We start from the raw sequence: 72,089 nt of genomic DNA, 5'->3' as shown, positions 1-72,089 counted from the left end.
GCAGCCAATAACATCACTTTATAATTGTGTAACATCTAACGTCTTTGTCTAAAGAATATATTTCACCAGAACCCTTTTCAAGGCCCCCATAACTTCTTTATTCCTCAAGCTATAAATGAGTGGGTTCAGAGACGGGGTGACAATTGTGTAGAAAACAGAGATGATGTTGTCCTGTTTAGTGCTATGCAGAGAGCTGGGCAGCACATACATGAATGTGGCAGCTCCATAGAACATCCCAACCACTATCAGATGAGAAGAGCATGTGATAAAGACTTTTTTTCTTCCCTCATTAGAAGGCATTCGAAGCACAGTAAACAAGATGACTGTGTAAGAGGCCACAATAACAGAAAGAGGAAGTAAGAGAAACACCACACCGGTAACATACAGTAGGAGTTCATATCTGGATATATCTGCACAGGCCAATTTCAGCAGAGGTGGGATCTCACAGAGTAGGTGGCTTATATTTTTGGACTTGCAGAAAGGAAAATGCATGGTATATAAGGTATGTCCCAAGGCACTCAAGCATGCTAGAACCCATGATGTGGCCACTAAGCTAAAGCAAATCTTTGGTCTCATGAGGACCATATAGTTCAGAGGATGACAAATGGCCACATACCTGTCATAGGCCATAAAGGCCAGCAGGAAGTCCTCTGCACCTCCCAAAGTCAAAGCCAGAAACATCTGAAAGGCACAGCCCACAAAGGAGATGGTGTTTTCACCTCGCAGAAAATCCACAAGTGTTTTGGGAGTGACCACAGATGTGAACAGGAGGTCCATGAGTGAGAGCTGCCCAAGTAGAAGGTACATGGGCACATGTAGCCGGGCATCCATCGTGATGACCAGGAGTAGCAGGCTGTTGCTGGTCAGGGCCAACATATATAAGGCAGTGAAAGTGGCACAGAGTAGTTCGGGAAATCCACTATCATTCAGAATTCCCATTAAGATGAAGTCACTTCCCAGAGTAAAATTCCAGGGTTCCATTCTGGGTTGTTCCTTTAGTTGCCTAAAACTCAACGGATTCTCATGAATGTTTGTTAAGATGTTCCTTAAAATAGATTAACAAATAATTTTACATTATCAGAGGCCTCTGAATATGATGAATATGAATCTAAAAAAGTGAATCTAAAGATAATTCCAGTTATAAAGCATATTTTATTCATTTGAATTACATCCTGGTAAAGAATAACCAAAGAGGCAAGTAGGCATCATAGTTAAAATACCTGAATGTTAAGTGATTAATTTATAACAAATATTCACAAATTAAGCTGGTAAACTTTTTGATAAAAAATAATTTATCTTAATAGAAAAGCAATATCCTGGACAATGATCCTCATAAGTTAATAATTCTTTTGCCTGTGTTTTCATGTATTATTTGACTAATTATTGCCACATCATGCAGCATAGACACTTCCATTTTAGGGGAAGCACACCAGATGTATCTATTTTGATTTTCCTGGAGCAGTCAATTGATATTCCCCCAAAGAAATATTTTAGCCAGCAGGTCCATTGGTGGACATTAAATTTACCCCTACGAGGATTACTGGCAATATTTCTGAAATTCATGACATGATAGTGACATTACAATTTCTTTCTTACTATCTGGCAAATTCTCTCCTTGCAAAAATACAGGCCAAAATTACAGGTCTCAGTCAATGATTCAGGGAAATTTCAGCACCAAATGTCCAGTTTCCCCTCTGGCCAAATAAATCTGCATTTCAAAAGCAAAGTGGTCAGCGAAAATGCAAACCTCCTTCTCTTTATGTTACTTCCTCCCTTTTAGCTCAGGGATTCTTTTCACCTGTATTGGCTAGTTTTTGATATGTATATTCTAGGGCCTGCTGTCATTGTGTCCCTTCTTCTAAGACTACCCTCCTTTTGTCAGCGCGAAAATGCCTTTCATACCAGAAACTGGGTATACACATATTACCAACATGGAAGAGTAAAATTGTCTCACTCTATTGAAGACGCATGTCCCCATACAATTTAGTTTGTGTGGTTTCATTATTTCATATTTCATATTTCGCTGCCCATGCAACTCACTCTCCCTGAAATGGTTTCATTGAAATCCCACTGATGGCTGTAGGACAGAAGCTGCCTGCAGCTATTATTTTAAAACTCATCTTTTTACATAGACAAGATTTGAACATGATATTCAAAGTAAAGAACAGGACTATGACTTTAAATATACCACATTCACTACTGTTTACATAGAATTTACATTCACATTTCTCTATAGTGGAAGAGAAAACTCCTTGGAAAAACCTAATGTGTCAACCTCCCAACCAGATTCACAATCCTGAATTGTCTTAGAGAAGAGTTTCAAGACTACAAACATCACATAGTCTATTTGTCGTGTATTTGCTTCAGAGTTAAATCCTTAGGATTAATGAGAACAAGGGATGATGGGGCAAAATTTTTTTAATTTAGTTTACTTTTCACTTTTAACTATATATATAAGAAAACGAGTATAAGGGAACTCAAATAAGGCCAAAATAAAGCAGTTACTGAGGAAAATAAAAGTTTTTTGATTTAGAAAAATGACAAGACATTTATTTATTGTAATAAACCATGGTTTTAGCTTCACTCCTTTACACTTGGCCCAAAGCCTCAATCTCTTTTCTGAGGTCAAAAATATTAACACAAGTTCTCTAGATTAAATATAATAACTAGATTTAAAAAAAATAAAAATTTATCTCTCTTATTTTGTAAAGTTACTATAAAATGTGGTATATAGTCCCAGAAAAAGGTCAGAAAAGAAAAGGGCAAGAACATGAAGAAACAAATTTTATGCATCTTTGGAAATGTACAGAAAATCATCTCTGAGCATGTTTTTTTTTGTTTTGTTTTGTTTTTTTTGGTTTTTGGGCCACACCCGGCAGTGCTCAGGGGTTATTCCTGGCGGTCTGCTCAGAAATAGCTCCTGGCAGGCACGAGGGACCATATGGGACACCGGGATTCGAACCAACTACCTTTGGTCCTGGATCGGCTGCTTGCAAGGCAAACGCCCCTGTGCTATCTCTCCGGGCCCCCTAAGCATGGTTTTTAAAGCACTAGATTCCACCTTTATTTTTATTCATCTACTGATCTGCTTGGGTCCATAGACTGACCTAAAATCCAGTTTTAAAGAATAAGTAAAACATCTTTCTCTAAGTCATTTCCTTACAGTGCAGCTTATCTGGTGATGTCAGTTTCTTTTATCATCTTGTATATGCACAGGATTCATAAATTAAAATATATTAACAAATATGGAAGGCTTATCATATATAATTCAGATCCATTTGGAAGATAAGTCCTAACATTATCAGAGAGACCATTTCAGTCTGTAAGATATAAAGATGTATTGATGCATTCACCAGGAGACAGATACTCAAACTTGGAACTAAAAATGCTCTTTTATTCTTCTTCTGAATTACTATGGTTTTATTATATGAAACCAAAAATAAAGATTGGGATTAGAATATATAATGCAAAGCACTAGAGAATCAAAAAACAGTAAATTAAGTACCTGTTTGGACTCCATTATGCAATTCAATATTCCTCCTAGGGGCTGCATTCTTGAGAGAAAGTATTCTTACCTTAGGCCAGTGGAAAATCAGCAGCTTGATATCACAGATAGTCCTGAATATTGTCTGAGGAGCCAGTATGTTCCACAAGAAATGGGAGAGAAAGGGAGGGATTTTTTATAAGCATCAAATTTGTGTAGTTTTTGCCAAATTGGGATAAAAATCTAAGAAACCTGACTAAGGTAATAAGGACCGTTTCTATTCCTTTTCTTCTGCAGGTCTTCTTTGGAGATGCAGTAGATAGAGTTTTTACAGTCCTTGGAGAGTTCTCAGGATAAAGTAGATGACTTACTTGTTCTTACATCTGTAAGAACTTGATCCACTCTAGAGGAAATACTTATTTTGGAGTATTAGAAATTTTTCTCTGACACCTGAAAAAAGTTAGACCCTATTTCTGTCACAGGCTCCTTGTGATAGAGGTGGCAGTGGAGAGAGAGAGAGAGAGAGAGAGAGAGAGAGAGAGAGAGAGAGAGAGAGAGAGAGAGAGAGAGAGAGAGAGAGAGAGAGAGAGAGAGAGAGAGAGAGAAGCAAAGAGAGAAACAGAGAGAGACAGAAAGACGAGAAACAGAGACAAAGAGATACAGAGAGGGAGAATATGTAATTCTAAAGAGAGAAACAGAGAGAGACAGAAAGATGAGAAACAGAGAGACAAAGAGATACAGAGAGGGAGAATATGTAATTCTAAAGCTGTTATTAGACTAAATTTTGGGGACCAGATGCTTAGATATCCATGATCTCTTTCTAAAGTCTGAGACAACAGAGTGGTGATAGAAGACCAGAGGAAGTAGATATTGGGAGAGATGTTCAGAGGAACCTCTTCCATACCTGATCTTCCTGTCCCTGGGGCCCACCGTGAGCTAGGACCTGTCCTGGGAGAGGATCCTCCATGGATCCTCCGAGCCTGATTCCCATGATACTGCTTCTTCCTCTCTATTTTGTTCTTTCAGAGGATTTATCTTCTCAGTTGAAATGGCTTCCCTTGAATATGCTGATCCAGAAAACAAAATAAAAATGCATCTTCTGGCATATTTCCCTCACCACTAGTCCTGTACTCTATTCTGTTTAAACGAAATGATAGGCCCTGACTGTTTTATCCTAGAGTCTAGGCTCCCTAATGATGCCTTAAATGCTATCTCTGGAGTATAACATAGTGTGTGTGAGTGAACATAGATGTATAAAATGTGAAACTAGGTGTCCCCCCCCTTCCACAGAAATATGTATATGAGCACCACAGCAAGTTCCTGTGAGTACTACAACTAGAATACATATGAGTACAAAAACACAATGTTTTCAGCCCTGATCAAAACAACAACAAACATAAAGGAAAACGAAGATGAAATTTAAAACAAAAAATTATTAAACTCAGTTTTACTCTCATTCTGAAATTAACTTAACAGTAAGATATAGGATATTAGAATTCAGACAACAATAAGCAAAATATTGCTAGAAACATTAAACTATCAGTCTTCTCAACTAGTTATATTTTTTAAAAAGGAATTTTGGAATCATGAAAGATAATTTATGAATGTATAGAAGGTGCAGTCAAGACATGTTATCTAGGAATATAACAATAAGACTTGGAAGATTACAATGTCCTGAAAATTATAAAAGAAAAGTTGGGAATATAAAACTATATGCCTACTTTAACTCATTCCTATCCAAAAAGTCTTCTCATATAACTAAATTGTAAACAAAATAAATATTGCCACACAGGTAACTGTCAACTTGTTTCTGACCCTCTCATTTATAAAAAGAAAAAATACCACAAAATTAGTTAGAACAAAAAATTAAGAAATTAAATTTAAACATCATTTCATATACATCTTTAATATATTGACAGATAGGTTATATAATTAAATAACATAAAGAATATTAGAGGAGGCAGGCATTTCTACAATATAGTAGTATTTCTAACTTTGTGAAAAGCAATTCAGGCCTTGGTAACAAGAAGTTTAAATTCTTAAATTTTGACCTCAGATAAAATAAAAAACTCACAAAAGGAAATTGGGAGAAGGGTACCAAAACTCAATAAAACAGAACGCCTACATGTATTACATAGCATTCACATGATGGCTATTTTGTAGTTAATTAAGAATAAAGACTTTTCAAAGTTATTTGGGCCACACCCATTTGACGCTCAGGGGTTACTCCTGGCTATGCCCTCAGAAATCACTCCTGGCTTTGGGGGACCATATGGGACGCAGGGCCTACACTAGTGCTTGCAAGGCAGACACCTTATCTCTAGTGCCACCTTCCCGGCCCCGTATTTACTCTTTATTTATATGAAAATCAACATGCCTTAGAAATATTTATCAGCTCTGATCTAAGTACATAATATTTATTCTCTTGCTCAATCTTTTCAAACCATCATGAATCATCAGGAAGCCTGTGTTATCAATATGTTTAAGATATGTGTACTAAATACATAGTTTAATGTAGTGTAGTGTCTAAAGATGCACAGAGTGTAAATCCAGAAAGTACAGGTATGATGCCACTTGCTTTACATCCTACAGCACCACATACATGGCATCATATATGTTATCCCAAGTACTACTAGTGGTCACTCATGAGCACAGAATCTGGACTAGTTTGTAGGAACATTCAGGATGTGACACCACCCTGTCCCCTGCAAATAAATAAAATACAGATATACAGAGAGTAAAAGGGGGTCAGAGATTCAGGCTCAGACATTTGTCTTTCTCCTTTCCATTATAAGGTATGTTTACAACAAGAAAAAAGATTCACCAAATTTTAACTGACAAAATACAACCTAATGTTTACATAACAAATAAACACAATGTACATATTCATAATAGAAAATAAAGCATTGATTATTTTAGAAGTGTATCATATTTCTTATATTTTATAATGAACTGTTTTAATTTTATAAATGATCTTTAGCTTTAATATTGTACTTTAGCTATGTCAATTGAGCAATGTAAGATTGATTCTGCTCTTCAAGAAAAAAGTCTAAGAACTTCTAAGTTTTCACTAAGCACTATTCTCAATGTAATTTCAACTATGTGAGTCAAGGTATTTTAATTTCTTGCCAGATTTAAGATTCCAGTTTCTGTTATAAACTTCCACATTTCATAAAATAAAATAAAAATGGACACAAATATTTGAATATACTTACTATGAGGATACAATAAGACTTTAATGTAAATAAATAAATAATCGGATTAATTCCCTGCAGAAAAAGGGAGATATACTTATTATTTGCTGTTATTTTTGATGCTCCAAAACCACTTCTGAATATATGTATGGTCATGTACTTTAAAATAAAAGTAATATACGCACAAATGTATCATATTAGCATATTCTAATTGTCATGTATAAAATGACTGTCAGAATCTTTTTTTCATTTTTATATTTAATCTTTAATTTTACTGAGAGGTGATATAATAATATTACATTCAATCTCCTCCATCTATCTCAGAACAAGTATTATCTTTGCATAGTCAATTTTGATTGTTGCTTGAATCTTGATTATATACATTTTATTCTCTTTCTATCTTCCATTTTATTCTTTTAGACACTGTGACTTTTAATGTTGTTATTGAAAGTGTATCATGCTATCACTTTATCTCCTTCCAGCATACAGTTTTGGTCCAAGTGACCAATTCAAACTATCATTATCACAGTGCTTCCTTCTCTGCCCTAACTGGACTCTTCTGCAATTTGTGACAAGGTTTCTAACATGGACTGGTCCTCCTAGTCCTCATCTTGATTGACTCTAAATATTAAAATTGTATTATCATTTTTATATATTCTAAGTGTGATTTTTTTGTCTATTTCATTTCACTCAGCATAATACTTTCCATTACCATACATGTATAAGCAAAATTCAGAACTTTATTTTTCCTAATAGATGTGTAGTATTTCCTTCTGTATATGTACCATAAATTTTAGGTCACCTTGGTTGTTAAAAAAATTCTGGCTACTATGAATAGTACTGCAATGAACTTGGGAGTGCAGAGGGCTTTTCTAATTTTTTGGAGCCCCTAGGGTATATTCTTATGAGTGGTATTTCTGTCTAATATGGAAGATCAATTTCTAGTATTTAGAGGAAATCCATGTTGAAACAAGAAATCTTAATATAACTTGCAAAGATACTTATTTCCTTGATTGCCTAAGAATGCAATCAAAGAAGAGTAGTCCTCTAAAGTTGAAGTTACTACTAATCAGCCTAAAAGTACTGTTATATCTCACATTAAAATTGAAAAAGACACCAAGCATGTAACTTTATAGTTGAATAACATCTATGCTTATCTATGTTGAAGAATATATTTCACCAGAACCCTTCTCAAGGCCCCCATGACTTCTTTATTCCTCAAGCTATAAATGAGTGGGTTCAGAGACGGGGTGACAATTGTGTAGAAAACAGAGATGATGTTGTCCTGCTTAGGGCTATGTAGAGAGCTGGGCAGCACATACATGAATGTGGCAGCTCCATAGAACATCCCAACCACTATCAGATGAGAAGAGCATGTGATAAAGACTTTTTTTCTTCCCTCATTAGAAGGCATTTGAAGCACAGTAAACAAGATGACTGTGTAGGAAGCCACAATAACAGAAAGAGGAAGTAAGAGAAACACCACACCAGTAACATACAGCAGGAGTTCATATCTGGATGTATCTGCACAGGCCAATTTCAGCAGAGGTGGGATCTCACAGAGTAGGTGGCTTATATTTTTGGACTTGCAGAAAGGAAAATGCATGGTATATAAGGTATGTCCCAAGGCATTTAGGCATGCTAGAACCCATGATGTGGCCACCAAGCTAAGGCAGATCTTTGGCCTCATGAGGACCATGTAGTTCAGAGGATGGCAAATGGCCACATACCTATCATAGGCCATGAAGGCCAGGAGGAGGTCCTCTGCACTTCCCACAGTCAAAGCCAGAAACATCTGAAAGGCACAGCCCGCAAAAGAAATGGTGTTTTCACCTCGCAGAAAATCCACAAGTGCCTTGGGAGTTACCACAGATGTGAACAGGAGATCCATGAGTGAGAGCTGCCCAAGTAGAAGGTACATGGGCACATGGAGCCGGGTATCCATTGTGATGACCAGGAGTAGCAGGCTGTTGCTGGTCAGGGCCAACATATATAGGGCAGTGAAAGTGGCACAGAGCAGTTCAGGAAATCTGCTATCATTCAGAATTCCCATCAAGATGAAGTCACTAGAATTCCAAGGTTCCATCCTGGGTTGCTTCTTTAATTGACTAGAATCAAAGAGGTTCTTGTTAAATATCTTTCTGAAAGATTTTACTTTCTTTTTGTATTATCACAATTCACAGTGGAATTAATAATTCGAGGGCCAAGAAATTGTCCCTTCATAATTTGCTTTGAATATTTCATCTTTTTACTGAATTATGGTAACATAATATAAATGGGAAACTTAACAACTAACAATATATAAATGTTTCTGTAAGATTTTAAAGATAATTTGCCTAAACTGGAAATGGTTTTTAAAATAAAACAAACAATGTTGTAAAATATTATTTGAATTTCAATTCAGATTTGGAAGCTTTCCTTTTTTTTTTTTTTTTTTTTGGTTTTTGGGCCACACCCTGTGACGCTCAGGGGTTACTCCTGGCTATGCGCTCAGAAGTTGCTCCTGGCTTCTTGGGGGACCATATGGGACGCCGGGGGATCAAACCGCGGTTCGTCCTAGGCTAGCGCAGGCAAGGCAGGCACCTTACCTCCAGCGCCACCGCCCGGCCCTGGAAGCTTTTCTTAATAATAAAATATTTTGCTCCCTTAGTGATTTCAACTCTGATCTCATTGATAAATTCAACAGGAAACCTATTGTTTCTTAGACTATTTTATGCTTTGTGTTTTTGAACTTTCACTTGTATTTTTAAAAAAATACTGCCAGTATGATGAAGGGAAAATCATTTTGCACTAAATTAAATGATCATAGGGGCCGGAGAGATAGCATGGAGGTAAGGTGTTCGCCTTTCATGCAGAAGGTCATCAGTTCGAATCCTAGCGTACCATATGGTCCCCCTTGCCTGCCAGGAGCAATTTCTGAGCAGGGAGCCAGGAGTAACCCCTGAGCACTGCCGGGTGTGACCCATAAAAAAACCACCAAAAAAAATTAAATGATCATAGTCATAAAGTTTATGGAGGTTAAAAGGCACTAAAGGTAAGACTTGTAATTCACATTGGTCACAATAAAAATTATTTAAATAAAAATGGTACAAAAGGCAGGTAATAAAATACTATTTGGTAAGAAACTGTCCTCAGAAAAATGTGAAAATAAGTAAGAAATGTGATTTATGATGGTAAGATTTATTTTATTATATATAATAGAGGAGATAAGTTATGAAAAATACTCTATAGAAAACCCTCAACTATTCTTTCATATGAAAGTCAAAACAAGACCCAGAACATGAAAAGTATATTCTTCTAGCTCACAACAAATGCTATAAGTAAGGGTGCTATATTTGACTAACTTTGTATGCATACAGAAGTATTGATAGAAGGTTTGAGGAGTAAAAGAGAAATGTTGGGGAACTCATGTTGGACAATTTACAATACTTTGTTATTTATAAATTAAGAGTTTTCAAAGTTATTTGGGAATTTAGGAAGAAATTTGAAAGAGAAGAAAAACACTTACTATCGGAACTTTTATCTTTGCATATACCATCTGCTTCCACACCTTCTATTTTATTTTTATCTCTACTTGGATTTGAGTCCTTTAAATGGTATCATCATAAAATCCTAATAATGGATGCTCATTTATCTAGTCTTTAATTCTTTCAAAAATTAATTACTAAGTGTACAGACTCTATCAAGTACTATGAATATGTATTTGAAATCTACACACAAATTGCATGAATATAGAAACCCATCATACAAACTCCTACATATATCTACTATCAATAATAGACATATGAAGGAAAATGTGTACAATAAACATTATCAGTGAGGTTTTGAAAAAGGAAACCTTTTTCTTACAGAGACTATAGGTTTGGGAAGGACTGAAAAAGACTAAGAAATAAAGCAAAAATAATAGCAGAGAAAGGGAATAACAATGAGAAGGTTGGGAACTAAAATGAAGTACATAAACACACTCCTCATTTTTCTGCTACAATAAAGTCTGGACAATAAGCCACCAAGTAATAATAATCTTTTGTAAGTATGTATTTCATAATTTATTAAACTAAGATATTCTCTTACCTCAAAATAAAAGTACACTAGGTTTGAAATAATAGACATTGACTGGACACCTTTTGTTTTGCTGACTGACAATCCTAACAATGTTTTAGACTAAAATAATTTTGCATTTTCTGAATTAAGAAGTAATGTGCTAGAGTAATAAGAATATAGTTAAGTGGGGATTTTGTTAATATTTTTGAACTAGAGTATAAACAGAATTTTCAAAGAGCTAAAAAACAGAATTATGTAAGGTGTGATCTTTAAAACTTGGGACCCTACCTATATAAAATTTTTCTCCTGATTTGCTTCCTTTTATAGTCTTTGTTCTATTTTATGATCATCTGAAGACAACAGAGAACACACATTGGATCTATGGAATAAAAGTTTTCTTTCTGTAAAACTACTTATTGTGGGATCCTTCAGACCAAGAGAAGTCCTTAGAGACAGATTAGCAGATGGAACACTAGAATTAATAAAAAAAAATAATAATCAGAAAAAGCCAAAAAAGATGAAGATAAAAATTTTAAAAATATTTATGTCATTTCTCTAGATCACAGTTAAAGTATATTTTTAAAATTCTATTGCCTTCAGTTGGAATTTTCGTAGCTTTGGATTTTAGTGTGGGGAAGAGGCCGTTCAACTGATTATGTTATTCTCAACATTAACAAGAATTTTTCTTATTTAAAGGAATAATCACATTAGCAATGTTGTAATAATATGGATTGAAACATAAACATTGACTTCTACCAAGCACTAATATCAAGATGTACAAGAATTATAGGTCTGATAGGTAGAACATTGGTTATGGGTGTTCCTATGTACAGGTGTCTCTAGGATATGGAAGGGAAAATGGGAAAGCTAGCAAGCCTACAACTAGAGAACCTATTAGCAGAGAAAATTGAGTCTTGTTTCTTTCTCAAGACATCTAATTTTACCCAACTTTTTAGAAACAAAAACAAAGTCTTTACTTCAAGTGGAGAAGAGTTAGAATTGCCAGAGTATATTTAACATCCTCTAATTAATTTGGGGGCTAAAAATTTGGTCAGGAATATGAAGAAAAAGAAAGCAGTCTTTCTTATCTGATGAAATGTCAAGTTAATATGACTATTTTTGATATAAAAGGTCAGAGACTACTCCAGTCACTGGTGTTATAAATCCTTTTTGTGTAGAGATAGGTACAAATAGGCCGCTAAGAACTAAAACAAGGACCCGGGGAAACACAAGACTATACCTCCATTAAAGTCTCTTGTCCATTATCCCAAGGAGATAGCCTTCACAGTGTTGGCAGAGTTCTTATCATTCAGTTCCAAATACTCAGTTTTTTTCAGTGCTGAAGTACATGGTACAATATAAACACAAGAGGAACTTGCGTAAAAGGTGAAAAGAGCTGCCCAAAGGAGACACTATTGCACTTGGCCTTGCTGTCCCTGGAGCAAGTTGAGGTAGGGCCCTGTCCTGGGAGAGACAACAAGGTCTTACCTTCTCATCTGTCATGACCTCTTTTGAAAATGCTGCTCTAAGAAGCAAAATTTTAATGAGTCCCTTGGCTAATTATCTGGTCTCTCAATCCTATAAACTACCAAACGAGTTCTGAGATCTGACAACCTGTTTTTCTTGTATTGATTTAGTAAGATTTTTTCCAAGAACCTTACTAAATAGAGTCAGAAACTAATCCAAGAAGCAAGCATTCCTTGACTAGCTGTGATAAAATTATGAAGAATTTCTTATTTGTTCTGTATGCCCATTTTCATCTCTTTCTTTGTACCTCTAGCCTGAGATAAATCTAGCTAGAAGGAATTTTTAGTGCTACAGTTAATATCAGCTCTTCTTTCTTGACCTTTAGTTGCCATCAATTCACTAACTTATTGTGCCTTTCTATATATTAAATTAATTTATTTCTACTTTGTACTCTCTAAATGCATGAACACATGTGAGAAAATGACTGAATATATATTTATGCTATCTATGTTCAGTGGGTTCCATTGCCTAGAGCTCAGGAGTGATGATTCAATATTCAGCTTTTCCATCACTGCGTCTGTTCAGGTTATTCTAATTTCTCAACCAATGTTTTTCCAGTCCCTCTTCATTTGTAAGCTTCTAATTATTCATGTTTCCAGTCAAAGCCAGTACTTTTGATGGAATAAAATATTTATCCTCTTTCAATTTATTTTTAAAAAAGAAAAAAATGTAATTTATTAAATTTGTTTTCCCAAAGAATATAAAAATAATATACTCAATATAAAAATATACTCAATATAAAATTAATATACTTAAGGTGCTTTCCTTGCACATGGCCAACACCAGTTCAATCTTTGCCTCTGCATATGATTCTGGAGCACTAAAAGGAGTGATTCCTGAGCACAGAGCTATTATTAAATCCTGAGAATCACTATTGTGGCTCCCAAACCAAAGGATAATGATGACAATAAATAGTAACAATAATAATTAAATACTACGTTTATTTTAAATATGTATTTTTTTTCTCCCCACCATTTTCATTTGTCTTACCACTACTACTATGTCTTACACTCCATTTTTACTTAAAATCAAGAAAAAGTTGATATTATACTAAACAGGCATTTGGACAAAACATCCTTGGCAACAGAACCTGAACAACACATATCATACAAGACAGAGTAGTTCTCTCTTTATGGATGTTCTATAAAGAAAGTCATATATTAACTATTATAAAAATTAATTTGAGGGAGTTTTTGGTCATACCTGACAGTGCTTAGGGCTTACTTATGCCTTTGTGTTCAGATGTCAAGCATGGAGGTGCTTGGGATACCATTTGTGGTACCAGTAATAAACTGAAGTCTGCTTTGTGCAAGGTAAGCGCCTGGATCTTTGCATTATTCCTGCAGCCCAAAAGGTAAATGTTTTGAGAAACTGCTTAAAGTGTTTCAATGTTTGTGGTCACACCTGGCAGCACTCAGAATTACTCCTGGCTCCACGCTCAGAAAGCACTACGGGATGTTGAGGATTGACTCTGGGTTAGCCACATGCAAGGCAAATGTCCTACCCTCTGTGGTATCGCTCAGAACCCTGTTTTCTTGAAAAACCCAGTTTTCAGACTGTTTTCTTAAAGACACTTTTTTTTTTTTTTTACTGCCAGAACTTTAAATAGTCTCTGGAGTATTTATCCAGAAATAATCCTTCCTATCATGAAATAACTTGACTTTCAATAGTCCTTCTCAAATAGTGGGGTGCGCCCCCAGGAAGAGGCCTGAGGCTCCGCTCCGTAAAGGGGAGCAAATTTGACCTCAGCAAACACTGTCATAACAAGCTAAGCCCCGTGTTTATGTCTCTGTATGTGTCTGAAGCTGAGAGTTGCTTGTCCTGCTTCAAGCCCTGCTTCAAAAAGCTATGTATGCACTGCAAAACGTGCTCATTGTAGCCATTAATCCAGACATTACCTCTGATTAAAAAATCAACTCAAATTATTATTTTTAAATTTTTATTGTGAACAAAGTGCATTACAAATCTTTCACTGCATCATTTATGGTACATAGTGACAATGAATGAGGGGCATTCCCACCACCAGTGCTGTCCTCCCTCCACCCCTGTTCCCAGTATGCATCCCATATCTCCCTCCTCCACCCCCCAGAATGCTAGTGCAACTGGTCTCCATTTTACAGCTTGCTGTAGATTGAGCATCTATTCCACCATCATTGGAGATAAAAAGAATAAGAAAAAAGGGAGAAAAAAATTTGGTGACAACTACCAAAAAAAGAAAGAGAGAGAAAAAAAAGAAAAGAAAAATGGTAGAAAAAAGAAAAAAAATGGACCCGGCAAATAAAAATAAAAATAAATCTCTAAATAATAACCACAAGAGTAAAAAAGAAAGAGAAAAGTGGGGAAAAAAAGAGAAGGAAAATAAAGTCAAAAACTAACAATTCAAAACAAAACAAGAAAAAGTATGGATGCTAAAGTGGTAGGGTTTGGCGTTCCCACCCCCCCTTTTTTTTTTGCATAGGCACAGTAAGCATTGGGGAAGAAAGGGAATTCCCGTGGCCTAAGAGATTCAGGGTTTCTCCATCCTTGAAGCATACCATCATGGGATCAACCCCTGGCTCCATATATACTCATTACCCCATCCCAAAGGCTTTTTTGTGATGCCTGATGCCAGGAAAGTTTCCTCTCGGTTGTGTGTGAGAAAATCAAGCCACTGTAGCTAGCGATCTTGGTATTTGTGCAGGTTATAGGTCAGGGTCTAGGATAGAGTCTCTAAGTTCTAGAGGTTCCTATCCATCGTTGTTGTGTTCAGTCTTCTGTAACACTTGCTCCCTGTTTTCGTTCAGTCCCTAAACCAAAGCCTAGGATATTATGAATCCAAAGGTTCTTCTCAGTCTCTGTTGTCCAAGTTGGACCTTTGCAATAAGACATCTTGTTGTTGTTGTTGTTTTTGGGGGGGTTGGGCCACACCCGGCAGTGCTCAGGGGTTACTCCTTGGCTGTCTGCTCAGAAATAGCTCCTGGCAGGCACGGGGGACCATATGGGACACCGGGATTTGAACCAACCACCTTTGGTCCTGGATCGGCTGCTTGCAAGGCAAACACCGCTGTGCTATCTCTCTGGGCCCTGTGTCCTGGGCTACAGCCTAGGGTAGGGTTTTCCTTATTAGTCCCAAGGTAGGCTCTGTTCAGTTACGGTTGTCAAAGTCAGTTTTCTGTTGTCGGTGCTCTTTTTTTTCACAGTTCAAAGGACGATATCTCTTCTGATTTCCATTTAGTGTTAGGTGATGTGATAGAACAGCCTGGTCTTAGGTCAAGTTTTTCTTTCCTCGTTGTCATATCAAAACTGGCACAAGTTGGTGCCAAAGTAGTGTTATAAATTTCCCAATGGAGCTTAGTTCCTGGTGGTGTTGCCTGGAACTGTGTCATTTCTACATCGGGGATCTGGATTGGACTAACACTGTCCAATCTCCTGGGGACTGGTTGTATCCACATGACACATGTTCAGGATGGGAGGCACCCTTCTGCTATAAAAAGTGAGTTATTATCCCTAGAAGATAAGATCTTGTTTCTGTGTCTATGGTTCCCCCCTTTTTTACTGTGCCCATACAAAAACGTATGGTGTCATACTGTGTTGCTGGTGCTATTCTGGGTAAGGATGACAGGCTGCACACACAGTCTCTGTCGTCTGGTTTTGTTCTGAGCTTTTATCTCAGTCAAGGCTTTTTTGTACAAAGCAGCACCAAAAATGGTAAGGATAGAGAAAAAATGTATAATTAAAATAGAACAAATAAATAAAACTGAGTTAAAAAGAAAGGTATTCGAATAAAACAAGGAGGAGGTGGAGGAGGCTACTTGTATATTTAGGAATACACATCTTAAGATGTATTGTTATACAGGTATTGGGCTTTCATAGGCAATATAAGACTCTCAATTAAGTCTTTTGATATATTCTTGTGGGGAGTAAAAGCCAAGGTACTTTTCGATTCACAGGCCTTGGAATTGAGTTTGAGAGATGCTTTGCTGTACTACGAGACCATATAGTGTCTTTGAGCTGGGAGTTTTGCTGAGGCTGATTTCTGTATTGTGCAACAGTCCACAATTTGGTGGGGGTGAGAGGGGCCATCAAGCATGAGTCAACAGGCATGCTGGTTGTAGTTCTTTGCCAAGGCATGAGAACGAGGACCCAGAGGGTGTCTTTCACTAAGGAGCTGGAAGGTGCTCTGTTGGGGCAGGAGGTCAATCTTAGTGCCTACCGAGTTGGGAACTGAGGGTAAAGAGGGTTAAATTAGGGGAAGATAATGGATCAGGATTGGGAGATGAGGGGATAGAAGAGACACAGGGGTAGGGGAGAGGCAATACATGATAGGGGGTATATACAACATATATAAATATATAAATATATATTTAAATAAATATATATATATGAATTGTGATTTCGGCTTGGAGTCAGTACAGAAAGTCACATCCATAAAGACTGACTTTAAAGATCTATTTGAGTGTTATCCAAATCTTTGATATTCCATTTCCTTTCCTAGGAACTGTCTAGAATAAAGAACATTTTTAGATAATGCTTAAAAAGCAAGTGTGCGGTTATGAAAATGAGTATTAGTAAGAAAAGACACTGCTGCAGGGGGTCCAGTATGAATATGGGAGGAGTTTCCCTCCTCTCCCCTTCCCCCAGAGCCCAGTTGCCAGACCTGGCCCTGAAGATCAGTTTGGCATGGGGGATCTCTGTCTCCTGGACTAAGAGGTCAGCCCAGGAGGCCATTGGCCAGCTGTCTTCCCAGATTCCCAACCATACCTGTAGGAGAGGAGCAGGAATCCTGGCATGTGGGATCATCTGGGTCTAGCTGCAGCCTCCCTCTCCAGTGTGAAAAAGCATGGAGGAGGAGTTTGCCTCCCCATCCCCCCAGAGCTCAGATGCCAGACCTGGCCTTGAAAGCCAGCCTGGTGTGGGGGGCTCTCGGTCAGTCCTGGAGGCCTTTGGCCAGCTGTCTGTCCAGATTCCCAGCCATGCCAGTAGAAGAGGAGCAGTAATCCTGGCATGCGGGATCTTCTGGGTCCAGCTGCAGCCTTACTCTCCAGTTTGAAAAAGCATGGGATTGGAGTTTCCCTCTTCCCCCCTCCCCCCTTCCCCCAGAGCCCAGTTGCCAGACCTGGCCCTAAAGATCAGTTTGGCATGGAGGGATCTCAGTCTCCTGGACTAAGTGGTCAGCCCAGGAGGCCATTGGCCAGCTGTCTGCCCAGATTTCCAGCCAGAGAGGAGCAGGAATCCTGGCATGTGGGATCGTCTGGGTCAAATTATTTTATATATTTTTGTTTTTCAGGTTAAAGTTTTTTTTAAATAAAGATACTATTTACAGTCATGTGGGGAGGTGTGAAAAATAGTTTCTTCTTCCTAGGGGGGCATGACAGAAAATAATTGAGAAGCACTGATTTTGAGGAAGATAATCACCTTTTTCTATACTTGTTTACATTTTTTGGTTTAATATCACCTAAGAATTGGTACTTTGATGTTCTAGATAATTTTTCTTTTTTTTTAAAAGAATTATCGAATTGATCATATTGTTGATGGTTTTAAGTATATTCCATTAGGGTTTGATATTTTACATCTTTAGTTTTTTTCATCAGTGTACTCATTGTCAAAAGTATCATCCTCATCATTATCAACAGAGTCAAGTTTTGCTTTTTTCTCAGAAAACTAGCTACCATACCCAGTGGCTGGACACTTTCAGATATAATTAGAAGTTCTATTTATCCTCTTTTTCTTATTTTGACTCGGTATCTTCCCTTACATGTACCAAGTGATGCTATGAGAATACACATGTACTCAACCATAAAATCATAAATTATCTCAAACTCTCCAAAGGTTTTCAGTTTTTTTCAGGTTTTTCCAAAGAAAATTTAAAATTTTTTCAATTTCAAATTTTTACTGGATTGCTTTCATAATTTACTGCTGGTGTTTCAACAATGTGCAATTCATCCCTTATATAACTGTTACCCACTTTCATATGATAATCTTTGTCATCCTTTAGTTCACAACTGAAATAGTAATGGAACCTCAAAGGATTATGTCCATGTTCATGGAATCTTCTGCAGGGCTGTGATATGCACTTTGGTGAGCAAGAAGGCATGTAGAGAAAAGTGAATACTTCAAAGGAGAATGCCATGTAAGTCAGAATCAACCAACAACTAATTTTCTGTCTTTTCAAAAGTAATATATCCCAAGATGGGATAGATTAGAAGTGATCCTTATGCCCTAGAATTAAAAATTTTACATAAAAATATATAAAAGAAAAAATAATATGAAAAATTGAATTTTAATATGAAGTTAAAAAGCCCAAAATATTGCAAATCATGAAATAAAACTCAATAAAATTTTAATTTTAATAAAATTTAAAACTTTAATAAAACTCAAATAAAAATAAACTTATTAAATATATAAAATTTTATTAAAATGATACAAAATTAAAGAAATGAGATGGAAATAGAATTTTGAATAAAACTTGATATAATAAAATGAGGCAGAGAAAGAACTGCTAGGTGATTTCATAATTAGAAGAATAATGAAAATAATCAAGTTCTATCTTACAATTGGGTGAGGAGTTTGTGACAAGGAAGAAGTTAAGCCATATGTACCTAACTTTCAAACTTTCTTTCTACTTTATATATTAGAAATAAGGTGCATTTCATGTATTTATCCACCTGTACTTTTTGTTTAGTGTTGGTCATGATTATAGGGGCTCCTACTATAAAATAGACACTTGGATCTGAGGATTTTACTCTATTAGGAGCCCCTATAATCACGACCAACACCAAACAAAAAGTACAGGTGGATAAATACATGAAATGCACCTTATTTCTACATTATCCATCATATCCCAGGCCTTTTGTTTCAGAGAATTTGTTAAGTATGCCTTTTTTACTTTAGTGTCAGCTTCCCTATTACTGATATTCTTTTAATGTTTTCAGTATCAACTCTATCTCATTGCTTCCTTCATCTATGTGTTCTCATAGCTTCAGCTCTCTTATGACCTTTTGATTTAGTTTACAATGATGATTATAACATCCTTGTTCAGAAAAATGACCTATTGAGTTTCCTTTTTTTCCAGACTATCTGCTTAAAACTAGAAAATTTTTTGTAAAATTGAAAAAGAATATATAATTAGGTCTGTTTTTATTTTGAATAGATTTCTCATCATATGTGAAAGAAACTTATACCCGCTACTTCAGAAAACCCAGAAATAACAACTGAACAACTCATTACAATTTTACGTCTGGCTCATGTAACAGTTCAATGCAGATTTTTGATTGCAGAACTAATCTATGGTTTGTTGCTTTTGTTTTTGTATATGTTTGTAGACCATATCCACATCTAGCAATGCTCAAGGGTAACTCCTACCTCTGTATTTAGTATTTTTTAAATAATATCTTTATTTAAACACTGTGATTACAAACATGATTGTAGTTGGGTTTCAGTCATTAAAAGAAGACCCCCTTCACCAGTTCAACATTCCCTCCACCAATGCCCCTCATCTCTATCCTCCCCCCATCCCCTGCCTGCATTCGAGACAGGCATTTTACTTCTCTTACTCGTAAACATTGTCATGGTAGTTGTTAGTGTATTTAGTGTTTACTCTTGGCAGTTCTTGGAGAACCATAGAGGATGCTAAGGTTGAATCTGGGTCATCTGCATGAAAGCCCAGTGTCCTATTCTCTGTACTATCTCTCTGATCCCTGGTTGGTTTAACAGATCTCTTATTATAAAGTATTTAGAAACTCAATTTTTTAATATCTGGCGAAATCATTATCTTGAATATGTTGATGCCTGGTTCAAGATAAAAGACAAAGCAACCTGCATTTCCAGAATTTGACAGGATAGGCTGCATGAATGACTATTCATACTATTTGCATCCTAAAGAAGATAATTAGCCAGAACTGTATGTAAAAAGGACTTAGCCTAATAGTCACTAAGTAGATTGAGATAACACATACCCAACATAGAAATATACTAGAAAGTCAAATATGATATTGTAGATGTTTTTCACATGGCCAACTATATTTTTCCTGAGATACTCAGGGTTAGTGGTTGAATTATGCTGTCCCCAAAAAATTTAATAGAAATTTTAATATAATCTGAATATAAATGACTTTGTTAAAAGATCATATATCATATAGTTGACATAGTTGAGCATAGTACATTTGTTTCCAGGTAATTGGAAGAGACATAATAATTGCAATGGGATCATTAAGTCATTATCAAAAGGTTTAGTAAGCTCTTGTTGCTAGTTGATCATTTTGTTACATCTGTTTTTATAAATATTAGGTGGCTTCAGATATAATTGTCATCTAAATTAGGGTGTTCCTACAGGGATAACAGTATTTTAAAAACTTGGATTAATCTTACAGTCACATTCCTATGGTCCATAAATTGCAAGCTCTATTATTAATACTATGGCATATGTATGGCATATTTTCAGCTGCCAGGGCTTCCAGAAGTATGGGTAAATGGGGGAAGGGGTCTACACTCTAAAAAAGACATTTGGTGTCAACCTAAATACCAGTGTACCTGGCATCTTAGTAAGATCGGTGTCTCTGCAGAGAGCCATAGAAGAATGGTGAAGCAGGGCAATTGGTGAAGTAGTGATTATAGGTGAAGGATGCAGTAGACTTGGCTTTGGTGGCTTTGGTGGGGACATGGTCTGTCCTCTCCTCCCAAGATTTTCAGATGTGCATGGCCAGTGTACTCATAATTTTTCACAGCTTGGTTTACATCTATTTCAAGAACAGAGTGATTTATTGGGACTGGCCTAATGAAGATATGGTGACTGCATTTGTGGGTGTGGTTTCCTGCTATTCCAAATTTTAATGTTGATGTCCTAACCACCAGAGTCCCAGAACATGTCTTTTTAAGGATACAGGTTCTTTGAAGTGGTAATGAAGTTAAAAAGTGTGGTCTCAATCCAATATTATTTTGTCTAATAAGCAAAGAAAATTTTAACACATAAAGAAACACCAGAAAAGTATGCTTACAGAGAAAATACCATGAAGGGACATAGTAAGAAGACAATCATCTACAAGCCAAGAAGCAGACTCAAGAGAAACCAATTCTGCAGACATTGTAATAATTTGGTCTTGGATTCTCCTCTCTTCTCTCTTCAACCTATTTCTTCCCTTCTTTCTTTTGCTTTTCTTTTCCCTCACTCCCTCTCTAGATAGTAATTTGCCTCTAATATTTTCTCCACTGCAACCCAATTTAGGGATTTATTTTTCTGCTCAGAATATTGTTGTAGTTTGATTATAATAAATCTTTCAGTACCAGATCTCATAATAATGTTTCTTGAGCTCTTATCCCTGTTTGTCAATCTCAAAAAAATTTATATTTGGTCTAAATTTTATATTATTATCCATTTTTGTATTGTATTTTTGTATTTCTAGGGCATATTCCTAGAAGTGGAATAGCTGGATCATATGGGAGAGCAATTTCCAGTTTTTTGAGGAATCTCCATATTGTTTTCCATAAAGGCTGGTCTATATGGCATTCCCTCCAACAATAAATGAGAGTTCCTTTCTCTCCACATCCCCACCAGAATTGATTGTTCTTGTTCTTTTTGATGTATTTCTAAGACTAATTTTAAGGCTAAGTTTACTCTTCTGATAAGACATTTTCCTTCAAGAAAAACTGCAGAGAGAGAATATAAGAAAACAAAAAAGTGCAAACTTCCCTTAAGTCAGAACATAGCTCTCTTATCTCAGAGGTAAGGAAACATGACTATTTAAATTTCACTTACTTTTAATCACATTAAACAAAGGTCTTATGCACCTTTTCCTCCTTGTCAACTGTTAAGCTCTTAACAAAACTCAATCGTAATTGAATAGCTTCATCATTTATTTAAAAAAAATTTTAATTACTAAGAAAATAATTGGGACTTTATCACATTATATTATAACTTGAGTTTAAAGATCAAGTAGTTTAACCCCACATTTATTTTATAGATAAGAATTTTTATTCCAAATATAAAGTGAACAGATTTGGGGTCCGAAGCAATAACACAGTGGGAAGGACATTTTCCTTACATGCAGTTGACCCAGATGGAATCCCTGGCACTCTATGTGGTCCCCAAAGATACCATAAGTGAACCTTGAGCCCAGAGCTAGGAATAAGCCTTCAACATCACCAGTTGTGACTCAAAAACCAAAAGAGAAAGAAAATAAAAGTAAAGAAAATAAAATAATAGTTCAAAAATTAAATAATAGAAACATTTCTGTGCCTGGCAAGCAGCAACTTCATTTTAGGTTTGGTTGACTGCAGGTTTACCTCTTCTAACCTGACATCCCATGATGGATTGGATCTTTTATGCAACCAGAAGTAAGTGGACGTCTTTGAAAGTTCAATTGGACTTTCTCTGATAAGAAATTGGACTTCTTTGATAAGACCAACTGAAAATTAGTCTCCAACCTCTAAAAAAGAAAATGTTTATAAAGTACATCTAGCGCAGCCAAGGAGCAAACCAGCAGGAGAATCGATCAACAGCGTGGTGTGTTCCTCCAAATCCCCAGAGGTGACTAGTGACCTGCACTCACCCTGCAGCTCTGAAGGGAACCAGCAACAGGTCTTCCCAGCAGTTTGGCAGGCTTCTCCAGCCCACCAGAGACTGCATACACCCAGTGCCTGCCCTACACCTGCCCTGTGGCTTTAAAGGGAATTAGCAGGAGAATTGACCTGAGATGTGGCACTTCCTCTATATCCCATTTCACAGCCTCACACACATTTTCTATTTAATGATCCCCAGAACAACACATAGGAAACATCACACTGCAAAGGGCATAATAGGAAAACAATGCAGAACACACCATGCTTAGAGAACTGTGGGTGCCCCTGTCTGCAGAGACACCAATTAAGATGTGGTTATTCTTTCTTGGAGGGAGATTGCGCATACACAAAGACACAAAGACAGACACGGAGACAGACAAAAATGGGAAAAGGATTCCAGCCAAATCCGAATCCAATTCCAATTTACTGAAACTCAAGGCCCGACTTATATACTTTTTGTGGGCACAGTTCTGCTCATATCTATAGAGCAGGCCAGATTGGCCAAATAACAGGACCCATTAGCAAGTGAGATGGAATGTGCAGGTAATGAGATCTGTCTCCATCAGGCCAGGATGTACTGATAATGGAACCTATCTCTGGCAGGTGGGATATACAGATAAGGGGACCTTAAATGTTTACATTTAATTCTCAAAGCTACCTGCTTTTATCATGGCTCTCTGTTTGGTGCCCCTTAAGCCTTGAATATTAAATGTTTACATTTAATTCTCAAGGGTGCCTGCTTTTATTATAGCTCTGTGTTTGTTGCCCTTAAATCTTAAATGTTTACATTCATTTCTCAAGGCTGCCTGCTTTTAGCAAAGTTCTGTGCCTGTCACAAGGCCCTGCATTTTAGCTATTTTTCACAAGGCCCTGCTTTTTAGCTAAGTTTTCTGCCTGTCCTTAAGGGTTCCTGTCAGAGAACGATGATGTATCTCTGCAAACCCAAAAAGTGTTTACCACTTATATAGCCTCTCTGATAAAGACATTAGGAGGAAATATGGAGAATGCTCAAAGAACTAAAAGAAACATTGGAACAAACCAAACAAACCACAAAACTTGGTAGGTGAAATGAAAACCTCACTGGAAAGCCTCTCCAACAGAGTAACCAAGACTCAGGACAGAATCAGCTAGAATATGAGATGCATAACAAAGCCAAACAAGAGAAGAAGTTGGAAAAAAGCCTTAAAACAAATTATTAGACAATGGGAAAATATCATCGAATAATGTAAACAGAACAATAGAAGCCTTTAAGAAACTCAACAGAAGCAACATAAGAATCATTGGAGTCAGAAAAAAAGAATCATTGGAGTCCCAGCGACACAGTAGAAACTCTTTATGAAGAATCAACAGTCAAGGACTTCAATGCAGAGAAACTCTCAGAGCTAAAGTGTATGCAACCAAGTGTATAAAACTATGTACCTGAAGAGTACCAGCTAAAGAGATTCAAAGAAAAGCATCCTAAGGTACATACTAGTCACAATGATGAATACTACAGACAGGGATAGAATACTGAAGGCAGTAAGATCAGAAAATGGATTTACATATGAAGAAGCATTTATAAGATTTATTGCAGATTTGTCACACATAAACCTCAAGGCCTAAAAGCAATAGTAAGATATAGTGACAAAAGTTAATGAAATAAAGGCTTTTCCTAGAGTACTTTACCCAGTCAGACTTACATTCATGTTTGAAGGAAGGATACACAGCTTCATGGATAAACAACAGCTCATAAACTTTACAAACGTAAAACTAGCCTTAAAAGACGATTTGAAAGGTCTACTTTAAGACATTTGGAAACACCAAATTCATACAAAAAGATAATACTAAATCCCATATCAATTATCTCCTCAACATCAGTGTACTAAATGCACCAGTTAAGAGATACAGAGTAGCAAAATGAACCAAAAAGCTGAATCCAATGGGTTTTTTTTTTTTGGGGGGGGGGCACACCAGTGATGCTCAGGAGTTATGTGCTCAGAAATTGCTCCTGGCTTGGTTAGTGCATGCCATCACCCTACCTCTTGCACTACTGCTCTGACCCTGAATCCAACCTTTTAATATCTACAAAAACACATATAAATAGTAAGAACAAACATAAACTCAAAGTCAAAGTTTGGAGGACGCTGGAAAGATAGCATGGAGGCAAGGCGTTTGCCTTTCATGCAGAAGGACAGTGGTTCAAATCCTGACATCCCATATGGTCCCCCATGTCGGCCAGGGATGATTTCTGAGCATAGAGCCAGGAGTAGCCCCTGAGTGCTGCCGGGTGTGACCCAAAAACCAAAAAAAAAAAAAGGTTGGAGGAAAATAATCCAAACAAACAAGTCTCTTAAAATTCTGGGTAATATCAGGCGTCCCTGAGGCTTTCCATGGCTGCTGACGGTGGAGGACTTTCCCCCGTCTTTGCACCTACCCCAATCGCATCCCTGAGGCTTCTGGTGCCTGCTGCCATAGGGGACTTTCCCCGTCTCCGCCCTCCCACCCCCCCCCCGGCCATATCTCCGAGGCTTCCAGCACCTGCTGACATAGGGGCCCCTCCCTAGGGCCTCCGACCCTCCCCTGATCACATCCCTAAGGCTTCCGGGGCTTGCAGACAGTAGGAGACTTTCCTCTGTCTCCACCTCCGCCCCACTGCGTCTCTGAGCCCCTGGGATGGGATAGGAAATACAGGTGGGAGGGGCTTTCAGCAGAGGCCTGGAGGGGGCGGAGCTCCACTGACTTCCACAAGGGGGGGAGAACAAGGGAGCCAGGCTCAACAGCGCCCTCCACCATTGTGGCCAGGTGTGGCAATGCAGTAGCTGGCAACAAGAGGAGGCAGTAAATAATCGGGCTCTGTTGGAGCCCACTCTAGAGGCCAAACCTCAACCAGCCCACCCAACAGTCCCACCCAGAGCTGCAATCCAGAGAAGGGACTCAGCCCCGCACCACAGGGAGCAAAAATAGGTCAAAATCGGAAGGCACTACTCTCCAAGCCACACCAATAAATGCATTAAAAAAAATGGGTAAACTGAGGAGGACCCTAACAGTTGGAGATACAGAGAGAACTCCTACTAAGTTCCCAAGTCCACCAAAATGCACAGATCCAAGAGATGAAGATTTAAAAGCCCTGGTATAGGAAATGAGAGAATCACTAGCCACCAAGTACAAGAAATTCATGGAGGAACAAATTAGCCAAATTAAAGAAGATCTGATACAGAATATGAGAGACTCCATAAAAAAGCAATTAAAGGATTTAACAGACACCATAAAAAGCCAGATGAGCAGAATCACAGAGATGGAGAAGCACATAATAATACTTGAAGGGAAACTGCAACTTTGCACATAATAATACTTGAAAGGAAACTGCAAACCAAAAATGACCAGGAAACCAACAAGGAATTAAGAGGCAAGGCACTGGAAGGAAAAGTCCAGTACTTAATGAACAAAGACAAAAGAAATAATCTAAGAATTGTAGCTATACCAGAAGGGGAGAAAACAGGGAAAGGGGAAGAACAAGTAGTTAGGGAAACAATAGCAGAAAATGTTCCCACCCTTTGGAAAGAAGACTCACTGCAAATCCAGGAAGTGAAAAGAGTCCCTAATAAAATAGACCCTAATAAACCAACACCAAGACATATAATAATCCAAATGGCAAAAGAGAGAGAGAGAGAGAGAGAGAGAGAGAGAGAGAGAGAGAGAGAGAGAGAAAGATGAACTCCTTAAAGCAATAAGGGAATAAAGGAATCTCAAGTACAAAGGAAGGGACATAAGAATCAAACCAGATCTCCCATTTGAAACAATTCAAGCAAGAAGACAGTGAAATTAAATATTTAAATGACTGAATGAAAGAAATTCCCAGCCTAGGGTACAATACCCAGCAAAACTCATTCATATGGGATGGTAGCCTAAAAACATTCTCAAACAAAAATGATCTTGCATTATTTGTGCAAACAAAACCAATTCTAAATGACCTACTCAGAGACAAACTACACAATCCAAACCCCCAATTGTAACAACAACCATCCTACAGAACACAACTGCACAACAGCCTTCTCTGTCGATAATCTCCCTAAATGTTAACGGAATAAACTCTCCTATTAAAAGACACATAGTAGAGAACTGGATTAGAAAACATAAACTGGACTACTTCTGTCTGCAAGAAACACACTTACAAGTACAGAACAGGCATAGGCTTAGAATAAAAGGATGGAAATCAATCTTTCAGGCCAATGGAAAACAAAAAAGAGCAGGGACAGCCATTCTTATATCAGACCAAATTCCATTCAACCTCAAGAAAATGATCAGAGACAAAGAGGGTCATTACATACTAATCAGGATACACTAGATCAAGGGGTACTAACCCTGATAAATATTTATGCACCTAATGTAGAGTCAGCAAAATATGTGAGGCAGTTGCTCACTAACCTGGAGAAACACATGAAAGGGAAATGTGATAATAGTAGGAGACCTAAATACTCCACTATAACCACTGGACAGATCCTCCAAACAGAAAAATAGCAAATAAATAAGAGCCCTAAATGAAAAATTAGAAGATCTAGGGTTAATAGACTTATATAGGGCCCTCCACCCCCAGAAAACAGAATACATATTCATCTCAAGCCCTCATGGAAACTTCTCCAGAATAGACCATGTATTAGGATACAAATCTAACCTATATAAGACCACAAGTGTAAGGATCATTAGAAGCACCCTATCAGATCACTATGCAACAGAGGTCAAAATTGACTGCAAGAAGAAGCAATGGAGAAAAGCTAGTACCTGGAGATTAAACAACATGCTGCTCAATAACAGTTGGATCAAAGAGCAACTCAAGGAAGAAATAAAAAGATTCCTCGAGACAAACGATAACAAAGAGACAACTTGTCAAAATTTGTGGGACACAGCAAAAGCAGTAATTAGGGGGAAACTCATAGCAATACAGGCCTATATTAAGAAAGAGGAAAATGACAAAATCAACTGTTTAAAGGATCATCTCAAGGAATTGAAACAACAGCAGCAAAGAAATCCAACCACAACCAGAAGGCAAGAAATAATAAAAACCAGAGCAGAAATAAACAACATAGAAACTAAGAAAACAATACAAAAAAATCCATGAGACCAAGAATTGGTTTTTCGAAAAAATAAACAAAATAGACAAACCACTGGCAAACTCACCAAAAAAATCACCCAAATCAGTAGGATCACAAAAGGAAAGGGGAGAGATTACAACAGAACCCCAAGAAATACAACATATCATGAGATAATATTATGAACAACTATACTCAGGCTGAAGAACCCAGTAGAAATCGACAGATTCCTGGAAAAATACCATCTTCCAAGACTGGAAAAGGAAGACCTAGAAAGCCTAAACAGACCAATCACTTCAGAGGAAATTGAATATGTAATTAAGAAACTCCCTAATAATAAGAGTCCAGGCCCACATGGATTTACAGGTAAATTCTATCAAACATTCCAAGAAGACCTACTACCACTTTTCCACAGGCTCTTCCAAACCATCAAAAAAACAGGAATCCTCCCCAACTTCTTTTATGAGGCTAATATCACACTTATTCCTGAAGATGGCAAAGACACCACCAAGAAAGAAAACTACAGACCAATTTCACTAGTGAACATAGATGCAAAGATACTCAACAAAATCTTAGCAAACCGAATTCAGCACTTCATTAAAAAGATCATACACCATGACCAAGTGAGTTTTATCCCAGAAATGCAAGGTTGGTTCAACATACGCAAATCAATCAACATTATACATCACATCAACAACAAGAAAGACAAAAACCACATAATCACAGCAATCGATGCAGAGAAGGCATTTGACAAAATCCAACACCCTTTCATATTGAAGACACTCAGAAAATAGGGTTAGAAGGAACCTTCCTCAAGATAGTTACAGCTATCTATGAAAAGCCCACAGCCAACATTACCCTTAATGGCAAAAAACTAGAAGCATTTCATTAAGGTCAGGAACTAGGCAAGGCTGTCCACTCTCTCCACTCTTATTCAATATAATCTTAGAAGTCCTAGCAATAGCAATCCGGCAAGAGAAGGGAATCAAAGGGAATCAAATTGGGAAAGAGGAACTCAAACTATTTCTTTTTGCAGACGGTATAATGATATACATCGAAAACCCTAAAGAGTCCACAATAAAACTCCTAGAAACAATTAACTAATACAGCAAAGTGGCTGGATACAAAGTTAATACACAAAAGATAGTAGTATTTCTCTATACAAATAACAAAACTGAAGAGAGATTAAAAATACAACTCCATTTAAAATAGTATCAAAAAATATCAGGTACCTTACAAAGGAAGTGAAGGACCTATACCAGGGAAACTTCAAAATACTTCAGAAAGAAATTGAAGAGGATCTAAGGAAATGGAAGAACATCCCATGCTTATGGGTAGGTAAAATCAACATAGTCAAAATGACTATCCTACCCAAACTACTATATAGATTTAATGCAATCCCTATCCAAATTCAGACATTATTCTTTAAAGAATTAGAGCAATCAATCACAAAATTCATCTGGAACCACAAAAGACCCAGGATAGCCAAACACATATTGAAAAACAAGAAGTTGGGTGGCATCTCTTTACCTAACCTGCAACTATACTATAAAGCCATAGTGATCAAAACAGCATGGTACTGGAACAAAGGCAGGACCTCAGACCAATGGGTCAGAACAGAATTTCCAGACATAAACCCCCAGACATATACAGCCAACTAATTTTTGACAAAAGAGCCAAGAACTTGAAATGGAACAAAGAAAGTCTCTTCAACAAATGGTGTTGGTACAACTGGTAAACCACATGTAAGAAATTGAAAATTGACCCATACCTCACTCCTTATACAAAAGTCAATTCAAAATGGATCAAAGACCTTGAAATCAGACCCGAATCTATAAAATTTATAGAAAATAAATTAGGTAGAACACTCAAAGACCTATATATCAAAAAGATCTTCGAGGATGGAGCACCAATGGCAAGAACTTTAGCATCAAATATAAACAAATGGGACTACATCAAACTAAAAAGCTTCTGCATGACAAATAAAACCCTCCTTAACACAAGAAGACAGTTAACTGACTGGGAAAAAATCTTTTCACTCAACATATTAGATAAAGGGCTGATATCCAGAATATACAAAGCACTCAGAAAGCTGAGCCCCCAAAACCAAATAAAGCCATAAAAAATGAGAAGACAAAATGAATAGACACTTCTCTGAGGAAGACCGAAGGATGGCCAACACACACATGAAAACATGCTCACTTTCTCTCATCATTAGGGAAATCCAAATCAAGACAACAAAGAGGTACCACCTTACACCAGTGAGGATGGCTCACATAAAAAATAATGGAAACAATCTCTGTTGGTGGGGTTGTGGTATGAAAGGTACTCTCATCCACTGCTGGTGGGAATGCCCCCTACTCCAACACCTATGGAGAACAGTCTGGAGAGTGCTAAAGGAACTCAGAATTGAGCTGCCATTTGATCCAGCAATTGCTCTCCTAGGTATCTACCCCCAAGTCAGAAGGACATTCATCCCAAAGTATGTGTGCACCCCACTATTTATTGCAACACTCAGTATAATAGCCAAGTCTTGGAACCAACCTCGATGTCCAACAACAGACAAGTGGATCATTAAGATGTGGTATCTCTACACAATGGAATACTACATGGCAGTCAGAAATGATACGATCACAGACTTTGCAGCAATGTGGATGGACCTAGAATATATTATGTTAAATGAAGCAAGCCAGAAGTCAAAAGATAAACACAGAATGATAGCACTATTCTGAAGTATCTAGAATAGGCACCAGATATATAACCAAAACCCCACAATTAAATAATAGGGTGTAACAGGATAGAAATCTCAAACACTGTAATAATCACCATACACTGGGAAGTAGAACCCAAAACAAAGGGAAGAGAAACAACATGAAGCCCGACTACACATTATATCATAAAGTAACCAGCAACAGCAGAAACAGCAGTGTAGAGAGAACAGGTATGTAATTATTGTTTTACTACAAAGGCCCATAATAATTTACTAGGGATCTTAAAAAGGAATACAGGTAAAGATTATGATGGGAAATTAATGACCCCAATGGAAACATTTCATAACATTATGGTTGAATGCCTTAACCATACCACATTTAAAATAACCTCTCAGCTTTTCTGCCCATAGGGGTTCCTGGATACAAAGGGTGAACATTCTACGGTGGTACCTCGGTGCTGAGTCACACGAGACACCATACTCAGCTTGCATCATGAAAATTTCTGGATATAAATCTTTAACATACCCTTTATCTCTAGATTATGCCTTCTTTTAGGACCTGAAGGCATGACCAGCCAGACCACCGAAGCAACAACCGTGACCTACAGATTTTTTACTACAGGGCCTAAGCATTGAACACTTTCAAGCAAACTAACATGCCTTTGCTCTTTTACCCACTCTTCTCATTACTTCATATTTTTGTTGATGTTGTTTAATTGTTGGTTTGTTTTGTTCTATTTTGTTTTCCCTTTTCTCTCTTCTTGTCTCTATCTTCTTCCACCTTCTTCTCCTCATTACCATCAATTCAATCCAGGTCAAATAAAAAAAACCACATGGTTACCTCCTCTATAGGAAAGGAAAGAAAGCTGATATAAAGGGTGCTGCAGACAATACTGCAAAGGGTAAACACCTATATAGATAGACCTAACTAACACAATGGTTAGTACTCGAGACACAAAACATATACATATCCAAAAGTTGATCTATTGGTTTCCTTTCCTTACAAGTACTATATCTACCTATCTTTCTGTACTCAGCATATCTCTTGCCCTCCCCACCTCTCTACATTAATATATACCAAAGCTAACTTCTATATGTTTATATGGGGATAGGAGCACACAGAGATAAGAATCCTCCTTAAGAGACAAACCTAAACCACAAAAAATCCATACCTATACCCTATATAACCCCTCCCATGTACTATCCCCTTTCTCCCCTTAGAATCCTGACTATCCCTTCACACCTTAATCCAATCCCTGATATCCTCACCATGTTATAACTCTTCACCCTCAGTTCTTAACCCACTAGACATCAAGACCAACCTCCTACCAACGAAGCAGTACCCAGTTCCCAAGTGAAGAGACACCCACTCAAGCTCACACCTCATTCCTGGCAAGAAAATACAACCAACACCCCAACTGACTCATGCAGTGTGGCCCTCCTCATCACCTTTCACTATTGTGGACTGTGGCTTAATACAGAATAAGCACCAAAAGGATTCCCATTGCAAGAACTCTACCCAGGACCTCCCAGCATGGAGCCCACACCTCACGAGGAAATCTCAAAAGACAATGGAGAAACCTATATTATCATCATAAGTATAGACCTATATAACACTACCTCTTATACTGTTTCTCCCCAAATGTAAAGCAATCTCCTGTATCACTTTCTCCTTTTTCTTTGTTTTTTTTTCTTTTTTCCCCCTTGTTCGTTTTTTCTTTTCTTTTTTCTTTTTTGTTTCTGTTTTTGTTTTTGTTTTGTTTTGTTCTACTTTTTATTTTTTGATTTGATTTGTTTTGTGCTTCTTTTGGGGTCACAGCTGGCAGTGCTCGGAGGGTGCTCCTGGCTCTGTGCTCAGAAGTTGCCCCTAGTGGGCATGGGGGACCATGTGGGATGCCAGGATGTGAGCCACCGTCCTTCTGCAGGAAGGACAGATGCCTTGCCTCCATGCTATCCCTCCCGGCCCCATTTTATTCCTTTAATTATGTCTTTTATTTAATCCTTTTTTCTTTTAAGAAACTCTTTTTTCTTTAGATTTGTCTGAGCATATATATTTTTAGTTTTTGTCATGGGTCTGTTTTCTTCTCTCTTCACCCCCAAATCCATCAACAATATAATGTAGCACCACTTCTTCCTGCAAAGGCATATTAAAAATAGGGGAAATTTTACCTGTAAAATCAAGCTCTTATCTACTAGGGGTAAGAACTTATACTTTTTTACAACACAGGGACATCTCCCACCCTGAATGTATGTCATGGGGAGCCAATCTAGACTCCAGGGAAATAGGCACTGACTGTCCAGCCTTGACTCCTGGATCCCAGACATAGAAACAATAGAGTTCTCCACAACAGCTCCAGGAACCAAGTCTTCTCCAGGGCATTCATAATACTGCTCTGACGCCAATGTACACCAGTTCTAAATTGATAACCTGACAACGAGGCAATGGGAACAACTAGATCTAAGATCAAGTTATCCTTCCTCACCAGCCAACGATAAGACAAAATCAGAAGACATCTCACCGTTTGATCTGTGCAAAAACCAAGATTGCTATATACAGATGACTGGTTGTTACAACCAGGACTAGACAGTATGCATCCTGGGACCAACAACAACAGCAACAAAAAGCTCTAACCTAGCTTTTGGTCTACAATCTGTTCAACAAACAAGATATCCAATTCTAGAGGTCTGACTGAGACAACCGCAAGTGAACGGGTCTTCCAGAAACATAACTAAAGACTCTGTCCCAGGCTCCATCCTAGGAGCAACATAATGACCAAGACCACCAACTACAGAAGATGAATTAAAACAACACTGAAGAAGCATAACTTCTAGAACCACAAAGAAAGCCTTCATCATAAGCTCCATTCCTTGAGCTGCAAAGTCACCAAGATCTCTAGATACAGAGGATTGATTTTACCATCCATAACGAAGCAGAAGTCTTTCATACACCATGAAAGCACTGAGGGGAGAGTAAATGATCATGCAAGGAGTCTATAGTTAATCCCATGACAGTGTACTTCAGGGATGGAGAAGCCCTGTATCTCCTAGGCCAAGGGAATTCCCTCTATAATAACCCCAATAATTACTGTGCCTATGCAGGGGGAAAAAGAAAAAAAAAGCACAAAATAATAATTTTTCCACATTTATATTTATTGATTGATTGATTGTTTTTTGACGTCTTTATTTTGGTATAGATATTGAAGTTGATGTCTCCTTTTCTATTTTTATATTAATTTATCTTATCTTTCTCCTTCTTTTTGTACTCCAGCATGATTTGAATTTAGAACAGAGACTATTGTGTGGTGCTTATCTTTATTGCTGTAGGGCTCACTGGATAATTAATTTGACATTTATTTTTGTATTGTTATGGTGTTTCAATTACCTTTTTCATGTCCTCTCTCAAACTGAGGCAGATAGCCACTAGAAGGACTCCACCCATTTTCAGCATATTTTTTTAAATTTATTTATTTAAAAAAAATTTTTTTGCTTAATCTTTATCCCATTCTATTGCCTTTCTTTCCCTCAAACAAAACTACATAACTCAATTTATCTAGGTTAGCCTCTCAAATAAAGGGAGAAACAAGGGAGGGCACCAGGACCAAACAGATGTATGATTACTGATAGTAAGCTAGACAAAGAGGGGACCACCTACTCTAACAGCCTGGGGGGTGATTGTGGGGGATATGGGTTGCAGAAAGAGAATGGGGAACGGGGGAGGACAAATTTGGTGGTGGGTATTCCCCTGATTCAATGTTAATATGTACCTAAAATACTAATGTGAAAGATATGTAAGCCACTATGATCAAAATAAAATTTTTTTAAAAAATGCTCGGTAATATCAGATGACACAGACTTTAGCCTTAAGAAATTTATGAGACAGAGATGCACATTTCATAATAATAAAAGGATATGTACCACAGGAAGAAAAAACATATACTCACCCAATAAGAGACCAACAAAATATTTAAAACAATTGCTGACAAAAATGAAGGAAGCCATCAGTAGTAGCACAATAATAATGGAATTCTTCAAAAGCACCATTACCCCTTGATAGGTCAACAAGGCTAAAATCTAACAATATACTAGCTCTGAAGGGAGAAATGTGAAAGTATCTTAGATACATAGAGAGAGCTATCCATCCCCAGAAAACTGGATACATATACATGTACACAGGTCATTTTCCAGGTCTTTATCCACATACTGGCCCATATATATATGTATATATATATATATACCTCCATAATATATATGTGTATATATATATATACACCTCCATAATATAAAGAGGATAGAAACTTTACAAACTGGGGCCGGAGCAGTGGCACAAGTGACAGGGCATTTGCCTTGCACACACTAACCTATGATAGACTGTGGTTCTATCCCCCAGACTCCCATATGGTCCCAGGAACTATTTTTGAGTGCATAGCCAAGAGTAACCCCTGAACATCATCAGATGTGGCCCCCCAAAAAACAAACAAAAAAATTGTACGAACTGTCTTCTCATTATGCAGTGAAATTAGAAGTGAATTACAGACACTGAAGAAAAACATTAACAGCTAGAATTTAAAAAGGCTCACTACTGAACAACCAGTTCAACTGGTTCAGTAGTTGAACAGCCAGTTCAACTCAGAGATAAGAACATAAAGGAAATCAAAAGATTACTGGAAACAAATGAGAATTAAGACATGGATTATGAGAATTATTGGACACAGCAAAAGAGGTACTAAGAGGAAATTTTATGGTTTTGCTAGCACTCACAGGAAGGAAGAATAGACCTCCAAAAATCTCCAAAAATAACTTAATTGCACAGCTTATAAAATTGGAAAGTAAACAACAAAGTGAACCAAAAAATAAAAAGGCAAACAGAAGATTATAGTTTAGAGTAGAAATCAATGATTTGAAAATCAAAAAAACAATCCAAAAGATAAATGAAAGCAATAGTTGGACTTATGAAGAAAAATAAGAAGATAAATAAATTACTAGCAAAACTCACAAAGAAAGAGAGAGAGATAAACTTAATAAACATGACTTAGAAATGAAAAGGAATAGAATACTGCAGCTACTAAAGAAATTCAAAGGGTAATCAGAGATTATTTTGAGAAAATCTATGCCACAAAACAAGAAAACCTGGAAGAAATGGATAAATTCTTGGACTCTTATAATTTCAAATGTTTGAAACCAAGATGATCTAGAATACCTTAACAGACCTATCACTATTGAGAAAATTAAATGATAAATGTCTTACCAAAAACAAAAGCTAAAGTCCATGTGGATTCACTAATGAATTACTTCAAACATTTCAAGAGGACCTTGCCAATCACTTTCAGGATCCGTCATAAAATCAAAGAAACAGTCTCAAATAGTATTTACAAAGCTAAGGTTGGGAGTGATAGCACAGTGGTAGGATATTCGCCTTGCACACTGCCTACTGGGACGAACTTAGGTTTGATATCCTGCATTCATATGATCCCCCCAAGCCTGCCAGGAGTGATTTATGAGCTCAGAGCCAGGAGTAATCTCTACATGCTGCCAGATGTGTCCCAAAAAAGAAAAAAAGAAAAAAATGACAAGAATTTATAAAGCTGACATCACTCTGATACCAAGAGCAGAGATTCCACAAAAATAGAGAAGTACAGAACAAAATTCAGATGAACACAGATACAAGATTCCTCAATAAAATCCTAGCAAAAAGTATACAACACCTCATCAAGAAAGTCATACACCATTTTTATCACATTTATATGACTATGTCTTATATATTCATTTTGAAACTTCTTTCTTATTGTTTTTATTATATTCAATGGAGTAAAACTGAAAGCATTTTGACTAAAATTTGGCATAAGATAGACTTCCCTCTCATACCACTTCTATTCAACATAGTATTGGAAATACTTGCCATAGAAATTAGGCAAGAAAAAGATATTAAGGGAATCCAGAAAGAAAAGGAAGAAATCAAGTTCTCATGGTTTGCAGATGACATGATACTATATTTAAAAAAACCCTACAGACTTCCAAAAAGCTTTTAAAAATAATAGATTCTTATAGCAAAATGGAAGGCTACAAAATGAACAAGCAAAAATTAATGGCCTTCTTATACACAAATAATGAAAGAGAAAAAATAGACATTAAAAAAACAACCCCACCAAGCCAGGAACGATTTCTAAGCACATAGCCAGGAATAACATCTGAGTGTCACTGGGTGTGGCCCCCCCAAAAAAATATCTCAACCACAATAGTACCACAGAAACTCAAATGCCTTGGAGACAACTTAACTAAAGAAGTGAAGAAACTAAACAAAGAAAACTACAAAATATTGCTTCAAGAAATAAAAGAGGGGGCCAGAGCAATAGCATAGTGATAGGGCATTTACCTTGTACACGGCTGACCCAGGGTGGATCTGGGTTTGATCCCCAGCATCCCAAATGGTCTCTTAAGCCAGGAGTGATTTTTGAGAGAATAGCCAGGAGTGTCACCAGATGTGTCACCTGGTGTGGCCCAAAAACAAAAGAAAGAAAGAAAGAAAGAAAGAAAGAAAGAAAGGAAGGAAGGAAGGAAGGAAGGAAGGAAGGAAGGAAGGAAGGAAGGAAGGAAGGAAGGAAGGAAGGAAGGAAGGAAGGAAGGAAGGAAGGAAGGAAGGAAGGAAGAAGAAGAAAGAAAGAAAGAAAGAAAGAAAGAAAGAAAGAAAGAAAGAAAGAAAGAAAGAAAGAAAGAAAGAAAGAAAGAAAGAAAGAAAGAAAGAAAGAAAGAAAGAAAGAAAGAAAGAAAAGAGGAAGGAAGGAAGGAAGAAGGAAGGAAGGAAGGAAGAAAGAAAGAAAGAAAGAAAGAAAGAAAGAAAGAAAGAAAGAAAGAAAGAAAGAAAGAAAGAAAGAAAGAAAGAAAGAAAGAAAGAAAGAAAGAAGAAGAAAGAAAGAAAGGAAGGAAGGAAGGAAGGAAGGAAGGAAGGAAGGAAGGAAGGAAGGAAGGAAGGAAGGAAGGAAGGAAGAAAGAAAGAAAGAAAGAAAGAAAGAAAGAAAGAAAGAAAGAAAGAAAGAAAGAAAGAAAGAAAGAAAGAAAGAAAGAAAGAAAGAAAGAAAAGAGAAAACAATAAAATGTATACCTAATCCTATTCAAGGATGGGGTTTAACATTATTAAAATGGCAATACTCTCCAAAGCATTGTTCAGATTTAATGCAATCCCACTAAGGATGTCCATGACATTCTTCAAAGAAGTGGATCAAATACTCCTGAAATTCATTTGAATTTGAATGATAAATAAATAATAATTAAATAACTAGAGCACTAAGTAAATAACTAAAGCAACCCCTACTTAAAAGAAGATGGGAGACATAACTCTGTACTACAAAGGATTAGTCATTAAAACATTATGGTATTTGAATAAAGACAGACCTTCAGAACAATGGAATAGACTTGAGTATTCAGAGTATGTTCCCCAGACATACAATCTATTAATCTTTGATAAAGGAACAAAAACACAAAATGGAACAAGAAAAGTCTCTTCAAAAAGTGCGTTGCGACAACTGGTCAAACTCATAGAAAAAGTGAACTCAGACCTCTATCTAACATCATGCAAAAAATAAATTCAAAATGGTTTTAAAGACCTTAATATGAGATCCAAAACCATATTTACATAGAGAACAACGTAAGCAGATCATTCAGTGACTAAAGACTAAAGATATCTTCAAGGAGAAAACATCACTGTCCAAAAAAATAGAAGCAAAGATAAACAAATGGGAATACATTAAACTGAGAAGCTTCTGCATTTCAAAAGAAACAGTGATGAGGATACAAAAACTACCCATCAGATTGGAGAAATATTCACCAAATATCTACCAGCTAAGGGGCTAATATCTAAAATATACAAGTTACTGACAGAACTTAACAAGAAAAATCTAACCACATCAAAAAAATAGGGAGAAGAAATCAACAGACATTTTCTCAAAGAAAAAAATACAGATGGCCAAAGACACATGAAAAAATGCTCCAAATCACTAGTCATCAGCAAATCAAAACAGTGATGACATATCATCTCACTCCACAGAGATTGGCACACATCACAAAGAATAGAAACTATCAGTGCTGGTGTAGAAATGGAAAGAAAAGGACTCATTCACTGATGGTGGAATTCCATCTAGTCCAGCCTTTCTGGAAAACAATATGAATATTCTTTAAAAAAAAAACTGGAAATTGAGCTCCCATATGATTTAGCAATACCACTAATAGGGATATAATCTAGGAACAAAAAAAGCACAATACAAAAATGCCCTCTGTGTGCCTATGTTTATTGCAACTCTATTTACAATAATCAGAATCTGGAAACAGCCCAGGTACCCAACAACAGATGAGTGGATAAAGAAACAGTGGTATATCTACACAAAGGAATACTATGCAGCTTTAGGGAAAATGAAGTTATGAGATTTGTCTATATGTGGATGGACCTCAAGACTATTATACTGAGTGAAATGATTCAGAGGGAGAGAGATAGATACAGAATATATCCCACTCATCTGTGGGATATAAGAAAATTAAAGACAATATGGTAATAATAACCAGAGACTATAGAAATGAGGACTATAATGTCCAGCTTACCACAAAAAGTTGGAGTACAGTTAGAGAAATAACTTCACTGACAATTAAAATAACAATAATGAGAAAGAGAAATAGAATGCCTGTCCTAAAGACATGGAGGGATTTGGGGAGGAGAGAAATGGAGAACATTGTTGGCAGGAAAGTTTCACTGGTGAAGAGCAGTATACATTCTATGGCTGAAACCCAGCTCCAAACTTATTTGTAACCATGTTGCTTAAATAAATTATTTTAAAATAATAATAATAAAATAAAATTACAACTACTGAGAAATCAAAAGCAAAAATAAATAATAAAATCACTGTGTCAAGGAACCTACCTGTCCAATGTCACTTCTTTGTGTCAGTACTCTGCTTTCAATCCTAATTCTCAACTATAGAGCTTTTCTGGCTACTAAATATTCCTTATTTTAAAAATCTGTTTACATTTTGACATGCCACTATGGCAAGAGTTTCTTGGTAAATCTTATAAAATTTCTTTTTATCTCATTAATTCATCTTAATTTAATTGTAGCTTTAACACTGACTTTAATCAAATGATTTCAAAATGAGAAGTTGAAGAAATAATACATTGGATTGGCCACTTGCCTTCCACGTGCCTGATCTTCGATCAATCTTCTGGGTTAAATAAAAACAATAAGAAAGAAGTTTCAAAATGAATATATAAGACATAGTCATATAAATGTGATAAAAATCTCTTCTAATGAGACAGTAACAAGAAAATGTACTGAGTTAGAATAAATGGTTGAGAAAGCTTTCCTGAGGACAGTTTTTGAAAAAATGGCTGACCATATTAACTATAAGTCAAAAATGCCAAGAACACAGCATTTTTGGATAAAAGGTTCAGTATTAGGTATTGGGTATTGAATGAACTTTATTCTTTTGAAAAAAAGAAAGGTATCATTGTGTTGAAATATAATCACTGTAAACCTTCCAGATATTTTGGTGGTGGGGTTCCCCCTTAAGCAATTTAATTAGGAAAATTACAGAAAGATTAAAGCACAGTATATATAATATGATTAATAACTCTCTTTACACTTAACATTAAAATATACTATTAATGTTCTTCATGTAGTATATACCCAGATTTAGAATTATAAAAAATTATGTAGAACATAAGTCCTCTGATAATTATGTTAGTGACCATAAAATGTACCAAGACATTAAATCATTATATTTCAGAATAAATTTATTGAAGGTAAGAAAGAGCAGTTTATTATCAATTATATCTGAATGGTAAACTATCTTATGAATTGTCCTCTGCAGAATATAGTTTAAAAAACTACTTAATATTGTGGATCACCACACTTAATTTGTTTACAGCTTTCCTTGTCAGTTTCCTTATTTAAACATTCTTAGATAATTCCATTTGAACTTTAATCATGAAATTGTCTTATTTAGGTATCTTCTCTGCCCCATTGGTTACTAATTGCCAAAATAAAATAATAAATCAACTTAGAGTTGAGTCTCTTGAAATAGTACTGTATTTTCTGTGGATGCACAGTTTTATAAGATATTCCTTATTTATTTAGATTTTAAATTGGTTCTCTATTTTTCTGTTATCTTGTTTATTGATTTCAATTTCTTTTAGGAAAACACCAATTGCATAGATTAGCTTAACATATGTAATGAATATTTTTGAAGAATAAAATAAAAATTTTTTGAAAAATAAAAGGATGGTAGCAGAGAGCTTTAATTGTCAATGACAATACTTTAAAAGTTTCAAAAAAACATCATAAATCACTGCCTCTGAAATTGGCTATCTTCCAGCAAGCTTCCTGAGAGCTTCCTTCACATCTTTGTTCCTCAGACTGTAAATGATTGGATTCAATGTAGAAGTCATAATTGAATAGAACACAGAGATGACCTTATCTTTTTCACTCATTGTCTTGGAGTTGGGCCTCATGTAGGCAAATATTCCAGAGCCATAGTAGAGAACCACAACAGTGAGATGGGAGCCACAGGTAGAGAACACCTTGAGTCTTCCCTCCCCTGACTGCATTCGAATCACAGTGGAGATTATATGGCAATAGGAGACAAAAATGAGGGAGACTGGTGCTAATAGGATGACCACACCCACTGAAAAGAGGGCCATCTGAGCATCATAGGTGTCTGCTGAAGCCAGCTTCAGGAGTGCAGGTGGTTCACAAAAGTAATGATTAATTACATTCTGTCCTTGATAGGGCAAACAAAGTGTATAAGCACTATCCACTGAACAAACAAGTGCTCCAGTGATCCAGGATACAATGGCCAACTGGACACAAATTTTCTGGGTCATTATGGTTGAGTAATGTAGAGGTTTGCAAACAGCCACGTAGCGATCATAGGACATCACAGCCAGCAGAACACATTCTGTACACCCTGCTAGAAGGAAGACAACTATCTGTAGTGAGCACCCAACAAAGGAAATAGATTTCTTTTTCACAAGGAAGTGGACTAACATCTGGGGAACAATACTTGTAGAGAAACAGAGATCTGCAAAAGACAAGTGTTTGAGGAAAAAGTACATGGGAGTGTGAAGTCTAGAATCAACTTGGATAAGGATTATTATGAGCAAATTTCCAAATACAGAGAGAAAGTATATAACCAGGAAAATGCAAAACAGTAAGACCTGAATCTTTGGATCCTGTGAAAGTCCCAAAAGAATAAATTCAGTCACAGAAGTATGGTTTCCTTTTCCCATTGAGGTTTATTCCTGTTTACCTGTTATCAGAAAGACAAAATCATTTGAATGTGTGATTTTTGCAAATTTTTATAAATAATCGGGATGTTAACAAGTATGTCAAATAAACTTTAAGCTCTTTTATTTTTATTAATTTCTAAATAGCCTGGGAGTATATACTGCTGTTTTCACCAACATATATAATTTTAAGCATTTTTCCAAATTTTGATTCACTTAGTAGATTGAATATCATATTATGACTTATCAATTAATCATAAACTCAACTTATTTATATATTGCTAAATTATTATGAGGTCACATTAGATATATTTCTATTTCATTTTTTATTTTCCTTATTTCTTGTTTTGTTTTTGTTTTTTCTTTTTTGGCCACACTTGGTGATGCTCCTGGTTCTGAGGTCAGGAATTACTCAGAGGTGCCTTACCACTTATCTCTCCAGCATCAATTTATATTTTACTTTTCAAGATATATTTCACATTTACCTGAGTAAGCAGTCTGAAAATGAGGAAAACTTGTAAGTTAATAAAAATCATTTTTACGTTTATATTTCCAACTAAAAGCACAGATTCCAGTGACAAATTTGAGGTTTAGATATGATTTGGGTATTAAATATAAATTGCAGTTATTCGTTCTTTTTTCTCATAGTGTTATATAGAGAAGTTTACTAGCTAGCAATTTATGCAGGGATTAAAAAATGTTAAAAGAACTATGAACCTTATCATTATAAAAAAAACAGCTCACATGACAGGAACTGGAGATACAGTAGGAAAAGTGTTTGCCTTGCACATTGTCCACCCAGATTCAATGCCCAACACCTAATATTTTACCAGAGACAACCAAGAGTGATTCTTCAGTTCAGAACCAGGAGTAAACCTTGAGCACCACCAGATATTACCCAGAAACAAAAAAATAGTGCCCATTCCAAAGAGATCTAATGATATTTTTTAAAAAAAGGAAGTAACACTCAGAAATACAATATAATGAGAACTTATTATTGAAGACTTTGTTAAAGAAAAAAAGCCTGAATTAATCAAGAACTTAAACTTGCAAACTGAATGTTAGGTAACTGAATACTGGCTATTATAATATATATATATTATATTATATTCCCATAACATACCATCTCAGATTTCCTCTGACATCAGCTTCATCTGAAGTTAACCTTTCTGCCTCAGGTAGAATCACTGATATTTAGCCTCCTACATCACCCCACCTCACTAATACTACCTGGGGCAACAGATTATTTAGTACCCCAAGGCAACTTTTAATCAATGGTTAGTGGTAGTTGATAAATAACTGCATCAGAGGCATTTGGTGTGTATCTGAGTAAAGTAAGGAAGCATTCAGTATGCATCTTAAAGGTTGAGCTCCAGAGCATTTATACCATATGATTATAATTATTATCATTTTATTGTTGTATTGTTAAACAGCCAAATTGGATTTTTTTCTCCTAATCACCATCATTTGTATGATTGTACTCACAAATATTATATATACTCATAAATACTGCATATCTATTTAGGAACTATAAGCTTTGGGGGGAAGCATAAAATCACTGCAGTATCTAATGTTTCTTTTTCTTTTCAATGATGGGAGTTAACATAGCCCTCATTGAGAATCCATACATTTGTTAATAGGATAACAAATTTAATAGCTTATGAGTATTTAGTTGTTTCCTGTTTTAGTGTCACAGCTACTTAAAACTATTTCCTTTAGTCACTTTTTAAATAAAACATCTGCACTTAGACTATGCTCTAGGAGCCTAAACCAAAAGATTTGGGACCTGATAAAGGCAATATGGTCAGATTTCCTTCTTCAATCAGGGATTCCCTGCTGTTTCAGATGATGCTAACATTTCTTCAACACTAACAATGTATATGGGTCTCTTCTAATCAACGTACTTAATCTTCACAACAATCTTATAGAAAAGTGTAGTTTCAGATCTCTATAGTTCCGTTAATGAAATTAAGGATTAGAAATATTAAGAAATTTACTAGTCACACGAAAGTCAAAGTTAGGATTCAAAACCTCAGATTCTTGCTCTAGTATCTAAACTTTTTGGTTTGCTTTTTTTTTTTTTGTGGGGGGGGCACAACCAACTCTGCACTAAGAAATCACTCCTGGCCAGTGGAGAAAAGGGAGATCATATGGGATGCAAGACAAATGCCCAATACACTGTACTACCTCTTTAGGCCCTAGTCTCTGAATTTTAATTGAGGGGTGAGAAGGGCACACACAGAGGTGCTCAGGAGTTACTCCTGGCACTGAGCTCAGAAATCACTCCTGGCAGAGTTGCGATCTATGGGAAGCTGAGGATTGAACTCTGATTGGCCACGTGTAAGGCAAATGCCCCATTCCTTGTGCTATTGCTCCAGCCATATTTGAGGTGGTTTTTTTTTTAAATAATATCTTTATTTAGGCACCATGATTACAAACATGCTTGTAGTTGAATTTCAGTTATAGAAAGAACACCCCCCCCCCCTTCACCAATGCTACAGTAGAGAGTGTGCTTATCTTGCATGTAACCAATCCAGGTTCAATCCCTAGCATTATAGGTAGTCTTCCAAACTGCCATTAGTGATTACTAAAGCAGTAGTAGGACCTATTCACTGCCAGGTGTGAGCCCCCTAAAATAAAATAATAAATAATCACTCAATGTTTAGTGTTATTTTCAATAGCAGCATGCAATTAAAATCATGTAGGCAGAATTAACATGTATAAATCTAAATAATGCTTACAGACTAAATACAGTTTGTAATTTTAGAGACACACTTTGAAAGTAGGCTTAGTTACTTGGAGTCCCTAAATAAAATTCATTGTAAAATTAAGATATGGGAAAATTTAGGGCAAGGACTGAGGAGATATGTGGGAAAGAGTAAGTCTTTCTTTAGTTTGTATTTTAGGTGGAAAAGAGGTCTTGTACATCTGTGAAAATATCCTCACTATCCTATCCTTTGTGGTTTGTTTTTTGTCTTTTTCTCTTTACTTTTGCATTGTTCCTTAGAGAGCTCATTTAAATCTGTAACCTCAGCTGTTGTCTATATTTAAAATGCCCCAAAAGTAATCAGATATTTTACTGTTTTAAATTTCAAACTTGCATGTTTAATATTTTATTAAATATTTGTAAAAATTATTAAAAAAACACAAATTCATGGCTTATTATAATTTCAAGACAGATAATGCCTTAACATTAAATTATCTGAATTAGGAAGAAAAATGTCCCAACCAGATCCAGAAAGCTATCTTTCATACACCCAACTAAAAATATTTTCAGAAAATCATATCAATGAAAACTGAATGGTATCCAAATTTTACAGCAGGTAGGGTGCTTGCTTTGAATGTATCCAATCTGGGATTTGTCTCCAGCATTCCACAAGGTACTCTTAACCCCACCAGAAGTCATCCCAGAGCAGAGACTTATTCCTATAAGTCCTGTGCATCTCTAGATGTGACCAAAAAGCAAATCAACCCATAAATAAACATATGGGGAAAAAAAGAAACAAAATCTGTATTTAAAAAAAGAGAGAAACTAGTAGCAATCTCATGGTGAATATATAATCATCAATAGGAAAAAGAAAATATGTGCAAAAACACTAAAAATGAATCTAATCTTATAAACTAAGACACTGCTATACAGGATTAAGAATGTATTTGATTTAAAGTAATAATTTTGAAAAGACGCAATTACTCAGAGATTAGTCCTGGGATTAAGGAGTGAATGGAAAACATAATTATTATGTTGGCATTTCACTTAATTTGGGAAAAATAATTAACTAGCTTAATTTATTATTCTTTCTTAAAAATAAATGCTATATCAATATACCATAATACAGAACAAAATAAATTATAATGGAGTAATAGTTTATGTGTCAGAAGTTAAAAAATGTTTCATCACCCTTATCATTAAGGGTGATGAAAGTTGGGTAAATTAGGCTAAAGGGATAAAAATATGATGAAGAATAGAATTGAACCTTTAGTAGTGAATTGAATGTAGTATATATTTTTTAAATAGAAATTACTGCATTAAGTAGAAAATTTTGCTAGCTAAAAATCAGCATATATCTGAAACTCATATACTGTTATAGTACAATATCACATCCATTAAATAATAAAAAATGATGGAAGCCAAAGATATAAAACATGGTTATTACGCATGCCTTGCCTGTGGCCTACTCAGATTCAGTCTCCAATATTGAGTCCCTGACACACCACCAGGCGTAATCCCTGAGTATTTATGTTAAAACATGTATCTTCCTTTTGTCCTTTATCTGTAGTAATTATTCTCTTCATTTGTTGACAAAACTTTTAATCACATTTTCTTGCTTTATTTTAAATGCATCCATGACTGAAAGTGTCAATAAATTTACTCCAATTTTCATATAACTTTAGTTCCTATGACTCTACTGAAATATCCATTTTGAAGTCTCCCATAATATCTTGACTCCTCAAATCTGAAGTTTTCCAGACTGAATTCTCATTAGTTGAGTTTTTACTTTCTAAAATTCCTTTCCAATTTGTTCTTATAAATCATGTAAATTAATAAATTTATCATCTTGAATAATTTCAATTATATAAAATCTAAGTTACCACATATATAAAATGAGTACTTAGCTTCTTTTTTCTCAACGTGCTAAAAAGATTAAATAAAATAATAAGTAAGCATAATTATTACTTTATTTTATTTTAATCTACATTTATCTTTAATAAAAATATGTGTGATTTAATTAACAATGTGAATATTTAATATTAATATACATTTTTCCTATAAGTTCCAAGACAACTAACACTATTTATATCCCTGTTTTCTTCACAACTGATTTTTCTTTAGCTGTTGTTTTGGATTCTTGCCCAGCAATGCTAGGTTTTTCTTCTGATTTTCTCCTCAATAGTTACTACAGACTTTACTCAAGGATCGCACTCCTGACAGTGACCAAGAGATCATTTGTGGTGTCAAGGATTAAACTGGCTTGGGTGCATCCAAGGCAAGCAACTAACTCCTAGCCTGATAATTTATTCTCTATTTATAAAGGTTCATTTTTTCTTCTATTACACAACTAATAAGACTATGTCTGGGACTGCATATGAGAATAATTTTTTCTTCCTTTCTATTCCACTATGTTTAATCACTATGTTTTAACTGCCTGTTTTAAATATTTGTTCTTTCTCTATCCCATCTACTGCCAACATATTTTCTGGCCTAATGGTTTGTATTGTCTCAACTCTAAAACATCTCTTTCCATTATACTTTAATGTTAAATAATGGAACATTTTTTAGAAAATTAGTCACATAATCTTCAATTCACCATTAAAACAACTAAATATCTCTCCATTTTTATAAGCTTAAATCCAAATAATCTAGAACATCTCTATCTGATTTCATGTTTTTATGACAATGTATATGACCATCTCTCCCCATTACCTAATTTTAAACCTGTGCACAGAGATTCATAAATTTATGGCATTTGCCTATGACATTTTCTCAGTGGAAGTTTACTTCTTGCTTTATCAACCAAGAAAACTTTTTAAAATTAAATTACCATGAATACAGAATTAAAAAGTTGTAGTTGACTGTCAGTCATATAACCAGACAAACTTGCCTACTCTAATGTCATAAGCCAAGCTTTCACAAACTTCCTAAGTGAAATATTTTCCCCTTTTCTCTGCTTCTATAGGTTTTAAACCTATCATTATTAATATTTGTAATATACGATCTATTTTTGCTTCTAACTCAATTTGGTTTATTTCTAGCTTATTAATTATTTTTTGTTGTTTGTTTGTTTTGGGCCACACCCGGTGATGCTCAGGGGTTACTCCTGGCTATGCACTCAGAACCTGCTCCTGGCTTGGGGGACTATATAGGACTCAGGGGGATCAAACCGCAGTCCATCCTAGGTTAATCAGGTGCAAGGTAAATGCCCTACCGCTTGCTTCACTGCTCTGGCCCTAAACTTATTAATTCTTTTTTTGTTTTTGTTTTTGTTTTGGGGGGGAGGTCACACCCGGCAGTGCTCAGGGGCCACTCCTGGCTCTGCGCTCAGAAATCGATCCTGGCAGGCTTGGGAGACCATATGGGATGCCAGGATTAGAACCACCGTCCTTCAGCATGCAAGGCAAACGCCCTGCCTCCATGCCATCTCTCCTACCCTTTATTAATTCTTTCAAAGATTGTCACTTATCTTATACTTACCATCTGACAAAGGCAAGTTTTTCAATAAATATCTGTTTAATGAATTAAAACATTATCACAAATACATGTATTCACTTTTTACTTATACATAATTTTACCCAAACACATATAGTATAAGCCATTAGCAGAAAAATATGAGTTAAATAAAAAAAGTTCAGTGTCTATTAGTGTGGAATATCCTCCAAATAATGTTTTGAACTAAAATAGTATACTTTTTTCCTTCCTACTTTGAGTTCCAGAAGATTATACAATGCATAAATTATTAATTTTTAGTATGTTATTATAAAGTATGTTCAATATGGCAGAGGTTTTGCATATTAGCTATTGGGTTTTACAATAACAGAAGTCTAAATTAGCTTTTATATTAATTTTATTTTCTAAATCCATAGAATTTCAAAATCAGAAGGCCAGATACCCCTGTGGCTATTTACTTGTGATCATGGAAAATGTAAAAGACTTAAAAACAGAGTCAGCAAAAAAAGCAAAGGGTTATTTAATAGGTCAATGTGAGAGGTTGTTACCCTTTAAGTTCTAGGGATCTTCTGTGAAGATTTTGATCCTGCATAATCTTTTTGGATCAAAATTTCTGTACTGAAGTCTATGCAGGGAGAATTAAAGATAAGCATCATCTGTTACTACCAAAAGTGAAAGACAGTACTGAAGAGTAAAGGATAGTTCTTTAAAAGTTCTGCAGAATTTCATTCACAGAAGCAGTCACTTGAATATATTTCCTACTCTCACCTGTGGGGCTGCTCAGATATTCACTGAGCAAAGAAGTCACTGATGAGAGGTTTTGAAAACTGGGCATTAGACAGTGAAGACTGACTGTAACCTGAAGATTCAAAACCCATCGAGAAGTTGTCACTGAATTTCTATTCCTGTATATTTTCTTTCTCCATCATAAATTTTTGCCAACCACTTATCTCAAAGTCACAAACCTAAATTCTCCAAGGGCCCAAAACAGTGTATTTTCCTAAGAGAAAGTTATTAAAAATAAGTGCCTGCAAGCTGAAGTAAACAGTGCATTCCCATGAGTTCTGACTTCTTAATATACTCTGAAATATTTTAGATATAGTATGCTTGTATATTTATATATAGTATATATAATAAATATATATTTATATATAGTATGCTTTGATATTTATATCAAAATATATGAAAGGATGGAGCAGTAGCACAATGGGGAAACTTTACAAGCGGCTAGATCCCCAGCATTGCCTATGGCTGCTGAGTCTGCCAGGAATAATTTCTGAATACAGAGCCAGGAGTAACCCCTAAATACCACCTAGTGTGGCCCACAAACAAACAAACAAAATGTTCGGGGCTAGAATGATAGCCTAGTGAGTAGGACTGCACATGGTCTACTAGGTTTGATTCCTGGCATCCCAATGGTTCCCTGAGCACTGCTAGGAGTGATTTCTGAGCACAGAGCCAGTAATAACCCCTGAGCATTGCCAGGTGTGGCCCAAAAATCTATACATTTATTATTTACTTATTATTTTATTATGTATTATTTATTTATTATACATTTATTATTGATCCCAGTAATTTTATTCTAGGTGCCCAAGAAAAATTAAAAACACTACTAAACAAAATATGCTATAATTATTTTACAGGTTTATCAAAGTAATCCAAAAATTAAAAATTCCAAATTGTTTTATTTTTCCCAAATTATTTCAATAGATAATGAGCAAATAAACACTGGCATATCTTTATGAGGTCAGTAATTATTTTTGAAATTTTTTATTTTGAATTTTATTGATTTTCTTAATTGGAGCAGCAGTTAACTGGGGGGATAGTTTATAAAATAGTTCAATATAATAGAGGTACAAAATAATAATCTTATGCAAAAAAATTTTACACATCTCAATCGTAACTAGATCGTTACATTGGTTCACTCATTTGTCTAAAGTATTTTTACTATGTTTAGAAATTTGTGATGTGTTATACTAAAATTACATATTCATAAATATAATTTTCTAAAATATAATGTAATTATCTATTTTAATTTAGGAAAATTCAAAAATAAAATTATTAAAATAGTAGCTTAGGTGAAAAAGTGTTCAGTAAACTTAAGACAAAAATGCTAAGACAGAATATATATTTCCACATTATCAGTATAAGGGTTTGTAGAAATATTAACCTACTATAGAACTTTTACAATATTACTATTAATGATAAGTAACCTAAGATATTTGAGTAATATAAAGAAACATTGGCAACTTAGTTATAATGTAGAGAAAGCAAAATAAAAAATAAAACCCAATAGGTTTTTCTTTTAACAGTAAGTGTATAGCACAGAATGGAACACGAGATTTTTAGAGTGAGGTAAAAATTATAACTTTCTTCAAAGAAAAATATCTTATACTGTTTTTTTGTTATTAACAGTCTTGCTCTGAAGTATTATAAGTATCTTTTCAATCCTGTACTCTAGGATGTTAATGTATAAACAATGCACGCACTTATATCTGACCTCTACAGTAAGTTGTACACAATGTTCACCTTAGTCACCACTACTACTTGCCCTGTCCTGTTCCTAGCTACAGACCTTGAAGGTTTTGTGTAATTGACTCTTTAACAGCAGTTGCCACAGATTATTCAGAATTCAGGGTTTTGTATTCCAACTTTATGGGTTACAAGTCACCAAACCAACCTCTTCACTGATACCCTATACCACTCGATCCACTGTCACTGCATACTCTATAAAGTCCTTGCCCACAGGCGAAGGTCTTTCCTTACCAAACTCAATCTGCAACATCTATAGTAGTTGATTGCTTCTTCCAAAAGACAGATATCTAAGCAATGTACAAGGAATCAGAGAAAATTAAGAAACCTTCAGCTATAAATGGAATGCAAGAGATCTTTAGTAATTAACTTAAAAATATAGATATAAAAACTATTAAAATATTAGTAAACTATATAGATGGGTCAGTGGTCTCATAAACATTCCTTAGATCATCAGGTACTCAAGGTTTAGGGGTTGTTTTTTTTTTGGAGATTTTATCTTTTCTGTTTTGTTTTGTTTTGTGGTCACATCCAGTGGTACTCTGGGGTCTACTTTCTGGTTCTGCATTCAGGAATAACTCCTGGTGGGCTCAGAACCCCAAAATTACATGTCCCCTAAATACCACAGGTGTAGCCCTGGAGGAACCTGAGCAATAGCACTACCAGTTATGACCTTAATAGTTCTAACTTACTACAAGGGTTTTCATGGTGCTTCCAAGCACTATCAGGCCAGAATAGCACTGTGTTTCAAATACAATTTGGACTGAAACTCCTTGAAGATGCCTTTAGTCTCAATGTCATGGAGTATTTTACCGATGTGTTGTTCTATATACCATATGGTATCATGTCTGATAGCAAAAGCGGTCCTGAGAGGAAAATTTATAGCTCTACAAGCACATATTAGGAAGGAAGAAGGGGCATACCTGAATAACTTAATGACGCAGCTCAAAAAATTAGAAAATGATCAACAAAAGGAGCCAAAAATAGGGAGACAGAAGGAAATAACAAAGCTGAAAGCAGAACTCAATGAAGTGGAAAACCAAAAAACAATTCGGAAGATCAACGAAAGCAAAAGTTGGTTCTTTGAAAAAATAAACAAGATTGTAAGACCATTGGCAAAACTCACAAAGAAAGAGAGAGAGAGAAATTTGATAACCCGTATTTAAAATGAAAAGGGGGAGATCACAACAGATATTGCAGAGATCCAAAGGGTAATCAGAGATTACTTTGAGAAATGTTATGCTACTAAACATGAGAACCTAGAAGAAATGGAAAAATTCTTGGACACTTATAATCTTCCACATTTAAATAAGGAGGATGTAGCATATCTAAAACCCCCATCACTACTGAGGAAATTGAAACTGTAATAAACATCTGCCCCAAAAGAAAAGCCCAGGCCCAGATGGTTTTCCTAATGAATTTTTTCAAATCTTTCAAGAGGAGCTACTACCAATCCTAGCCAAGCTCTTCCATGAAATTGAAAAAACGGGAACACTCCCAAACAGCTTCTATGAAGCCAACATAACTTTGATACCAAAACCAGACAGAGACGCTGCCAAAAAAGAAAATTACAGACCAATATCCCTGATGAATGCTGATGCAAAGATCTTCAACAAAATCCTGGCAAATAGGATCCAATGCATCACCAAGAAGATCATACACTATGACCAAGTAGGTTTCATCCCAAGCAAGGCGGGAATGGAAGGAACCTTTCTCAATCTAGTTGAAGCCATCTACCACAGCCAATGGCAAATATCATCCTCAATGGAGAAAAACTAAAAGCCTTTCCTCTAAATTCTGGTACAAGACAAGGCTGTCCTTTATCACCACTCCTCTTCAACATAATACTGGAAGTTCTTGCTATAGCGATCAGGCAAGAAAAAGATATCAAGGGAATCCAGATAGGAAAGGAATAAGTCAAGCTCTCATTGTTTGCAGACAACATGATACTCTACTTAGAAAACCCTAAAGACTCTACTAAAAAGCTTCTAGAAACAACAGATTCATATAGCAAGGTGGCAGGCTACAAAATCAACCTACAGAAATACACCAATAATGATAGGGAAGAGATGGAAGTCAGGAAGGCAATCCCATTCACAATAGTGCCACACAAACTCAAATATCTTGGAGTCAACTTGACCAAAGACATGAAGGACCTATACAAAGAAAACTATGAAGCCCTGCTCCAAGAAATAAGAGAGGACACACGGAAATGGAAACACACACCCTGCTCATGGATTGGCAGGATTAATATCATTAAAATGGCAATACTCCTCAAAGCATTATACAGATTTAATGTGATCCCCTTAAAAATACCCATGACATTCTTCAAAGAAGTGGATCAAGCACTAATAAAGTTCATCTGGAACAATAAACACCCTCGAATAGCTAAAGCACTCCTAGAAAAAAGGAAAATGGGAGGCATTACTTTCCCCAACTTTAAACTGTACTACAAAGCAATAGTTGTTAAAACAGCATGGTATTGGAAATAAGACAGACCCTCAGATCAGTGGAATAGGCTTGAGTTCTCAGAGAACATTCCCCAGACATACAATTACCTAATTTTTGACAAAGGAACAAGAAATCTAAGTGGAGCAGGGAAAATTTCTTCAACAATTGGTGCTGGCAGAACTGGTTAGCCACTTGCAAAAAAAAGCGAACATAGACCCCCCAGTTAACATCATGTACAAAGGTAAAATCCAAATGGATTAAAGAACTTGATATCAGACCTGATACCATAAGGTATATAGAACAACATGTCGGTAAAACACTCCATGACATTGAGACTAAAGGCATCTTCAAGGAGGAAACTGCACTTTCCAAACAAGTGGAAGCAGAGATCAACAGATGGGAATACATTAAGCTGAGAAGCTTTTGTACCTCAAAAGAAATAGTGCCCAGGATACGAGTCACCCACTGAGTGGGAGAAACTATTCACCCAACACCCTTCAGATAAGGGGCTAATATCCAAAATATACAGGGCACTGACAGAACTTTACAAGAAAAAACATCTAATCCCATCAAAAAATGGGGAGAAGCAGTGAACAGACACTTTGATAAAAAAAGAAATACAAATGGCCAAAAGGCACATGAAAAAATGCTCCTCGTCACTAATCATCAGGGAGATGCAAATCAAAACAATGAGATACCACCTCACACCACAGAGATTGGCACACATCACAAAGAATGAGAACAATCAGTGCTGGCGGGGATGTGGAAAGGAACTTTTATCCACTGCTATTGGGAATGCCGCCTAGTCCAACCTCTATGGAAAGCGATATGGAGATTCCTCCAAAATCTGGAAATTGAGCTCCCATTCGACCCAGCTATTCCACTCCTAGGGATATACCCTAGGAGCACAAGAATACAATACAAAAACCCCTTCCTCACACCTATATTTATTGCAGCACTATTCACAATAGCCAGGCTCTGGAAACAACCAAGATGCCCTTCAACAGACGAATGGCTAAAGAAACTGTGGTACATATACACAATGGAATATTATGCAGCCGTCAGGAGAGATGAAGTCATGAAATTTTCCTATACATGGATGTACATGGAATCTTTCATGCTGAGTAAAATAAGTCAGAGGGAGAGAGAGAGATGCAGAATAGTCTCACTTATCTATGGGTTTTAAGAAAAAAAAAGTCATTTTTGCAACAATCCTCAGAGACAATGAGAGGAGGGCTGGAACACCAGCTCACTCCATGAAGCTCACCACAAAGAGTGGTGAGTATAGCTATAGAAATAACTACACAGAGAACTACCATAATCATGTGAATGAATGAGAGAACTGGTAAGTCTGTCTGGAGTACAGGTAGGGGTGGGGTGGGATGGAGGGAGATTTGGGACATTGGTGGTGGGAATGTTGCACTGGTGACGGGGGTGTTCTTAACATGACTGAAACCTAATCACAATCATTTATGTAATCAAGATGTTCAAATAAAGAAGAAAAATAAAAAATAAATATCACACTAATAAAGATAACTACATGGTGCAAAGTCAGATTCAGAATACTCCAAAAGTGTGAGATGTTGTAGTGTTATCCACTAAATGCTAGTATAAGTGTTAAAAAACAAAAGAATCAAAATAATTCCTAAATAATTCATAAAATAAATTGAAGAAAATGGACAAACACTCTATCTAATATTGACCTCTGTGGTATTGGCAGTGTTTCTTCTGCATTAGCTAAAAGGAAAAAGACAAGAGTAAACAAATGAGCTTATACATAAATAAAAATCTATTGCACTGGAGAAAAAATATATCACTGTGGGAGAAAACATTCACATACCATACACATGACAAAGTTTATTTATCCATGACATAAAAAAATATCTACAATATTCAACAATGAGAAAAAAAATCAGAAAAATTGGAATAAAGAACTAAACAGAATTTTCCCAGACATACAGTTGGCCAGAAGGCACTTGAACACACTTGTTATCAGTTATTATCAATGAAATTCAGATAAAAAAGATAAGAACCATAAAACATTTGTCAGAACCTCCTCCAATCTTATGGAGTGTTGCTTAAATATTATATGCATGCAACTATTACTAACAATATTGTAAATACTGGTGTTTCAAATTAGAAAGTTAATTACTTAAAAATATAGGTACATTAAATAAATAAAAAGGCAAAAATGAGTGCTAGCCAGGATGTATATAAAAAGAAAGCAGTGTGGAGATTTCTCAAAATATTACAAAGTAAGTTGGTAGAGTGATAGTACAGTGGGTAAAGCACTTGCTTTTTGCACGGCCCATCCGGGCTCAGTCATTGGCATCCCAAACAGTCTCCCAAGCCAGAGTGATTCTTGAGTTCCAGCAAGGAGTAACAGCTGAGCATTGTTGAGTATGACCCCATCAAAAATAAATAACACAAGACAATTCATTAGTTGTCATCTATCCGAAGAATACAAAAATACTAACTCAAGTAAAAAATGCACAAATATCTTTTCAGTGTTATTTACAATTGCCAATTGTAAATACTCAAGTGCTCAGTGACAGATGAGTTTATAAAGAAGTGCTCTCTCTAATATGTAAATATATAAATCAAATTTATCTTTCACTTCAACTTGTATGGAACTATAGGGTGCCATAGTAATAAGGCAGAATAAATCCCAATCTGATTCATAAGAACCATATACCTTTAAAACCTTATATGCCCATAAACAATACAAGGGTAGATAATGCCAATAAAAACAAATCTTAAACACTCTCCATAAAGTTGAGAGGATGGAAGAGTGCTAAAACTGTTGAAAGGACCAATGATATTACTGCATTATATGTAGGCATATAATATTGTGCCTCTAATATATACAGAATTTCCACTCTGCAATACAATGTTTTCTCATTAAAAATTAAATCTAGGGGCTGGAGTGATAGCAAAGTGGTAGGGAATTTGTCTTACATGTGGTTGACGTGGGATGGAACCGGGTTCCATCCCAGCATCCTGTATGGCCCCTTAAGCCTGCCAGGAGCAATTTCTGAGTGCAGAGCCAGGAGTAACCTCTGAGTACTGCCCAATGTGCACCCCCCCCAAAAAAAAACAGAAAAATATAAACTACTTTAGACACACATAATAGTTAGTGAATTTAAATAAAAGACCTATTTGTTGCATAGAGAGAGAGGAAGGAAGGAAGGAAGGAAGGAAGGAAGGAAGGAAGGAAGGAAGGAAGGAAGGAAGGAAGGAAGGAAGGAAGGAAGGAAGGAAGGAAGGAAGGAAGGAAGGAAGGGAAGGAAGGAAGGAAGGAAGGAAGGAAGGAAGGAAGGAAGGAAGGAAGGAAGGAGGAAGGAAGGAAGGTCAGAAGAAAGGAAGGAAGGAAGGAAGGAAGGAAGGAGGGAAGGAAGGAGGGAAGGAGGGAGGGAAGGAAGGAAGGAGGGAGGGAGGGAGGGAAGGAAGGAAGGAAGGAAGGAAGGAGGGAGGGAGGGAGGGAAGGAAGGAAGGAGGGAGGGAGGGAAGGAAGGAGGGAAGGAGGGAAGGAAGGAAGGAGGGAGGGAGGGAAGGAGGGAAGGAGGGAGGGAAGGAAGGAAGGAAGGAGGGAGGGAGGGAAGGAAGGAAGGAAGGAGGGAGGGAGGGAGGGAAGGAGGGAAGGAGGGAGGGAAGGAAGGAAGGAGGGAGGGAGGGAGGGAAGGAGGGAAGGAGGGAGGGAAGGAAGGAGGGAAGGAGGGAGGGAAGGAAGGAAGGAGGGAGGGAGGGAAGGAAGGAAGGAAGGAGGGAGGGAGGGAAGGAAGGAAGGAGGGAGGGAAGGAAGGAAGGAAGGAAGGAGGGAGGGAGGGAGGGAAGGAGAGAGGGAGGGAGGGAGAGAAGGAAGGAGGGAAAGAAGGAAGGAGGGAAAGAAGGAAGGAGGGAAGGAAGGAGGGAGGGAGGGAGGGAGGGAGAGAAGGAGGGAGGGAGGGAGAGAAGGAAGGAGGGAAAGAAGGAAGGAGGGAAAGAAGGAAGGAGGGAAGGAGGGAGGGAGGGAGAGAAGGAAGGAGGGAAAGAAGGAAGGAGGGAAGGAGGGAGGGAGGGAGGGAGAGAAGGAGGGAGGGAAGGAGGGAGGGAAAGAAGAAAGGAGGGAGGGAGGGAGGGAAGGAAGGAGGGAGGGAGGGATAGAAGGAGGGAGGGAGGGAAGGAAGGAAGGAGGGAGGGAGGGAAGGAAGGAAGGAAGGAAGGAAGGAAGGAAGGAAGGAAGGAAGGAGGGAGGGAGGGAGGGAGGGAAGGAAGGAAGGAAGGAGGGAGGGAGGGAGGGAGGGAAGGAAGGAAGGAAGGAGGGAGGGAGGGAGGGAAGGAAGGAAGGGAACCTAATAGTTCTATACAGAGCATCCCATCCTATGACAGAATGCAAAAAAAAATCATGTTTTTTTCAATAAAAAAATTATGAATATGGAGGAAAAAAATTTACAAATATGTTGAAAATTACAGCCCTGAGTAACCAATCGGTGAAAGATGAAGAAGAGAAAGAAAAAAATATTTTTTTCTAAGCTTTTTTGTTCTATCTTTTCTACCAAAACTTATTATATTATTCCCTTTCTGGTAGAGGCAACTGTCCCCCACAGCACCAGTACCACACACACACACACACACACACACACACACACACACACACACACACACACACACACACACACAATCAGTGTAGAACTAGAGCACAGGAAAGTGTTTATCCCTCCAAACCAAAGAAGAAAGCAGATGGTAAAGCTGGACAGAGTAAGATAGGTTCTCATCACGTCAGTACTGCAGCAGGCACTTACAGCATTTCAAAGTGTGGCATACGTCCCAATTTGAACTCCTTTTCCTTAAAACTAAGTGAGATATGGGTTATAAAGATTTAATACCTGTCTACAGCCATACCATCCTGAACGCGCCCGATCATGTCTGATCTCGGAAGCTAAGCAGTGTCGGGCCTGGTTAGTAATTGGATGGGAGACCTCCTGAGAATACCGGGTGCTGTAGGCTTAAAAAAAAAAAAGATCTAATACCTAAGTATGATGTTTGTCCTACAAAAAATTAACCTGAATTCTATTCCCTGCACCCAAAAATACTGCTGAGAACCGGGAGAAAGCACCTAAGCATAGGGAAAACAGGGAACGAAATGGTTATAATTTATATATATATTCGTGTGTGTGTGTGTGTGTGTGTGTGTGTGTGTGTGTGTGTGTGTGTGTGTTTTGCTGTTGTGGGAAGGGGCATAACTAGATTTGCTTAGAGTTTATTACTGGCTCTGCAAGTACAGGGATACTCTTGGTAGCATTAGTGGAGGATATATAAACTGCCTAAAACTGAAGTCCTATTTAATGTGCAAGGCAAACACCCTGCTTCCTGTACTTACAGCTCTGGCTCCAGAAATAGTTAGAATTTGAAAAGACTTTGTTAACTTTTTTATCCTCATCTGAAACTGCAGAGACAGAAACCACCCTTTACTTTGAAAGAACTTTTGCACTGACTCTACATAAATGGCATGAGACATTTAATAGTGATGATGATGATAACCCTAAAATTTGTAACATAATATGCATCTTATACCTACACAATGTCATATCCAACCTTTCTCTCAAAATTGAGAGAAACAAAACAAATTTATGTTTCTATTGAATTATCTGACTTGATCTCAGAGAACTGGTTTTGTACTGAGCTCTAGTTTCAAATTGTGAAAATTAATTATTATTTTAACCACTATTAAGTCAGGTCTCTTCAACTTTATTACTTATTGGGAAACTGTGTTAATTTTTTGCTTATTAATGATATGTGGAATTTCAGGTATTCAGATTTATATCTCTATATATCAGGGGTCTCAAACTCGCGGCCCGTGGGCTGTTTGCAGCCCTCCGTACAACATTTTGTGGCCCGCGGCCGGCCTTCAAATATCGCAGTATTCGCGATTATTCACTTATTGAATAATTGCAATAAAAATCGCATTAGTAAGAAAAAAATCGCATTAAACATTCGCATACCCCGAGCAGTTCCATTCGGGGTATGCAAATGTTTAATGCGATTTTTTGCAATTTTTTTCTTACTAATGTGATTTTTTTTATTTTTATTTATTTATTTATTTATTTAGTTAGTTATTGTGGGTCACACCCGGCAGTGCTCAGGGTATTTCCTGGCTCCGTGCTCAGAAATTGCTCCTGGCAGGCACGGGGGACCATATGGGACGCCTGGATTCGAACTGATGACCTTCTGCATGAAAGGTAAACGCCTTACCTCTATGCTATCTCTCCAGCCCCTAATGTGATTTTTTTATTGCGAATATTCGGTAAGCGAAATCCCTTATGCGGCCCTGCCTCACCCCGACTTTGCCTCCTGCGGCCCCCAGGTAAATTGAGTTTGAGACCCCTGCTATATACTTTTCATATCACTCCCAATACCACTCCCCCATCCTATCTATGCTACCATGTAGGGTTTTTTTCCCTCTAGTTTTTTTCCCCAGGCCTAGGAGATAATCTTGGAAATTTGACAGTTCATTGCTTTAGCTACTTATATTCTACTTATAAATGAAACCATCAGCAATTGTCTTTGTGATACTTTAAAAATATTAAATTTACATTTGGCTTGAATACAATTAAGCCAGAGAAAAACCTAAATCACTCTAGCTAAAGTAAGCTCTGACTAAGTTCATGATAGAGCATTTTGCTATTATTTCTTTTGGAAAGTGGGTGAGGTATGCAAAGAAGACAAAACGAGATATTGTTTTAGACAAGAAGCAGCAAGTTTTTCGTAGTCTCATTTTATGAAATCAGTTATCTGTGTGAGAATGCCTTCCAGCCTTGATTCCTAACAGGTTTTGCAAGCTCATATATATAACACAGAAATCCCCAATGCCAAGGAGCAGCTGCAACTTGTTTGAATGTGGGAAAAACTGAGAGTTCACACACACACACACACACACACACACACACACACACACAAAATATGTCTGAGAAAAAGAAGATTACAGAGGTTAAAGAAGTTATTAGGAATTTTGAATAAAAGTCTGAAGGTTCAATCCCCAGCATCCCATACGGTCCTCTAAGCCAAGAGTGATTTCTGAGCACATACATAGCCAAGAGTAATCCCTGAGTGTCACTGGGTGTGGCCCAAAACAAACAAGCAATCAAAAAAAAGTTAGAAGGCACATGACAAATTCGGCCAGAATTATATGTCTTCTGTTGTCTGTGGTATTTATAATAATCTCCTCTTTCACAAGACAAGCAATTTAACCAACCATCATTATTCACAATAGCCAAAATATGAAAACAAACTAAATAAACATGTAACTTGATTAAAAAATAAAGTCATGGTGATATATAAACTTAATAAAAATGATTCTGCTGGTTTTCATCAATGAAAAGGAAAAGAAAAAAATATCCATTATACCATGGATAAAATTTGAGGTGATTATGCTAAATGAAATAAAAAGAGGAAGGCAATTTCTGGATGGTTTCATGGTATACAATGGATACAACCAAACAAACTTGCAGAAAACAAGAAAATTAATTTATAAGTTTGGTTAAAAATTATAAAGTAATGGTTACCAGATGAAATGAGAGGTTTGAAAGAATTAGTGTAGGAGTATTTTTGGTGGGAAGACGATGTTGACATTTTCCAGTGTAGGGGCTCAATAAAGTCTATATACAGAGCTGTTAATCCATGACCCTTGGTAACTACCATTTATAAACTAATAAAAAATTAATACAAAGTATAATATTTTTCAAATATAAGAAAAATATAAAATATATACCTTAAAATCCTCATTTTGATATTTCACAGAAAGAAGTTTGATGCATAGGGAAAAGCTACAGAAATGAGATGCCTTTACAACTAACAGTTCAGGTTTATCAGAGACTGAGGACAAGTTAACAGAGACTGTTAACAGAGACTGAGTTAAGATATATTCAATTTGAAAATTATAGTAAGTGTCCCCAATATTTTTAATCTATTCAGATTGACATGTCTTGACTTTGCTAGAAAATAAGGAAGTGAAATTCAGAAACTCGCCTACTTCAACATTAATTCCAGTAACATCATATCTTGATCTTTTGAATTAGGCAAGTTTCTTAAGCTTTCTATGCCTTAGTTTCTTTATCTCCAAATGGCGATATTAGTAATACATACTTCAGGGGAATTCTGTGGGGATAAACATAACTATACATAGAAAGTCCTTACAACAGGGAATTATAAATATGAATTATTATCAAAGGGTAGCCAATATTTAGCATTACCATTGTTATAATATAGTTGTGTCTCATCAGAATAAGTATATATATTTATTCAATTATTTTAGCCTATATTTGTATGTGAATATATATTCAGAGATAAGAGAGAACATTGATTTACAATATTGTATCTTTTAAGTGTACAGGTCTGCATTCCTTCAAATTTAGGGAAGGACAAAAGGTAATGGAACTATGAGATAAAACTATGAATAGTCTTGTGGTAGTTAATATATGGAAAAACTATTTTAACTTTGGGTCATGCTAGAGTATATCTTGTTTTCCAAAGAGTTTCCCACTGTCAGCAAATCTTATACCATGTCAATGCATTAATATGAGTGAAAATTAAGCTTTGAACATTATTCTCATAGATTTCTGAGATACTTATTTACATGATATTTATAGAAAAAGTTTAAGTTATGAGCATAGCATAAATCTTTTACCAGGTAATGTTTCATACAGAATACACCCCAGAGTCATCTTTTCTCAGCCCAAAATTAGAGTCCTGCAGTCCAAAATCCAAGTACTGTTTCTGCCATATTTATGGCTGTTTGTTTGTTTGTTTGTTTGGAGGCTATACTTAGATATCCTTGGGCTTTTCTTCTGAATATGAGCTCAAGATCACTCTTGGCAGGACTCCAGGGATCATTTGTGGTGCAGGGGTTGGAACCTAGATGGGTAGCATGCAAGCCATGTTTCTCTATTCTCTTTAACAGAAATTTCACAACTCCTTAATTTCCTGTTTCTTTCCTCTCTCATTATTCATTGGGAAAAATGCTTAATATTTCTTGAGATATTTAAATTTATGGTACTGTCTTAAACTAAAATTAATTTTCTGTCATGCCTCATACTTTTCCTGAGGCTGACATAAATATGTTGATATCTTTAGTAATTAAAATAAAATAGATTGGGAATAAATATTTGGAGAAATTGATTAACAACTCACCTGAATGTGAAATTATATATTCAGAGTAATAATTTCCCAGAAAACTGTCTTGGGTTATTCCAATTATTATTCCCTAAATATCCTGATATTGTGAAATATTCAGACACAGTGGTTAAGTGTTGATTAACAGATGAATATAATAGTAAGTATAACATGGAAGGAAAAATAAAATATTGCAGGACCAGGGCAGCAGTATCCAGTAAATTTTAAGAACACAGTATCCAGTATAGTATAACAGGGCCCAGAATTGTCACCTAGGTCTTACTAGGCAGAGGAGACACTGGTAGCTGTTGGTAGTGAGTTTTCCCACACTCATCTCTATAGCAGGTTGCTACCTAGTAGGTATATGGACATGACCAACATTTTTAATTAATATACATAGTCACCAGTATTTTTAACCTACTTTTCTCCCTCTTATCTATTGCCTTAAAGATCCAATCCAGAAACATCATTACTACCAAAGAAATGACTTTTAAGCCCTTAATTAGGAAAGTGGAAATTTTTATTTTCTATTCTAAAATTCACAATGTTTGTTTGTTTTAAATAATCTCAAGATAATGGGTACCATTCTCTTGATATTTAATCTCTTAAATAAATTAAAAATAAATCCTAACAGTAAACACCCACAAATAGCTAGAGCAATCCTTGGAAAAGGAATATGGGAGGCATCACATTCCCCAACTTTAAACTGTATTACAAAGAAATAGTCATTAAAACAGTATGGTATTGGAATAAAGATAGACCCTCAGATCAATGGAATAGACTTGAGTATTCAGAGTCTGTTCCCAAGATATATAGTTAATTAATATTTTATAAAGGTGCCATAAATTCAAAATGGAGCAAGGAAAGCCTCTTCAACAAGTGGTGTTAGCACCATTGCTCAGCTGCATGCCAAAAAGAGAACTCAAACCTCCATCTAACACTATGTACATAAGTCAAATTCAAATGGATTAAAGACCTTGATATTAGACCCAAAACCATAAGGTATATAAAACAGCATGTAGGTAAAACATTCAATGACATTGAGATTAAAGGCATCTTCGGGGAGGAAATATCACTCTCTAAATAAGTGGAAGCAGAGATAAACAGATGGGGCTATATTAAGTTGATAAACTTTCGCACATCTAAGAAAATAGTGATAGGTTACAAAGGACACCCACAAATGTGAGAAATTATTCACAATACCTATCAGATAAGGAGCTAACATCTAAGATATACAAGGTACTGATAGAACTTAACAAGAGAAAAACATCTAACGCTGTCAAAAAAGTAGGGAGAAGAAACGAACAAATACTTTGTCAAAGAAGAAATTCAAATGGCCAAAAGGCATATGAAAAAAATGTTCCACATCACTAGTGATCATAGAGATTCAAATCAAAACAACAACGAGTTACCATGTTATACCACAGAGACTGGCACACATCACAAAGAACAAGAACAATCAGTGCTGGCAGGGTTGTGAGGAAAAAATCTCTCCTTCACTGCTGGTGGGAATGCCGTTTAGTCCAACCTTTATGGAAAGCAATATGGGGATTCCTCCAAAAACTGGAAATTGTACTCCCATATGATCCAACAATACTACTCCTAGGGCTATACCCTAGGAATACAAAAATTCCTTCCTCACACCTATATTCATTGCAATGCTATTTACAATAGCCAGACTCTGGAAACAACCAAGATGCCCTTCAACAGATGAATAGCTAAAGAAACTTTGGTACATATACATAATGGAATATTATGCAGCCATCAGGAGAGATGAAATCATGAAATTTTCCTATGCATGGATGTACCTGGAATCTATTATGCTGAGTGAAATAAGTCAAAGGGAGAGAGATAGACACAGAATAGTCTCACTCATCTATGGGTCTTAAGAAAAATAAAAGACAATATTGTAATAATACCTAGAGATAATAGAGATGAGGGCTGGTCCTTCCAGCCCTCAATCTGAAGCTTACCACAAAGAGTTCTGAGTGCATTTAGAGAAATAACTACACTGATAACTATCGTGACAGTGGTAGTGAGTGAGAGAAATAGAATGCCTGTCTCGAACACAGGCACGGGTTGGGGGAGGAAGGGAATGGAGGCACTGATGGTGGGAATCATCAGACCTGTGGCTTGTAGGCCCAGCACAGCAGGGATTTCAGCTTCTTCCCTTGCAAGCCCCTTGGCCCTGGTGTCTGCCATGCATGTGCGATGGCTCACTGGACAAGATCTAGGTCCTGTTCGCCTGTATGGAGGGTCCGGTGGCTCACAAAAGGCAGTGAAGGAGAGTTTTTCCTGGAGGTTGCCGCTGTCCTGTCATCCCTACACGGGGTCCAGAGCAAATTAGGGGAGAAGAAGACGCAACTGTCAAGAAAACTCACTCATGCAGTTGGGAGAAATGCTGTCAGGCAGTAAAATCCACTTATTAGTAGTCTTATACACTATTATAGAGAGCAGAAAGCAGTATGCAAAGTCATTTCTTTGAACACCATTGTTTGAACCCTAGATATAGATCTGTTCGTTATTCTTGTGTAAGTGTCAAGGACATTTGGAAGACGACCTAAAAGCAGGCAAGCAGTTTCTCAGCTGACTGTCACAGGACAAGGCAGCAAGAGATAACAGGGATCATAGCAGGGGTGAGCTACTGGGGGCCAATCTTTGGAAATGTCAGGTTGTTGTTAGAACCAGAAATATGACTTTTAGTTATAAAGGTTCCCCACAGGAATGTTGCACTGGTGAAGGTGGGGGTGTTTATTTATGACTAAAACCCATCTACAAACATGCTTAAATAAATATGTTATTTTAAAAAATGAATCCTGAAGATGTTGTGTACAATGGAATACTACATAGTTATAAGGAATCAAACAATTATGCAATTTTCTGCAACACGTATGTAACTGGAAGACATCATGTTAAAAGAAGTATGCTGGAAGAAAGATAAATATAGGATGATATCACTTACATGTAGTATTTAGAATAACTGCATGAAGGAATGCTATGGTAAAGGAAGGGAGGTTGTTGAGATCACCTTTAATCCCAAAGTATAGTGAGAAGACTAAAGGAAATAGAATAGAGGCGTGAAAGACAGATGTGAAATAACAGACAGGAGGCAGGGGTCAAGAAGATGGGTGATGTTAAGTGAGAACAGAGCTAATTTCTCCAAATCATGGAGTAAACAACACTGAAATCATAAGTTCCAAACTTCCATGACAAACAAACTTTAAAAGGTGATGGTTAAGTTGGCAGACTAGGGTGGGAGGGGTATGGGAAGGAACCTAAAAACATTGGTGAAGAAAAGTTGACACTAGTGGTAGAATTGGTGCTGGAATATTGTATGCATAAAACCTAACTATGAATAATTTGTAAATTATCATATTTTAAAATATTTAAATAATAAAAGTGGGATATAATATTATATACCTTAGAAATATCTTCACTTGATATGTTTTTAAAAGTTTTGTTTTAAATAGAAACAAGTTTTAGAAAAGTTATGTAATAAGATTTTTATTCACTAAAAAATAAAGTATATTAACGCCAAAGTAAAATTCTTACATCTTCCTTCTTCTTAAAGAATCATTTTATTGGCCTATTATGAGAAAATAAAGCACAGGGGAGAGGGGAGAAGAGAAAATGCTAACATTTTTACTCATGGTATAAGTTCACAATTACCTCAGAGTACTTGCTATGTAAGTTCAAACATGTTATAATGTTATGAACATGATTAATTTCTTTATTTTTTGAAGCAACCCTAGCATATATGTGGCTAGTATTTTGATTTTTCAAATAAAAATGCAAAAAAAATCCCTTCTAGCTATATGATGAGGATCTTAAATTCCAGAACTGAACAGAATTTGATACGCAATCAGATGAATTTGACAAACTTTCAAATAGGAATAAGATAACACCTAGAGCTGTTCTTTTGTCTCCACCTTCCTTTCAGCCTGAATTTGGGTGAAGGTTGGCAATGCACATGGAACTGATATCAATCACACCTTGTTTTCAATGTTTAAAAATTGGCTTCATGAAAAAAGGCATATCTCTACGTGCAAGAGGCATATCTCTACTTACCTTCTATTCTTTGGTCTGACTCTACTAAAAGAAGACTTAGAATTCATACTGGTGAGTGTTTTTGTTTCTTCTTTTTATTTCTTTTTCTTCTTTCTTTTCTTTTTTTCATTTTTTCTTCTTTCTTTTCTTTCTTTCTTTCATTTTTGTTCTTCCTTCCTTCCTTTCTTTCTTTCTTTCTTTCTTCCTTCCTTCTCTCTTTCTTCTTTCTTTCACTCATTCATTCTTTCTTCTTTCTTTCTTTTTCTATTTTGGGGGCACACCCAGGAGTACTCAGGGTTACTCCTGGCTCTGTGTTCTGGAATCATTCCAGGCAGCCTCACGGGAGAATATGGAATGCCGAGAATCTAACCCAGGTTAGCCGCGTGCGTCCAAGGCAAATGTCCTACCTGCTGTGCTATCTCGTTCTGGTCCCTGCTCTTGTTTCTAAAGAGCCCACTGTGAAGTGAGATTTCCCCCATCCTACTCACCAAGAAAGAGGAAAGACCACATGTGAAAAACTGAGAGTGATTAGAATGATCCCAGTGCCACCTGAATTTCAATATTTTTGAATTTTAATTTTCCCTTGAAATATTTATAAAAACTTTTTGTTATTTCTTTCCATCTCCAGATTAAATATCTGTTTGTATCTGTGTACTTGCATGTGTCTTTGTCTATGTATTTATTTTCGATCATTCTCAATTGCTTTTTTGTTATCTCCCTTGGCTTTGCTCATTTGACTCTACCTGTCTCTGTCTTTTGTGTCTTACAAGTTGCAAAGGTCCTACATTTCTTTGGGCGTAGGGAGTTTGGGTCTCACCTGATTATGCTCAGGCCTTTCTTCTTCCTCTGTACACAAAGAGTATACCTTGTGGGCTCAGAGGACCATATAGAGTGCTGGGGATTAAATCTAAATCAGCCTTATGCATGCATGGCTTACCCATAGTATAAATCACTCTAGCCTCAGAATTCCTCCCATGATTTTTGTTTGCATAACACATATAATGGCCCATAAAAATAATCCCAGTTGTTTTACCCCCATGTGGTAAGTCGTAAATATGTTCATAAAACTATTGTTTAGTTGTCATTATTTTCATTGCTAAAATCTTAATTCAAGTCATGGTTTCTATTAATTGTTACTTTCTCAGTTGTTACTACTTTCTTTTTCTCCATAACACCTTTATTTTATCAAATTTTCTAAGATCCAGAGGAATCTTATAGCTCACCCAGAAAATAACATTCTCACATGTAAGATGTTTCAGTTGCTTCATGCTACATATAGAATAAGACTTAAAATCTTTACTGCATTCTAAAAAGCAGAACATAAATTATAATTGTCTGAATTTGGGGGGGGGGGGGAGGGCACACCCTGTGACGCTCAAGGGTTACTCCTGGCTCTGGGCACCATATGGGACACTGAGGATCAAACCAAGGTCTGTTCTGGATCGACCACATGCAAGGCAACTGCCCTACTGCTATGCTATAGCTCCGGCCCAATAATTGTCTGATTGTAATCTTCTTTCCTGTTTTCCAGTTAAATGTTTTCTCACTTTTCAAAAGCATTTAAATAGGCTTCTTTTTTTTGTTTGTTTGTTTTTGTTTTTTGGGTCACACCTGGCAGTGCTCAGGGGTTACTCCTGGCTCCATGCTCAGAAATCGCTCCTGGCAGGCTCGGGGGACCATATGGGATCCCGGGACTCAAACCAATGACCTTCTGCTTGAAAGGCAAACGCCTTACCTCCATGCTATCTCTCTGGCCCTAATAGACTTCTATTTGATCCCTTTAGATTCATTTTTAAAGATTCTTTAAGTTTTTTTGCATATTCGCCTCCTAATCTTTTATAGGTTTAAACTTAACTATTACATTTTCAGAGCAGTCTTTCCAAAAGTCCCCTATCACCAACTCCTGGTAATGTTTTAATACAGCATTCCTTTCCCACAGCATAAGTAATATTATTGATATTTTATTGTCTGTTGTCTAACTTAAACCACCTGCAACATCCTATACGTATCCTAGAAAGAAAATTATTTGCAGAAATGAATGCAGTTTCCTGTTCATAACCAAATATTCTATGCCTGGCAATCTCTAAACAGCCAACCCGATACTGGATATGCTTTTTAGCACTTAAAATTCACATAAGTGAATTTTCAATATGATCTTACAGGACTATGTGAAGGAAATAAAAGCTAAACTGTCTTTTATTAATTATGACTACTTAAAATACATTCTGATAGATACTGAAAAGTAAAAAATAATGAATGGTCAAGATACAGTACAGTAGGTAAGGTGCTTTCCTTGTAGAGTCTGACTCATATTCTGACTATATTCTGGCACCAGTTATAGTCCCCTAAGCAGAACCAGGAGTGATTCCTGATATCAGAGGCAGGGATAAGCCTTGAGCTCCACTGAGTGGGCCAAAAAGCATTTTTTAAAAAAGTAAATATATATATAACATATATATATAACTCTATTGAAACTATTGGAAACATATGTAGAATTGAAAATTTTATTTGGAATTAGAAAAAAATGTGCATGAATTTGCATTCTACTTTCAAAATATGTTACCTTGGACTACTTCTCCCAGCATTGAATTTTCTTATCTAAAATATAAATATAATATCAAAAAGTTTGTTAAAAATAAATCAAACACATTGCTCCATGATTCTGCCATAAGTGCCAATGATATAAGTGATGTTAAATATACCTATTTTCCATTTAAAAGAGGAAACTTCTTACTATATGCAAATATAAAACAAAATATTTGTGTCATAAGAGAAAAAACAAATAAGATTTAGAAATTATAATTTATAGAGATTACAAAACAGTCAAGGTGTTGAAAGGAAAAGTATGAGAGTTGGAGAAGACAGTTTTATTGCTAATGTACCTATTAAAATGCTATTGATAATAATGGCAATAATTAATCAAATACTTTCTCTCCTAGGAATATTATCTTTCAACATAATGCCAATTAGATGCTAAAAAGGGTAAGAAACAGAGTAAAATATCAAGGATCCTATAGTTATAGTTGAGGATCCTACAGTTACAAAGAAATCAGTAAAGTGATATACCACTAATGTTTGTTTTATGTACAAATTGAATGTCTTTTGTTTATTTGTTTTGCCTTTGTTTTCTTTTGTTTATGGGCCATACCTGGCAGTGCTCAGCGATTACTTCTGGCTCTGCACTCAGAAGTTACTCCTGGCAGACCCAGGGGACCATATGGGATGCTGGTGATCGAACCTGGCTCAGCTGCATGCAAGGCAAATGCACTGATTGCTGTACTATCGCTTTCACCCCACAAATTGAATAAAATAAGTATAAATGGTTCCACTTCTTCTTAAAGTTTCAGCCATGAAAACTATAACTTTATAATATATGCTTTTCTGTCCTTAGTAGAAAATAATGCATATACCATGAAATATTGTGCAGTTGATGCATGCCTGACATGATCCATTCCAGATACATCATGGGCACCAAATGATTCCACTCTGCTGTTATTGGTGTAACCCTGGAGGTACTGTAGCACCAGGCTAAATCCCTAAGATTACAGGGTTTAAGTAGCGCCATATCCTTGAACTCATACATTATCTGCAAGCCATTATACACACACACACACACACACACACACACACACACACACGCACGCACGCGCGCGCGCGCATACACACACAAAGACAGATTTTTATTTCATTTCTTTATCACAAAAGAGCATGATCTTAAAAAAAGGATTATTTGATGTTCTGAGGTAAAGTATAATTATGGAAATGGGAAGGAAGGTTGTGAGTCCAAAGTCTTTAAAGAGTATTCCTCACCAAAGTCTATGTACCATTAGCACATAGTCTGGGTCTCAGGGTTTCTTTTCAGCAAGAAAGCATTTTATCTCACATTAATTTTTTCTCTTGCTTCATATGTGTCACCGATTATTTATTGTGATTATCTATTCATTCAGTTTTAGGTCAGTAACTGCAGGGTCATCATCTTTTCTACATCTAGCCACACAAAATGGAAATCACAGCGAAGAATTGCCTTCTGCAGACCCTTGAAGATCTTTTAAAAGACGAATTTCAGAAGTTCAAGTTTGAACTCAAAAACAAAACTTTTGAGGGATTTAACTGCATCTCTCGGAGTCAACTTGAGAAAGCAACCCCAGTAAAACTTGCTGACATATTGATGCAGCACTATGGGGAATATTATTCAACTGTGACCTTTCAGGTCTTACTAGCCATAAATCAGCGCCAACTAGCAGAGAAATTCCAGAAGTCAATGGAAAAATGTGAGTTGTCACCTAATATACCCATTTTTGCTGGATCCCCTCAAATCTTCTTACTTTTTCTTTTTTTTGGGGGGGGGGTTTCGGTTTTTTTGTTTGTTTTTTTTTTTTTTTGGTTTTCTGGGCCACACCTGTGGCTCTCAGGGGTTACTCCTGACTCTGTGCTCAGAAATTGTTCCTGACCATATGGGATACCAGCGATCAAACCTGCTTCCATCCTGGGTCAGCTGCATGCAAAGGCAAATGCCCTACAACTGTGCTACCGCTCCAGCCCCAGCCCTCAAATCTTCTTAAAAGTATTAATGCAGTACATCTCTGGCAGCACAAAATATGAAAAGACCTGTATATCATGATGCTTTCAGATTTTTGTAGTGAGTGGGCCTGAAAAATAGTCTATCAGCTATGTTTCTTGCCTTGCAAGAAACCACATATGATCCACTGAGCTCTAAATTGAGTAAGGAGAGAGATGGAGTACTTTGGTGGTAGGAATGTTGCACTGAGAAGGGGGGTGTTCTTTTTATGACTGAAACCCAACTACAAACATTTGTGATCATGGTACTTAAATAAAAATATTATTTAAAAAAAACACTGTTATACTCAATTCATGTTTTACTAACAGTGAGAATAATGAAAATTATTTTTTCTTCAAAGGTGAGTCATCCAGTAAAAAATTTAACCAAACACAAAAGAGGAAACAAGAAAATGAACTAGAACAAGATGATAAACAACAATCATTACTGAAGGTATGTAAGTATGCAATCTGTCTTTTTTAACATAAATAAATATCTTTATCCAAGCACCTTAATTACAAACATGATTTTAGTTGGGTTTCAGTCATAAAAAGATTACTCCCCTTAACCAGTGCAACATTCCCATCACCAATGTCCCTAATCGCCCTCCTCACTACCCCAACCTGTATTCGAGACAGGCATTCTACTTCTTTCACTGGTTAACATAGTCACCATAGTTGTCATTGGAGTTATTTCTCTAAATGCACTCACTGCTCTTTGTAGTGAGATTCATATCATGAGCCAGTTCTTCCAACCCTCATCTCTATTGTCTCTGGGCATTATTACGGTAATGCCTTTTATTTTTCTTAAAACCTATAGAAGAATGAGATTATTGCTTTGACTTATTTCACTCAGCATAATAGATTCCATGTACATCCATGCATAGGAAAATTTTATGACTTCATCTCTCCTGAAGGAGCATAATAATCCATGATGTATATGTACCACAGTTTCTTTAGCCATTCATCTGTTGAAGGGCATATAGGTTGTTTCCAGAGTCTGGCTATTATAAATAGCACTACAATGAATATGGGTGTGTTGAAGGCATATTTGTATTGTGTTATTGTGTTCCTAGGGATATCCCTAGGAATAATATAATTGGATCATATAGAAGCTCAATTTCCAGGGTTTTTTTTTTTTTTAAGAAATCTCCATATTGTTTTTCATAAAGGATGAACTAGACGGCATTCTCACCAGCAGTGAAGGAGAGTTCCTTTCTCTCCACATCTCCTCCAGCACTGATTGTTTTTGTTCTTTGTCATGTGAGCCAGTGTCCGTGGTAGGAGATGGTACTTCATTGTGTTTTGATTTGCATCTCCCTGATGATTCGTGATGTGGAACATTTTTTATGTGCCTTTTGGCCATTTAAATTTC

At 36.4% G+C, this 72,089-nt stretch overlaps 3 protein-coding genes and 1 non-coding gene across 4 annotated transcripts; 1 reads left to right on the top strand and 3 right to left on the bottom strand.

Moving 5' to 3' along the window:
- Positions 1–48: 48 nt before the first annotated feature.
- On the bottom strand, positions 49–981 carry LOC126018265 (olfactory receptor 2AG2-like). Its single transcript, XM_049780409.1, has one exon. The coding sequence runs from the start codon at positions 979–981 to the stop codon at positions 49–51; it is 933 nt and encodes a 310-aa protein (XP_049636366.1).
- Positions 982–7,831: 6,850 nt separating this feature from the next.
- LOC126018508 (olfactory receptor 2AG2-like) lies at positions 7,832–8,764 on the bottom strand. Its single transcript, XM_049780639.1, has one exon. It carries the CDS (start codon positions 8,762–8,764, stop codon positions 7,832–7,834), a length of 933 nt encoding a protein of 310 aa, XP_049636596.1.
- Positions 8,765–40,896: 32,132 nt separating this feature from the next.
- LOC126018325 (olfactory receptor 2D3-like) lies at positions 40,897–41,838 on the bottom strand. Its single transcript, XM_049780479.1, has one exon. It carries the CDS (start codon positions 41,818–41,820, stop codon positions 40,897–40,899), a length of 924 nt encoding a protein of 307 aa, XP_049636436.1. The 5' UTR covers positions 41,821–41,838.
- A 15,992-nt stretch (positions 41,839–57,830) lies between these two features.
- On the top strand, positions 57,831–57,949 carry LOC126019511 (5S ribosomal RNA). Its single transcript, XR_007499188.1, has one exon. It is a non-coding gene; the product is annotated as a 5S ribosomal RNA (ribosomal RNA).
- Positions 57,950–72,089: the final 14,140 nt, after the last annotated feature.

This window comes from Suncus etruscus, chromosome 9 (genome assembly GCF_024139225.1).
Source record: "Suncus etruscus isolate mSunEtr1 chromosome 9, mSunEtr1.pri.cur, whole genome shotgun sequence".
NCBI lineage: Eukaryota > Metazoa > Chordata > Mammalia > Eulipotyphla > Soricidae > Suncus > Suncus etruscus.
This window is presented reverse-complemented; position numbering and strand designations above follow the sequence as displayed.

Bases quoted from the DNA above. Each gene is read 5' to 3' on its own strand.
- LOC126018265 (XM_049780409.1), bottom strand. From the start codon at position 981: ATGGAACCCTGGAATTTTACTCTGGGAAGTGACTTCATCTTAATGGGA.
- LOC126018325 (XM_049780479.1), bottom strand. From the start codon at position 41,820: ATGGGAAAAGGAAACCATACTTCTGTGACTGAATTTATTCTTTTGGGA.
- LOC126018508 (XM_049780639.1), bottom strand. From the start codon at position 8,764: ATGGAACCTTGGAATTCTAGTGACTTCATCTTGATGGGAATTCTGAAT.